Here is a 72,089-nt window from a genome sequence, read left to right on the forward strand (position 1 = left end):
ATCTGTTTGCATTGTCTCTCAGAGTCCCTCTGTTCCCCTGCCAAACAGAGACCCTGTTTGGGTGACTAGAACACACATGTTGCCAGATCTTTTAGGGGCTGAAGTCGATTGCACTAAGATTGACAGGAAGCCGAACACATACCTGTTAGAGCTCTAGAAAGAGCTATAAGCTGACCAACACTTCCTGTGGCCCTAGAAGAAGAAGATAGTGATGAGAAAAGCAAGGGGTATGCACCAAGGGCCCTGAAAAGTTCGTTTGGTCTGGCTGGAAGATCATCTGGCTGTGTCAAACTCCCAGGATGAGGGAGAAGATATCCTTTGGGCCTTTGGCTAGGGACAAGATTGAAGGACCTGTCTTCAGGGGGCAGGCAGGGACTGAGGCTGCATGTTGAACTGGCTATTCACTGCTCCCCTGCAAATGTCCAGCAAGTGTTAGCTTTTATGGATACAGGAGCTGAATGCACTTTTTTTACATGGAAACCCTAAGAAGTTTCTAGGGCCTGAGGTCTCTATTAATGGTTGTAAGGGACAAAATGTAACGGTGAAGGCTGTGCAGCTCTCTCTGGGTATCAGGCATTTGCCCCACTGTGAATATACTATCTATGTCTCCCCCATTCCTGATTATATCCTGGGTATTGACATACTGCAGTGTTTGTGGCTACACATGACTGCAGGAGAGTTTTGCCTGTGGGTGTGAGGGGTAAAAGCCATTTTGTGGGGACATGCTAATTATCCTCCTATACAATTGCCACCCCTGCAATAGGTAACAGCAGTCGGTGAAACAATATTGGCTGCCTGGAGGACATGAGGAAATCACAGCAACAATAGATGAATTGAAGAAGGTGGGCATAATCAGGGCCACACACAGTCCTTTTAACTCCATGATAGTTAGGACCACATATCCCATTGCAGTGTGGGTCCAGGACTGGGTGGCCAAGCCTTGTAGTGGGACAGCTCAGGTGCCCACATTAACTAAATAGTGGGCTTATCTGCAACAAAGGTATACTCTGTCCACTTGCCCCTATGGGAGGAGCCACAGGAAGTGTTCAGTCCAATTATTTATGTAGATGAGAAATCTACTGCTCCTGTCCCTATAAAAAAGGTGGAAGCTAGCCCCTTCCACGATGGGCCAGCATCTATTCCCTCGAATGCATGCTACACTGATGGGTCCAGCAGGGGCCAGTCTGCTGCGTGGACCTCCATAGCAATTCAATCAGAGACAGACATGATCTAGTTTGACACTGGTGTGCGGCAGAGCAGCCAGTTGGTGGAACTCCAAGTCATATGGTTAGAAGAGGCCAATGAGTCACTGTCCCTGACTATTTGAACATATAGTTGGGCAGTGTACCGGGGACTAACATTATGGATTCTACATGGCATAAAAATAAATGGATGGTCATGCATAGACCATTGTAAGGACAAGCTTTGTGTCAAGACTTTTGGAAGTTAGGCCACCCTAAACAAGTCACTGTATATCATGTTACTGTACATGAACTTCTTGCTTCCCTTGGGAATGATGAGGCTGATATTCTAGCCAAGGTGTGGTGGCTAGAAACAGTACCTGCCAGTCCCTCAGGAAGGGAAGTAGCCCAGTGGCTACATCATTACCTCTTATGTTTTGGTCAAAAGACCATGTAGTCTACCATCAAAACTTGGGTGTTACCTGTTACATTGGAAGAGGCAGAAGAATCTTGTAAGACCTGTGTTGTCTACTTGTGAGAGCATTCCCAAAGGCCTGTGGGGACTACTGGACAGGTGGTGCAGGGATGGATACAGATGACCCAGTGGCAGATAGATGTAATTGGACCCCTATCTAGTTCAGAGGGATATAAGTATGCTATTATAGGTGTGGACATGGCCACAGGACTTTTAGCTGCTTATCCTGCATAGCACCTAGATCAAAAAGCAGTGATTGCTGCATTGGAGCAGTTATGTGCTGCTTAAGGGTGATCCTTAACCATTGAAAGTGTTCAGGGGACACATTTTATGGGGGCTGTGGTATAACAATGGGCTCAAGACTTGCAAATTGACTGGATATTTCATGTAGCCTATCATCCCTAAGCTGCCCTAATGATCAAATGGTTTACCAGTACAATAGTCTATTAAAGCAGGACCTGCCGGCTGCAGCTGCCATCCCTACACTGAGGGATTGGATGAAACCCTTATGGACTATCCTCTGGACTCTAAATAAGAGGAGTCAGAGTGGGGGCCCAGCTCCAGTGGAAACATTGCTCCACTGAACTGCTACTCCTATTCAGCAGCAGGTACAGACTAAGGATGTCTTGATGAAACCAGGCATGGGAAAACAGGGGAATATTCTTCTGCCTGCTCCAGAGGACCTAGATTGAGGGCAAACAGCTACTTGGACATGGCCTTGGGAAATCAAAGCCCCTACATGCACTGGGTGGCTCTTGTTGCCCCTTGGGGGCAAGGGGTGGAAAGAGATTTACAAATAGTGCCCTAGGTGATTGGGACATGGCCTTCAGTCTTAAAGGTGACATATTCAGGGTCAGCAGACCACAAAATGCTTCTTCGTGGCACCTTTGTGATCTCCCTATGGGCCATTATAAGTTTTCCTGTTATTACAAGTAGATGCTAAGCTCCCAGTGGCACGAAAGGCTTGGTATTCATGCCCAGGAAGACTCCCTCTGCCAGCCACTGTCTTATCAGCTGACCAGAAGCTGGCTTGTATATTGCCTGAGGGTCATGACTTTCCTTTCCTGGTGCCCATAACTGCTCTGTCCTTTTGCCCTTAGAGTGCAAAGTAACACCTTAGTGGACTGGGTACATACCTATGCCTCAGTGCCTAACCAGTCAGCATGGTGGGTCTGCACTGAACTTCCTCTGAACATGTCGGACAGCCTCCCATGATGCAGCTCTCTTGCTTCTGTCTCAAATTGGACTTGACTTCAGAACCAGTAGAACAGCGAACATCCCTTGTGGAATGCTACCTGGACTGGCATCTATGCTGGGGCAAAGCAGTGATATGACCAGCCCAAGCCATTAAGTGGCTACTTAGTATGGGTTGACTCAGGGTGGCTCACAGCTAAGGCTGTGGAGCTGGCTGGACTAGCTCACCTTTGCATTGAAAACTCCAAAGGGCAAGCCCATGTGGGCTGGACTCTTACAGGTCTGTGTCAGGCTCAGACTTTAGAGCATTTCTAGGAGGCACAGGATGATGCATGGGCTGCAGTTCCTACTGTAGCCCTCTGGGTGTGTGGCTCACATGGGTGGCCTCACCTGCCTGAAAATTGGACTGGCCGCTGTACTTGGGGATGACCCTATTTGCCTCCTTGACTTCAGAAAACTCTTATAAAAGCCCTGGCTGGCATAGCTCAGTGGATTGAGCTTGGGCTGCGAACCCAAGTGTCACAGGTTTGATTCCCAGTCAGGGTACATGCCTGGATTGCAGGCCATGACCCCCAGCAACCACACATTGATGTTTCTCATTCTCTAACTCCCTCCCTTCCCTCTGTAAAAATAAATAAATAAAATCTAAAAAAAAAAAAAAGAAAACTCTTATAAGCCAACCAACAAATTGGGAAGCCTTTGAAGCATGACACTGGGTAAAGTGTACTCCCTGGTTGTACTATCCATTAGCTGTTTTTTCTCTTCAAACTGCTTCCATAGTCACTGAAATTGAGATAACTGCTTTGGCTTTGCATACCGCTCATGCATGGAATACAACATATGATTCCTCAAACCTGTTAAATGAGAAAGTGTGTCAATTAAGAAAAGTAGCTTTGCAAAATTGTATGGTTTTAAATATGCTTACTGCATCCCAAGGTGGGTTATGTGCCCTAGTAGGGGCAGAATGTTGTGTATATGATCCTGATGTGTACTACAATGTTAGTCAAGCTTTATGAGCATTAGCCTTTGTGGCCCGTGCCATTGAATGTTTGATAGGAGATCCTTTGTAGGAATGGTGGGCACCCCTAACCACAGAATAGCAGTGGGTTCTTGCTGTCCTGGGAAGCAACACATTTGTTTTGCTTGCTTGTTGCTGTAGCCTATACTGCTGTTGTGGGTTAGGGCGACAGGGCTTTGCCCTTCTTGCTAAGGGAACCTTGAAGAAGACATCCTCACATAGATTGTGTATTGAGGAACCCAGAAGGGGTGGATTGTAGGGTAAGTGGAGGCATTCTGGCTTCCTCACCCAGGTGTTTTGTAACTAAGGGATGAAGTGTTCCCATAAGCTTGAATGGTCCTGATAAGTAGTGTTCACATAGCCTTGAGACTGGGTCCAATAAACTGTTCCCATAACATGAAGTGGGCTCACATACACAGAATTATGCTATGTTATATAATTTTCAGACTTTTTGTGGGCTTTGTTCACCTCTAGTACTTAAAGAAGTAGGGACTTCTCACTAGAGGCACAAAGCTTGCAGTATGCTTGGCTTGTCCACCCATGAATAAAGGCATGTCAAGCATCCCATGGCTCTGCACATTTTCTTCTGTGTCCCCAAAGCTAGAGTGGACCTGCCAGGCCTTGACAGGCTGCGACGTATTTGGGAACCTCCGACCCCAGCACAACAGCAGCCATCTGTAGATTGTTCTATAGGTCATGCTGAGTGGCCTTAGACAGGGCTCAGGTGGTTGCTGACCTTGGAATGCACCTTCCAGGAGGCTCCAGAGTCATTGAATGTTTGATAGGACATTCATCCTGGTGGACAGCTTCAGACCATGCCCTCAGCATCACTCATCTGCCTCCATGAGAGGACTTATGGGGCACCACAGCCCCACTGAAGTGAATCCTGCTCTGTGGAGTGGTCCTCTACAGCAGCTCTTCTGTAGCCAAGGCACCTATACTGCAGATGAATACATGCACTTGTGAAGCAGAGGAGCTGTATGATAGACATACTTGTACTCTTAGGGAAGTGCCTTTGAGAGGAACTCCCCTACCCTGCACTGAAAGCCTACTGTTAGAGATGCAGAAACCTTTGGGTAAATAGAGAACAGAGGGCAAAATAATCATATGGGCTGAAAACATACAAACTACAGACACCTTAATAGTTTACACCCTCCTATGTCTACCCCAAACACTAAGCTTTGTATGATATATTTCATGATTCTTTTCTGAAGGAATTGGGTTGGCACTCTGGAAGAAATTCTGATATTGGTGGGGGAGTAGTGCTCATATTTAGAGGTTTCACCTTGTAGCAGCCACCTGCTCCTGAAGCATAAAATTAAGCCTGAAAGTGGGAAGCCTTCCCACATACAAAGAGCTCTTAGGTAGTCTTTCTATTATCATGATCTAAATATGAGCTGAATTTGTGAAAGAGTCATTAATGCTAAAATTATACCAAAACCTAGAATAAGATCCTATAAACACAGAAGTAACCAAGTAACAAAGAAAACCTTTAAACACTTATTTAGTATCTTTATAAACATTTAAGGAAATTGTACTGATAAAATGAGAAATAAGAACTGAATGCTGTGAAAGAAGAACAGAGTGTGTATTAATTAGAAGGCTGGAAAGATAAGGATAAGGGAATCTCTTTGACTCTAGAACAAAAAGACACAAAAATGAAAAAGCTTTGAAAGTCAAGAAGATCAATCCAAAAGATTTCCAACAAAGAAGAGCTCCATAAAGAATAAATAAAGAATATGTAGGGATAATATTTATCAAATATGTTAAATAAAATCTTTCCTAGAGGTGAAAAGAGATATACATTTAAGACTACAGGCACATGTAACAGGTAGTCAAAACACAGCTCTGGGATCTCCTATATTGTTCCTGACTTCTAAGTGAAATTGAAAATATCTAAGTGTATACATTATCTGCATCACTTCAAAGTGAACCAGAATGAAGAGATAAGGAGAGAGATATTAGCCAAAATTAAAATTCCAGAAAATTAGGAAGTTATCAAAAACAAAACAAAACAAAACATCTCATAAGGATGGTGGCATGCCAAAGTAACACAGGAGTTAACTGAAAGAGTTGGCAATGGCCAAAGTTGAAATAATTGAACAAGAAAATAAACAAGTATTGTATTATAACTCAAAATATAAAAGAAATATCCATGTGTCCACGTTAATGTTAATGGATGGGAGAGAAGAGACAAATATCCCATGCAGAGTATTTCAAATAATTTATACAGAAACTTCTTCAAGGAGTAAGAGCCTAACTCCACATCCTTAAGTGTGGGCTACACATAGGGACTTCCTTTCAAAGATTATAGTTTTAGTATGAAAAGGGAAAGTTTTAGTGTGAAAAAGAGAAGCTTTATAGTGGAGAAATCTGACAAACACTACTTTGGTTAATAGCACAGTTAACATCAATGGTGATCAAGCAGGTTGACAGCACATATTCTTGACATGATATGAAGAGAAGAGTAGTTTCTTTTACCATCTCCCCTCAAAACTCATAATGCCAGTTCCAAGCATTGGGAAAAAAATCACTTCTTGGCTTTTTTGGCTAACATTAAATGCAATATCTGCTTTTATTCTTATCCGTTTAATATCTGCTACATCCACTATCGGAGGATAAAAACAAACAAACAAAAATTAGATAAACTCCAACTGAGGGACATTCTACAAAATACTTGATGAGCACTCTACAAAAACTGTCAGGTCATCAAAAACAAGGAAAAGTCTGAGAAACTGTCGCAGTCAGAAGGAGCCTAAGGGAGACATGGAGTAAATATAATGTAGTTTTCTGGATGGGGTTATAGAAAAGAAAAAGGATATTAAGTAAAAACTAAGGAAATTTAAATAAAGTTTGGATTTTAGTTAATAAAGTGTTGATGTTGGACCATTAATTGTGATAAATGTACCATGATAATGTATGATGTTAGCAATAGGGAAACTGGGTGCGGGAATGTGGGAAATCTCTGGGCTATCTTCATAGCTTATGTAAATCTGAAACTATTTTAAAATAAAAAAAGTTCATCAAGAAAATTCATACCCCATATTCTACCCTGAGGAGCTGCCTTCTCTGAAGTGGGGGAGGAACCACATAGTCTGGTGAGACAGGTCTTGTGAGCTCAACTCAACTTGGGCAGACATTGTTCCATATTCTGATTCCTGCACAGGGATCAGCAGGAAATTTAAGGGCATTAGGATTAGGTGCATTTTTTTTATTTATTACTGTTGCTAGATTCTGAAGGCTTTCCTGAAATCCCTCGATACCTAATTATTTATTCCTAACCTGGTATCAGCCAGCCTTTTACTTCCTGGAACTGTAATCACTGAGTTCCTGGCCTCCACTTTGGTCTCTTTTCTGTCTCTCACAATTTGATTTATTTCTAAAGAAAAATCGAAACCTGTTAGACCATAGAGTAATTTTTTTTGAGTTAATGTATATAATGGAACAGATCCAGAAAAAAATGGAGGTTTCACTGTTAATCTTAACCTCATGGGCAAACTGATCCCTGCAGACCAGGATTCAAGGTGGCTCTTGGCCCCTTCTTGGCCAACAGGGCAATCCTGATAGCAGATCTGCTTTAGTTTTCATGTGGTATGTATACACACAAAACCATAAATGTGGGCATGTGTGGGAGTGTGTGCATGTGTGTGTACATGTGAGGTTTTAGGCCAAAACCTAATTTGATCTTATTCTTTCTTCTTTTACCATACGATATTTTCTCTGAAGGGAAAATTTGACCAGGTTAGAGGAGCAACTATTGGCTAAAAGGACACACTCCTGGTTTTTTAACATATTAAACTATTTTTGAAAAATTTTGGAGTAAATGTAAGATAAAATATTTTTCTAGGTTCTTGTAACTGGGCCAATAGCGCCTCTAAAACTCTTTTTAGAAGAAAAGAAAACCTATGTCTGATCCATTAATTAATGCAGCAGAATGTAAAATAGAATTAATTTTAACTTTTAAACCTTAGTCTATATTTACCTTTAGAAAAAAAGGTCAGATTTTTCTTTACAAAAATGAAATTGAGAATATTATGCATTTGAATGAATTGTTGACCAAGTTAAGTGACCCTCATTTGGGTGATTTGGTAAAATTTGTAGAAGCAATGTCCAAGAAAGCAGTCTAAATTTAGAACTGTGCTTTGGGTAAGACATTGTATGCTCTCAAGAAAATATATTTACTCTAGAGCTTGTGAAAATTATCCCCTGGTGATTCCAACAATACTAATAAAAATGAGGACTTTTTGAAAACATACTATTGGTACAGAAGCATAGAATTTTTGCCTCTTCTGACTGGTCATATATTTGAAAATATCCATGCTGGCAATATGTTATTTTTTTTTCCTTTTCAAAAATCATTTTAGACTTTTTAGGCAGAAAAAAAAGAACTCAATTAGCTACTTCCTGAAACAATCTACCAAATCTAAAGATGGATTTTATTTATTTATTTTTTTAGTACAAAGAGGTTTTTATTGACATTATAAGAAACATTGTTCTTGGTCTTTGTTACAAAAGGACTAAGTGGTTCTGAAAGAAAAAGTCTAGTCCATCTGTGATAACTCGACCCTGGGCTGGAGGTGGGCATGGGGCATCACTCCAGCTGCAGGAAGATGCAAGGAGGGCCTGGGGCCAGACACTATGCCTACAATACCTAAATGTATTTACATGTGTTTTTTTAAAAAAGGATTACCCATTTTATTTTTTAAAAATCTAAAAAAGTGAAAAAATGAACTTGTATTTTATCTTACATGTTTGCAGGATACATAACAGTAACTTGTCAGAAGAGAACATCCACCTATCAGTTAAAAACAACATGGGAGACGAGGTTACAAGATAGCTCAGACTCTGCTACACTCATTTGCTCTCACCTGGCTGGGAAGCACACAGCGGTGAGCTCCAGATGGGTAACACCAAATGGTCCCTTGCATTGACACAATTAACATAAAATAAGGTACATACATCATAAGCATCAAAACTGTGGCTCAAGAGGATAAGCCAATGTATGAGGAGTAGGGCCAGTCTAATTAGTTCTTTAGAAAATAAAACAAAATGGTTTGACATATAAAAACATTAAACAGAGATGTAAAACAAGAATACAATGTATGAGCCTACATTATAAAGTAGGATGTGACACCAGTGAGTCAGTGAAGAGAAGGTTGGAAGAGGCTTGGGGAGGGGGAGAGTGCATCATGCCATAGGAAATGCCAAGCCTACAGAGATCCATGTCCAAACAAGACACTTTCAGATGGCCCCAAAAGACCTTTCTACCACTGACTGTCACAACAGATCCATCCTCCTGAGATTTCCAGATTGACAGAAGCCACATATTGAGTTGAAATATGAGTGTCTCCTGCAAGTCTAAAGGCAGTAGCAGGGAAAACCAGCTTGAAAAGAAAAAGTAAAGAAACAGGGCAACCCAGAAAATCATCTGAAACCAAAGGAAAAAGCAGAGGCACAAGATGACAACAGTGCTTATTCCAATAGCTGTCCATCCTTCCATGTGGGGCAAAGATGATATAAGAAGTTAGGGGAATTGAGAAATGCAGGTCAAATCCAGGAATAATCAGGAGAAAAGAACTCAGAGAAGGACAGGGATTGGGCCAAACCACAAGAACATGAAAGGTGAGACTAGTCCCTATGGATTTTGAAGTTCTTGGAAAAAAAAGATTTAGGGAACAGAACACTGATTTTGTGACTTGATCACGACCTCTTTGAGTAATCCATAAAAAGCCTTGCTTTTCCCACTGAAAAGTGGTAGAGACTTGATTCTATTGAGCTCAGATCAGTAGTTGCTTTTTGCTTCTGGGGTCTGTTCCAAAGCAGATGCATCCATTGATTTAAAACAAGGTGCTGCATGTGGGAGGATGGCAGGATGTGAAGGAGAAATCTCAGCAGCCCTCTACTAATTTCAGGAACATCCATTCAGTTGAAGACAAACCGAATTGTCTTAGCCACAAAGTCCCAAAGGAAGTTTACCACCACGCTGAGATACTTGGTCTGAGAGAACATAGACATCAGAAAAATGGGCTGGTCCTAATGTTCTATTATCTAATAATATTTTATTATACTTGATTGTCTTTCCAATGCTAAGTTAAATGGAAGTAATAAGTGGAAAAAGCCACACAACTGAACCATGAGTCACTTTGGATAAATCCAGTTCCAAGATCAATGGGAAGAGTACAGTAAGTAGTCTCAGGTATTACTATTTTAATAGTTTGTATATTAAAGAGTAAAATGGTAGGTAATCCATGTACTCTGTGCACACATAGTATGTTTTTATGTGTACTTACAGCACATGGGAAGTAGCTGCACTATTAAAATATTTAACTGTGTTACTCTAAAACAAATAACAGATTAAACCCACATTAAGGACTAACTGCAGAGAACATTTAACTTCTTAAGTGGATGCAGAACTCAATAGATAGGGTATAAAGGGGCATCCATACAGCTAACTTCTTAAGTGGATGCAGAACTCAATAGATAGGGTATAAAGGGGCATCCATACAGCTACTAACATCTTACCTGGTCTCTGAAATATCAAAAATGGTTGAAGCAATTTATTCTAATTATCATTGTATGTGAGTTCTTTCTGTTACAACTAAATTTTATAAATTCCTGAAAATAGCATGTTTAGAATAGTAGTCCTTCACTATAGTGGGGTTAACATATGTTAATGACAGACAGCTGTGGGGTTGTTTAAATACTTATGTACTTAGAGTTACATATAACCAATTCTCAGTTATCTATGATAATGATAGACATGGAACTAATCAACAATACAGCAAACCCATAAATATACCTCAAACTAATTCTACCCAACAGCTTCTATCTATAATCTACCTAATTTACCAGATCAGATGAAAGAAGCAACCTGTTTGAGTGTTATCAAGTGGCTTCCTCTCTCTCCCTGCAATGCTGAATGGCATTTATCTCTCATGAACAGAGGGAGAGGAGGCAAAGTAGATAACTGAGAACTGACCATAGAGATGTAGACTCCCCCATCCCAATGTACACTATGGACAGGAAGAATTTTAAACCCAAACTGTGAGCAAACAATTTAATTTCAAGAGCCCCAAATTTCTACTTGTGGTAAATGTCAAAAGTACGCCCTGAACTGAGTTAAGGATGGGAGCACATCAAAAATCTAGGATCCAGGCTACAGTTCACCCACAAAAGGTTCTTATAGTCACTAACCATTCTTGTGCCCAATGTGGGAATTAGAAAAATAAAAAACAAAGCAAACATTGAGCATATGTAAAGGAAAATTTTAAAAGGTAGACATTTACTCTCTTGGTTAAAGGCATACCAACACCTATTTCCTTTGAGTAACAGAGAAACATGTCAAATCCTTTCATCTGACCTGCCTTCAAAAAGAAAGAAGAACATGCACATCACACATTTACAATGGTTTACTAATAAAGGGGACAGACTAACAGTTTTTTAAAAAAGAGGGTGGTTTGAGTGTAACAATACTGACCCAAACTGAAATGGAAGACAGCTTCTCCCTAGAATACTTTAGGGTTTTTCAGAGTCCTTTTCCATGAAAGGAATATACTTGAAACACATCCCAGTTAGTTGAAATGAGATTGCTAAAAATACATACAGAACTAAAAAAAAACACAAACCAGCCCAAATGACTAAATTTAATCTTCTCAACTCCTAAACGTTCATGTTTGTTGGCAGTCCTTTTTTCCTAGTGCCTGCTGTATAACTGTAAGGAATTTGCTTTCTTCTGCAAGGAAGGTCAACAGAGAACTCATGTCCCCATTGGCCATGTTGGTGGTGCTCACAGACAGTGCTGGCAATGGGAGGGATGTTCGTGGCATCATGAGGTGGAAGGAGCTATGGGAAAGATTCTGAAGAATACTTGGGCTCAGGGCCCCTGACATTAGGCTGGTGCCACATCATTTACGATGGTGTCAAAATCAATCTGCACCCCTTCCAGGTCATGGCTGTTGAAACTATGCTTGTCACCTGGCTAGCACTTGGGGAAAGTAATTCAGAGTTGTCGGTGATGGCCCCGTGTAGCAGGCAGTTGGCTTCTGAAATAGAGAATGAACAAGTTTTTATGTCTTGCTGACTGCAGCCAATGGTTTGGTCATAGAACTGACCAGAGTAACTCCACACATTAGAACAGAGTTGATGGGGCTGCACTTGCACCTCCATCTTGATGCCATTGACCATGCAGGTCTGACTTGTGTCACTTTGCTGCAGGGTGAGGTTGCCCATTGGCATAGCCTGGTGCCTGCTGTTTCTGTAACCAGCACAGGGCAGGTAGCTCCTGACAGCTGCCAAACTTGACAGCTGGCTCCCAAAGCTGGGGGGCCCTGGCAGGCTGCTCTCTGGACCTTGATATGTATTGATATGAGGTAGTGCTAACATGCCCTGGCATCTGCTGCCCTAGGCAGCCTGCCCCCCGGGTAGTGCATGCTGTCGATGAATAGCTGATGAGTCAAGTTCCCCTGTCCCACTGGATATTGGATTGGCATGCCATTCATTGTGCTGACAGCTGATTCATTGGGCACCACCAACAGGCCAAAGTCTGGCTGGCTCCCATTCCCTTGCATGGTGGTGCTTCTCAGCTTTGCCACTTGAATCCCAGCAGCACAGGCATTGTTGAGTGAGCCGGGGACCCTGGGCTGCCTGTTGAGGCAGTTCCCATACTGCTGGACTTTATAGGGTTGTTCATGGAAGGCATTTCTCTTGGTGCCAGTCCCACCATTGTGGCCCACCAGGTGCTCTGGCCCACCGTAAGTGCTTCACTGCTCCCCAATGGACTGATAGACCCCCGCTGGGCCAGTCCCTTTCCCCAAGGGATTCTGTCGGTGGGAACCCATGTTGTTGTACAACCCAAAGGCTCCAGCTGGCTGAGCTGTGGATCGCTGGCCACATTTCAGCCTAGAGGAGGACAGGTAGGCACTGCTGGAGCTGACCTTGTTTCACTAAATGGGCACATCAGCTTTGTTGGCTTCAGGGCAGGGCTGCTCCAGCCCACCATACTGCTGGTTAGCATGGTGGTCTGGCAATCCAGGTTGGTCAAAGTCACCATGCCCACTCTCCAAGTTGGGCTTGTGGAGCATTTTGCTGTCATCAGAGAGAGCACTCTGAAAGTGCTGTTCATACTCAGCTTGGTTCTGAGAATTTTAAGTACCGCACCATGTCATCAGGTAAGAAATCCTCATTGATCAGGTTGGTGAGGTTCATATCAGCTTCCATGGTCTGGGACTCCAGGGTGACATTATCAGTAATGCACGGAGGACAAGAAAGCAAGTGGAAGTGGTGGGACTGGCCACCCTCAGGCCATGTGTAATTCTGAAGCACTAAGTTACGCTTTTCCAGGGATGGAGGTAAAATGGGGAGGTTGAAGCTATTTAGGCCGTTGAAACGCTGTACCCCGGGCAGTGAGATGCTCTCTGAGACCATCCTCACTGGGTTGCCTGCTCTTTTCACACCATGGCCCAGTGAGTCCTGGGGCAGGAGAGGGCTCGGGCTGTAACTGTGGGCTCTGTCATTGCTACATCTCCATGGTGGGTGGACAGGGACAGGATCTCCATGAACTTTCTGCTGTCCCCAAGCAGGGCCATAAGGATGGGTTTGAGAAGTGAGAAAAATATTTGGAATTTGAATGTATTATGTTGTACAAAATATTTGGGGGTGCCTTTAAAAAGTGCTATTTTTGAATGCTTTTCAGTATTCAAAGGCAAATCATGCCTGATGTTTATTATAACTTCCATTAAAGCATTTTAACAGGAATATGATCACTCAAATTTCAAGGAAAATCATGTTTGAATCTCCTAGCTCATTTTTATTTCTTTTGATTTTCAGCATTGAGAAAAGTCAAAAGCATGGATGAATCTCACAAATATAACATTGATCTAAATGAGCCAAACACAGGATATATCACATGATTCTATTTGTATAAAGCTTAGAACAAGGCAGAACTAGTAATCTGTGGAGTCAGGGTATAGTTGCCATTGTGGGCTAGTGACTGGGAGGAACACAAAGGTGCCTTGTGGTTTTTATAATATTCTGTTTCTTGATCTAGGTGTTGGTTACATGGGTGTGCTATTTTGTGGAAAATTAATTAAGCTGATTACATATACTATGGGTGCTTCTCTCTATCTGAGTACAACACGCTTCAACAAAGAGTTTATTTAAGGCCCTGGACAGATAACTCGGTTAGAGTGTCATCCCCATAAGCCAAGGCTATGATTTCAATCCCTGGTCAGGGCACATACAAGAAGCAATTAATAAATGCATAAATGAGTGGAACAACAAATTGCTGTTTCTCTTTCTGTCTCTCCTACTCTTTTGAAAAAAATCAGTAAAATAAGTTTACTTAAGACAATCAGTCTGATGTTCTTTGCCTCAAGACAGGTTACTTTTAGCCTATGATTTCTGGTAGAGCCAATCTTCATTTAATTAAAAAAACTCCTGAAATTATAATTATAAACCCACTGAAAGTTTTTCCTGAATTTTAAAATTGGTCTTTCAGAAATGACTAGAGTTTTTGCTAGGCAGTGATCTGAGGAAGCCACTTGCTCCAAATTCCAGCAGGTCTAAGCATCTCATTGCATTTTTCCCCCTAATGCTGAGGGTCAAAGCATTATAGATGTACTGAAGTCAAGGGTATTTTGCATAAAATTCAGAGAACTGAATCTTGATTGTCTAGAAATGCTACTGTAGTATAGGTATTATTCATTCATATTTCAACAAAAATAAAAAAATGAATCAAATATATACAGCAAGTGGAGGTCAAAATCATTGAGTGTGATTTTACTATGCTAATTTCTTAGCCCCTATCCAATTCCAGGCATTAACATCACCTCAGAAAGAAGATGCTGTCATCTAGGGGGCAATATACTTTATCATTAATTGAGTCCAATCTTCCTTAAAACAAATAGGCAGAGCTGTGCAGAGAATGGAAGTTTTGATTTGGCTTGCTAGTGAATAAAACTGGTATTAGCACAAATGGCTATGTAGAACTAAAAATAGTTTGGCTTCTCTGTCATTTCAATTTTTTAAAAGAAAGTCATTGAAAATTGTTCTTGAAATACAGCATTTTGTATTATTACAGAGTGTATATATTTTAACAGATTTGAAAATATTTAGTATATATCCTGGAAGCTCTTATCACAGTAGACCACTGCACATTAAAAAATCTGTCTGTCATTTAGTGGTTGTTATAACAACAGCCTAGTTCCAACTGGAGAGAACTAGGATTACTTGTGCTGGCTCATAAGGAACTATAAGCTTGCTTTCCTCCATGTGCAGCTACAAACTGCCATTTTGTGTGTGTGTGTGTGTGTGTGTGTGTGTGTGTGCGTGTGTGTGTAGGGATGGGTGGATAACATCATACCAGAAAATAAGTTTCTGGTGGCCATGAATGAAGGACACATCTATTTTGCTGTTTCTTGTTTATTTACTTATAAGTGATGTAATGATGCCTTCCCAGGTAGACATCTTATAATTACTTCTGATGCTTTGGTTTTTCATCAGAAAGCAATTTTGTTTAAAGGGCAATTTTGCATAATTTAAACAAAACATTTAAATTTTCTCTTTGTTTGCTGCTAGAAATCTTGTTACCATCTGGTGTCATGGCCATTTATGTCTGTAGGGGGTGTGTGATGCTATTAATGGAAGTGCCTGCTAATGCTCTCCAGTTAGGAGGGTGGATGGTGGTCAGGAAGAGGTTCTCCATGATCATCTGATCCCGGCCTGCTATTGTCACATGTTTCAACATGTGGATTTAATTCTGAGTGGGAACACTAGAAATATGGCTATCCAGCATCCTATATAAGAGAGCAGGGTCATGCACTTGAATTAACTCAGAGGGTATTGCAAGTTTCTCCTTTAGATCTACATAACTTTCTGCCTTTAAGTGTATTAATTTTGAAATATTCATAAAAAGCAAAACACTAAAAGTGTGTTTTTTTGTATGATGAATCTGTGGGTTGTGATATTTTTCTTTTTTCTTTTTCAATTTTCTACAACCATAGTATTTTCATTTAATAACTTTATAATTATATCTAATTAGTTAAATTACCCTATTTTTTGGGTCTTCATCTTGAATTGATTTCAAATGCACAGAAATTTGACAAGTAGAACAAAGAATTCCTGAATTTGTTCATCAAATGTCATCAAATGTTAATACTTTATATAACTACAGAATAATTATAGAAAGCTAACTTTTTAAAATTAGAATTCAGCAGTAAGGAAGAGGTTTTCCTCTTTATCTATCTATCTATCATCTATTTATAATCTATCTATATATCATCTATTTATTATCTATCTATGACGCATCTTTATATCAAAATGAATTCATGAATGTTTTTCAGTCTATGAAATACAATCCACTTCTATAATTATTTTATTGCTCAATTTGCCCAGATGTGGCAGTTGGGAGCCCTTTCAAGATGCCTCCTAAGTTCTTTGCCACAATAGCATCCTCTTTGATCACAGCCTTATCCCCCAGCATCTGGAGCTTATTTATAGCTTGTCAGGGAAGGCAGTGTAGAAAAGGCAGCTTTTTATCTGAGCTGTGGAAAGGGCTAGGATTAGGACTAGCAAAAACAAAATGAGAATGGACAGTGGGCAATGCACTATGTCCATATGTAATGTTTATGGGGTTAAGAACAAAAACAAAACAAAACAAAACAAAACAAAAAACCCCAATCATAAGCAAAGTAAAAATTTAAGAAAAAGATGTTTAAAGTTCATCTCCACTTTCCCCTGCCTCAGCGCTATAATTCAATCACTACTTCTGAAAATCCCTGGCTTCTTTTATTGGACACTAGTAATTGAAAAACAAAATCAGAGTGCTGAGTGAATTATAGTTTATTTTTTATCTTGAAGAAAATTTTGTTAGTTCACCATTTTCTTTTGCTGTTAATATAAGTTATGCTTTAAACTAGAATTTTATCTACAAACCATATTTCTAATACAAAGTATCCTATTTTTGAAATAAAGTTTTTCCTTTCTGATTACAAAGGTAATATATATGTACTGTGGAAAAAAATTAAATAGAGAAAGGTGGATAATGTTTGGGTAAAGTGTCAGTTAGTCCTTATCAGCTTGTATATAAACTAACTAAGCTTTGGCAGGAAGGTTCAGAGATCTATTCATTTTCCTGTCATTTGGGACAGCTTTAATTATGTCTCTTTACAACTTTGAGTTGAAAGAAGATTGAGAAGATGATTTTTTATCATCTGTATACTCTGGGAGCTGGGAATGGCTATTTAATGGGATGTGTACAGTGATACAGCTGTGAAGCAAGAAAGGAGCCTTGGACTATAGACATTCAAAAGATTTGGATCCAAGATGTAGGAGGAGTAAGTGGAAGCTATACTAACCTCCTCCTCCCAGGACCAATATGGAATTACAACTAAATCATAGAGAAATCATCTAGAATAACCAACTAAACACTAGCTGGAGAGAAGCCTTACAACCAAGGGCAGACAGAACAAACCACTTCACCACCACATGACTGGTAGGGAGTGTAGAGGAGACATGAGAGAGGGCTGGCTGGGTTGGCAGAAGCTGAAATGCTGGAGTGATATTTCAGTGGCTGGGGGTTCCCCTTGAGAAGTGTGGGGTATAAACTCCCAGCTGGGTTCCCCAGCTTATAGCTTCAGAGCCAGAAAGGAACCCAAATACCATCCAGCTATGAAAAGCAGTAGAGATTCTGTCCTCTGGAGATGCAGAGAGCCTATTAAAAGGTCAAAGCACAAAATTTCATATGCAGCTACTTACCCTGGGTGCCAGCAAAGGGAGGGCAGAGTGGATTAGAGACACTTGAGGAGTGTGTTGTTGGTGTCTCTGGGAAGAAAACTGAAGGAATAGCCACCAGGATCCATGTACTGAGTCATTTCTCACACTGCAGGGACCATTACTCTCACATGAGTACTCTGCTCTGAACGATATCAGCCTGAGGGGAAGTAATACCCCCACCTACAGGAATTACTCTGTTCCACCCTGTGGTGCTTAAACCAGGCTGCAGATCACAAGTTGAACAACATTGCTTCAATAGCTGATTAGTGTTAACAGCTAAGGCAGAAAGTACAAAGCAGTCAAAATGAGAAGACAAAGAAACAGACCTCAATTGAAAGAACAAGTGAGATTTCCAGAACTAAATGAAATAGACTGGAGGCAAGCAATTTATTAAAAAGAGAGTTTAGAGCAGGGATGTCAAACTCATTTTCACCAGGGGCCACATCAGCCTTGCAGTTGCCTTCAAAGGGCCAAAATAATTTTAGGACTGTATAAATGTAACTATTCCTTCACTGTTAAGGAGCTGAAATTACATTCGGCCCTTTGAAGGCAACCATGAGCATGATGTGGTCCCTGGCAAAAATGAGTTTGAAACCCCTGGTTTAGAGTAATGATTATAAGGGGAATGTCAGGGGAAAAGGGTAAGGGTTTACAGGAATAAGTATAAAGGACACATTGATAAAAACTAGGGGTGGGTGGAAATGGGAGGGAGGAGAGGAGATCTGGGTGGGTTGGGATGGGAGTAAAGGATAGAAAATTGTACTGCAACAAAAATTAAAATAAAATTTTTAAAAAGAAGGTTTACAGAGAAAAAAAAACAAAACCCCAAAAATAGAGTAATGACTATAAGGATACTAACATCATGAAAAATCACATAGAAACAATAAAAAAGGACCAGTATTCCAGGATATTGCAAAAATAAAGAATGCAATATCTGAAATAAATAATACACTGGAAGAAATAAACAGTAGGTTAGATGAAGCAGAGGATAGAACCAGTGTTTTGAAAGACAAGGTAGAAAAAAACCATCCAGGTAGAGTGGCAAAAGGAAAAAAGAAATTTTAAAAATGAGTACTTAAGAAACATTTTGGATAACAAGAAGCATAACAACATCTACATCATAGGAATATCAGAAGAAGAAAAGAGTGAGCAAGAGAACGAGAATGGATTTGGAGAAGTAATGATAGAAACCTTCCTTAATCTGGTGAAGGAAAAAGACACACAAGTCTGGGAAGCTCAGAGAGTCACAAAGAAGTTGGACCCAAAGAAGCCTACAGAGGGACACAGGGATCATAATTAAAATGACAGGGCTTAAAGACAAGGAGAGAATCCTAAAAACTGCAAGAGAAAGGCAGGGAGTTACCTACAAGAGAGCTCCAATTAGACTGGCATCTGATTACTCAACAGGAGCATTTCAGGCCAGAAAGGAATGGCCTGAAATATTCAAGGTGATGTTAACCAAGGACCTACAACCAAGGCTACTTTACCCAGCAAGGCTACCATTTAAAATCAAATAAGAAATAAGGATCTCCCCAGATAAGAAAAAGCTAAAGAAGTTTGTTAGCATCACACCAGTACTACAACAGATGTTAAAGGGCTTGCTTGAAGCAGAAGAAGAAGGAGGGGGAGGGGGAGGAGGAGGAAGAGAACAGTCTAACAATTAAATGGCACTACATATGTATTTATCAGTAGTTACCTAAAATGTAAATGGCTTAAATGCTCCAACCAAAAGACAGAGGGCAGCTGAATGGATAAGAAAACACCCCTATAAATGCTGCCTCTAGGAGACCCATCTCAGATCAAAAGATTACACAGACTAAAAGTAAAGGGTTGAAAAAATATGTTTCATGAAAATGGAAAAGAAAAAAAAGGTGAGTTAGCAGTACTTATATAAAAAAATAGACTTTAAAACCAAGACTGCAGTATGAGACAAAGAAGGACACTACATAATACTAAAGGGAAAAATCCAACAAGAGGGTATAACCCTAGTAAACATTTATGTACCCAACACAGGAATATCTAAATATGTAAAGCAAATCTTGATGAACATAAAGGGAGAGACCAACAGAAATATAGTCGTAGTTGGGGATTTTAATACCCCATTTATGTTGGGGACCACTCTGTGTGGTTTTGGAGAGCAAGCCCTGAAAGGGGCTAGTAAGTCTCCCTGAAAAGCTAGGTAATGTAGGTGGCAGGCATGACCTGACTCTAACACTAAGGGTTTCCATGGGAATCAGGCTTGAATTGTATATTTTATCCTTGAAGCTTGCTCTGTCTAGCATAGCCCTGTTGATATAAACCAGATATTTAAGTTCAAGGCATAAACAGTAAACTCCTTATCTTATGAAACATGTCTTAAGACCATCTGGCATCAGCATGACAGACCCTGACTATGACAACTGTCTGTGTTCCTTTAATTGGTATTTATAGATAATACCTGTTTTTGTATGACTATAGACTTTTGACATGGATTGATAAGCTATGCATGTATGCTGTATACCCCTACACATACCATTCCCAGTACAAGCCATTTGGGAGAAGGGCTCAGAGTATTCCTCACTAGGGGGAATCACCACCCCCTTTCCCACCAGAAGAACAGCATTATGTCTGGGACAACTCATTTAAGGAGATGGTGGTCTTAAACAACAAACTAAATCAGATAGATTTAATAGATATCTTTAGAACATTTCACCTCAAAGTAGAAGAATATACATACTTTTCAAGTGCATATGGAATTATTTCTAGAATAGACCACATGCTAAGACACACAAAAAAACTCTCAATAAATTTAAGAAGACAAATATCAAGCAGCTTCTCTGACCACAGTACTATGAAAGTAGAAATCAATAACAAGAACACTGAAAATCATTCAAATAACATATTATTAAACAATGAATGGTTTAATAATGAGATCAAAGGTGAAATCAAAAGATACCTTGAAACAAATGAAAATGAGGACACAACAATCCAAAATTTGTGGGACACAGAAATCAATCTTAAGATGGAAATTCATAGAATTACAGTCCTATCTAAAAAAAAAAAACAAATAAAGCTCAAATAAACAATCTACTTCACACTTAAAGGAACTTTAAAAAGAACAACAAAGCCAAAAGAGTAGAAGGAATGAAATAATAAAGATTAAAGCAGAAATAAATGAACCATAGTCTAAAAAGTGATACAAAAGATCAATGAATCCAAGACTGGTTCTTTGAAAAGATAAACAAGATTGACAAACCTTTAACCAGACTCACCAAGGGAAAAAAAGAAGTGACACAAATCAATAAAATCAGAAATGAAAGAGGAGAAGTAACACAACATACCAAGGAAATACAAAAGATTATAAGAAAATATTATGAACAACATATGCCAACAAACTGGGCAACCTGGATGAAATGGATAAGTTCCTAGAAGCATACAATCTTCCAATACTACATCAGGAAGAATAAGAGAATCTGAGTAGACAGATTATACCTAATGAAATTGAAGAAGTAATAAAAAAAATCCCAACAAATAAAGCCCTGGACCAGATAACTTCACAGGTGAATTTTTCCAAATATTCCAAAAAGAACTAGCACTCCTCCTCCTCAAACGATTTCATAAAATTCAAGAGGAGGGAAGGCTCCCAAACTCATTTTACAAGGCCAGCATTATCCTAATTCCAAAACCAGATAAAGACACTACAAAGAAAGAAAATTATAGGCCAATATCCCTGATGAATATAAACACTAAAAACCTCAACAAAATATCAGCAAACCAAATACAGCAATGCATCAAAAAGATCATACACCATGATCAAGTTGGATTTAATACAGGAATGCAAGGTTGGAACAAAATTTACAAATCAATAAATGTGATTCACCACATAAACAAAACAAAGGATAAAAACCACATGATCCTATCAATAAATGCAGAAAAAGCTTTTGATAAAATCCAGCACCCGTTTATAATAAAAATTCAGCAAAAATGGGAGAGGTGGAACATAGCTGAACATAATAAAGGACATATATGACAAACCCACTGCCAGCATCATATTCAATGGGCAAAAACTACAAGTGTTCCCCTTAAGATTAGGAACAAGACAGAGATGTTTGCTTTCACTTCTGTTAATCAACATAGTACTGGAATTCTTCTTGTCTGATTGCCACAGACAAGAAGTAATAAAAGGCATCTATATTGGAAGGAAGAAGTAAAATTGTCTTCATTTGCAGATGACATGATACTGTACATTAGAACCCCAAAGATTCCACCAAGAAACTATTAGACCTAATAAATAGATTCAGCAAAGTAGCAGGATACAAAATTAATATATAGGAATCAGTTGCATTTTTCTATGCCATTAACATATTAACAAAAAGAGGGATTAAGAAAACAACCCCAAATAATTGTGAATGGGATTGTTAAGAAAACAATCCCATTCACAATTATTTAAAAAAGAATAAAATACCTAGGAATAAACCTAACCAAGGATGTAAAAGACCTGTACTCAGAAAATTATAAGACATTGAAGAAAGAAACTGAAGAAGATAAAATAAATGGAAACACATGCAGTGTTCACGAATAGAAAGAATTAAATTAACATCATTAAAATGTCCATACTACCCAAAGCAATCTATAGATTCAATGTAATTCCTATTAAGATTCCAATCACGCATTTCACAGAACTAGAACAAATATTTAAAAAATTTATATGGAACCACAAATGGCCCTGCATAGCAACAGCGATTTTGAAAAAGAAGAACAAGGTTGGTGGAATTACACTACTAATATCACACTATGCTACAAGTACATAGTAATCAAAAAAGCATGGTACTGGCATAAAATCAGGCATATAAATCAATGTAACAGAATAGAGAACCCAGAAATAAACCCACACTTTTATAGCCAATTGATATCTGTCAGAGAAAGCAAGCACCTACAATAGACTAAAGAGTTTATTCAATAAATGGTGTTGGGAAAATTGAACAGATATGTGCAGAAGAATGAAACTAGACCACCTCCTTACACCACACGCAAGCATAAATTCAAAATGAATCAAAGACTTAAATGTTAGACCCAAAACCATAAAAATCCTGGAAGAAAACAGAGGCAGCCAAATTTCAGACATTGCTCAGATATATATATATTTTTTTTATCAGACATATCTCCCCAGGCAAGGGAAACAAAAGAAAAACAAATGGAACTTCATCAAACTACAAAGTTTTTGCACAACAAAGAAAATTGCCAACAAAATAAAAAGACAATCCACAGAATTAGAGAACATATTCACCAATACATCTGTTAAGGGGTTAATATACAAAATTTATAAAGTACTTACAAGACTCAACACCAAAAATGCAAATATCCCAATTAAAAAATGTGTGAAGGACCTGAATAGACACGTCTCCAGGAAGGACATACAGATGACCAATAAACATATGAAAAGATCATCAGAGAAATGCAAATTAAAACTACAATGAGGGCCCTGGCTGGCGTAGCTCAGTGGATTGAGCTCAGGCTGCGAACCAAAGCATCGCAGGTTCGATTCCCAGTCAGAGAACATGCCTGGATTGCAGGCCAAGGCCCCCAGCAACCACACATTGATGTTTCTCTCTCTCTCTCTTTCTCCCTCCCTCCCCTCTCTAAAAATAAATAAATAAATAAAATCTTAAAAAAAAGAAAATCAGAAAACGAAATTAAGATTATAGAAGAAATACCTTAAAAAAAACTACAATGAGATACCATCTCAAACCTGTCAGAATGGCTATCATTGATAAAGCACCAAGCAACAAGTGCTGGCAAAGATGTGAAGAAAGGGGAACTCTTTTGCACTATTGGTGGAAATGCAGATTGGTTCAGCCACTGTGAAAGCAGTATGGAGATACCTCAGACAATTAAAAGTGGATCTGCCTTTTGACCCAGTGATCCCACTTCTGGGAATATAACTGAAGGAACCCAAAATATTAATTTGAAAGAGCATATGCATTCTTATGTTCCTTTAAGCATTGTTTACAATCATGAAAATATGGAAGCAGCCCAAGTATCCATCAATAGATGAGTGGATAAAAAAACTTTATGGCATTTACAAAATGGAATTCTACTGGGCCATTAAAACAAGGAAAATTTCACCCTTTGCAACAGTGTGGATGTACCTGGAGAACATTATGCTAAATGAAATAAGCCAGTCAGAGAAAGACAAATACCATATGATTTCACTCATATGTGGAATCTAATGAACAAACTGAACTAACAAGCAAAACAGAGACAGACTCTTAGATGAAGAGCAGGTGACAGCAAGTCAGGGACAGTAGTCAAGGATTGGAGGGAATGAGCAAAAAGGAAAAAGAACTCATGGACATGAACAACAGTCTGGCGATTGCTGGGGAGAAGGGAGTATAACGGGACTAAATGGTAATGAAAAAATACAATAACGATTAAATAAAAAAATAAATAGATAAAGGTAAAATGAGGAAGTACAACAACTTAGTTCTAATTTCCAACTGTTATTCATAGTTAACACTTTAAATATTTATCTTGTTTCTTTAGATTATTATATATTTTCATAAATAAAAAGCATTACTGTACATAATGCTGTTATATACTTATAAAAATTTAACAGCATTTTTTGAACATTTACCATGTTATTACAAATTCTCCTAAAATGTTCTTTTTAAAATGTATAATATTGCATTGTATAGACTCTATTTCTTGGAAATTTATGATGTTTTACAGGTTTTAGTACACCAACAAATACTGTTATGCATGAATCTTTGACTCATCTGTTTATTGCAGACAACACTTTAAAATAAAAGCACATTTATTTCCTTATTTTCCATAAACTGGATTTTATAAGTATTATGGTTAAATAACATAATACTGACAGTGTGAGATTGGTGACTGACAGTGTGAGAAGTAGAAGCTGATCTGGAGATTCCAAAAACTACTGTGTCCAATTTGGACAGAGGATCTTGGCATCAAATGTATCATGGCAAAATTTGTTCCATTTGTTAACAGAGCAGAAGGAATATCATGCTACAGTTGCTAATCAATTGATTCAAACCACTACCTACCAATAAACCAGATTTCCTCAAGGTCATAACTAGAAATGAATGGTGGGTCTATGGCTATTATTTGGAAGTGAAGGCCTAGTTGTCCTAGTGGAAGTCTCCTGGTTCTCCCATCCCAAAGAAGGTACAGCAAAGTCACAGCAAGACAAGACCATTTTGACTGTGTTTTTTGATTGGAAGGTGTTGCCCATCACAAGTATACCCCTCCAGGCCAAGCAATTAATAAGGAGCACTACCTCAATGTTCTTCGTGGGTTGAGAGATGCAATACCAGGAAAATGGCTGCAGCTATGGGCAACTGGTGAAGGGCAGCTTCATCATGACAATACATCTGCTCATGCATCATGTCTCATGCAGTGTTTTGGTGAAATATCAAATCACTCATGTGACTCAACGCCCCCCTCCCCCCCCTCCCCGCCAGCCCATTTGGTGCCCTGTGACTTCTGGCTTTTCCCAAAACTAAAATCACCTTTGAAAGGTAAGAGATTTGAGACTATCAGTGAAATTCAGGAAAATATGATGGGGTAGCTAATAGCTATTTCAACAAATTATTTTGCAGGGTGTTTTGAACAGTGGAAGAGACCCTGAAAGAATTGTGTGAAGTCCCAAGGTGCTTACTTTGAAGGGGGCTGAGGCATCATTGTCCTGTGTATAATGTTTCTTGTTTCTTCTTCAATGAATGTCTCTATTTTTTATATTACATGGTTGGATACATTCTGGACAGACCTCATACAAATGGGTCTGGCTGATAGTACCCATGCTTGAAACTACATTATACAATTTAACATTTAAACTTTATGAACTTTACATGCTATGGAAATTTTAAAGAAAAAGAGAGTGGCATATAAATTGCATATTCCTGGATGGTTCCCAGGAGGCAGTTGAATGTATGTCATTTCTGTGGGACAGCTCATCTTTAGTAGGGCAATACTTATATCATCACAGTATGTATTAAGCAGAAAAGGAGTCAGGAAGAAGATTTTATGACAGGGAAAGAGCAAGAGTTTCTCACATGATTTTGCTGGTAAAATCTTTTTTCTACAATCTCTAAATACTCTTATTTCTATCTGAAGAGCTTTTTCTGAACATGGCTAAGCCAGAACCAAATGTCAAATTCTGAGCCTAAGATAAACTTTTCTTTATTTTTCTAACAGTGAAAAATCAATAAGAAAAACTTGGATTATTAAGAGACTACATATCATGTATTGTCATAAAATTTTGCAATGTGATTGCTTATGTAGACACTATCAAGAGTGTATCTCAGTCAATTTGTATGGTAAGTTAATAGTCACTTTGTTCCCATATTATTGGGAGGAAAACATCGAAAAGATTTTAAGTGACATTATTAATGTGTAAAAATTGACACATGAAATTGATAATAGCTTGTGAAACTCAGTGATCATGCACCTAAATATATTCACTGGACAAATATTGCTGAGGCAAAAATGAGTGCAGGCCAAGAGATAGAAGTCCTGTGTCACACTAAAGTGCTCTCATTCTCCCCCATTACCCCTAAAATGGGTCTCAGCCTTGTCTTCATATAGTCATGTGGTGAATTGGTGAAGACACTATCTTTTCCTACATTCATGATAAAGTCAAAACTCACTTGGCATGAAGAACCTCAAAGAACTGAAAATGCCACTTAATTCTCAGAGCTTGGAATTGTTTCTTTGTGTCCAAGGTGGGGCAACTTCTGAAGTTGATGAAGCCCCTTGAAAACATATACATTTTTTTTTCATTTTTTATTTTGTTGTTGTTCAAGTACACTTGCCTGCCTTTTCCTCCGCACCTCTCCATCACAACCCAACCAACCCCACCTCCCTCCATTGATTCAACCCCCCCCTTGGTTTTGTCCATGTGTCCTTTATAGTCGTTCCTGAAACACCTTCACACTTCCCCATTTTATCCTTTCCCATCTCCCTTCTGATTACTATCTATTTGTTCTTAATTTCAATGTCTCTGGTTATATTTTGCTTGTTTATTTGTTTTGTTGATTAGGTTCCAATTAAAGGTGAGATCATATGGCATTTGTCTTTTACTGCCTAGCTTATTTCACTTAACATAATGCTTTCCAGTTTCATCCATGCTGTTTCAAAGGGTAGGAGCTCCTTCTTTATTTCTGGGGTGTAGTATTCCATTGTGTAAATGGACCATAGTTTTCTGATACATTCATTTACTGATGGGCACTTAGGTTGCTTCCAGCACTTGGCTATTGTAAATTTTGCTGCTATAAACATTGGGGTGCATAGGTTCTTTTGGATTGGTGTTTCAGGGTTCTTAGGATATAATCTTAGCAGTGTAATTGCCAGGTCAAAAGGCAGTTCCCTTTTTAGTTTTCTGAGGAAATTTTATACTGTTTTCCATAGTGGCTGCATCAGTCTGCAATCCCACAAACAGTGCTCTAGGGTTCCCTTTTCTCCACATCCTTTCCAAAGCTTGTTGTTTGTTGCTTTGTTTATGATGGCCATTCTGACCAGTGTGAAGTGGTATCTCATTGTAGTTTTAATTTGCATCTCTCTGGTGGCTAGCAATGCTGAGCATCCTTTCATATATCTTTGGGTCCTCTGTATGTCCTCCTTGGAGAAGTGTCTGTTCAAGTCCTTTGCCCATTTTTTAATTGGGTTGTTTGTCTTCCTAGAGTGGAGTCATGTGAGTTCTTTATACATATTTTGGAGATTAAACCCTTACCTGAGGTATCAATGGCAAATATGTTTTTCTATACAGTTGGTTCTCTTCATTTTAATGCTGTTTTCTTTAGCCATGCAGAAGCTTTTTATTTTGGTGAAGTCCCATGAGTTTATTCTTTCCTTTATGTTCCTTGATTTATAGGACATATCAATGAAGATGTTGCTGTGCAAAATATCTGAGATTTTCCTTCCTGTGTTCTCTGGGACTTTTATGGTGTCACAACTTATATTTAAGCCTTTTATTTGCCTTGAATTTATTTTTGTGTATGGTGTAAGTTGAAGATGGAATTTCATTTTTTTTTTTTTGCATGCAGTTGTCCAGCTCTCCAAACACCATTTGGTGAAGAGGCTATTTTTACTCCATTTTATGCTTCTTCCCACTTTGTCAAATATTAATTGACCATAGAGACTTGGGTTTATTTCTGGGCTCTCTATTATATTCCATTGGTCTATTTGTCTGTTCTTATGCCAGTACCAGGCTGTTTTAAAACAGTTTTATATCAGGTGTTGTGATCCCTTCTACTTTCTCAAAATTGCTGCGGCTATTCAGGGTTGTTTATGGTTCCATATAAATTTTTGAAATGTTTGTTCTATGTCTGTGAAATATGCCATTGGTACTTTAATAGGGATTGAGTTGAATCTATAAATTGCTTTGGGTAAGAACATTTTGACGATGTTAATTCTTTCAATCCATGAAGATGGTATATGCTTCCATTTGTTTGTGTCTTCCTTAATTTCTTTCTTCAGTGTTGTGTAGTTTTGTGAGTACAGGTCTTTTACCTCCTTTGTAAGGTATATCCCTAGGTATTTTATTTTTCTTGTTGCTATATCATACGGGATATTTTTCCTGATTTCTATTTCTGGTATTTCATTGTTGGTATACAAAAATGCCTTTGATTTCTGAATATTGACTTTGGATCCCCCTATCTTGCCAAATTAATTTATTAGGTCGAGCAGTTTTTTGGTGGTGTCTATAGGATTTTCTATGTACACTATACTGTCATCTGCAAACAGTCACAATTTTGCTTCCTCCTTTCCAATTTGGATGCCTTTTCTTTCTTTTTCTTGTCTGATTGCTGTGTCTAGGACTTCTAATACTATGTTGAATTGAAGTGGTGAAAGTGGACAATCTTTTCCTGTTCCTGATCTTAGTGGGAAAAAGCTTAGTTTTTGCCCATTGAGCATGATGTTTGCAGTAGGTTTCTTGTGTATGGCCCTCATTATGTTGAGGAATGTTCCTTTTTTTCCATTTTGCTGAATGTTTTAATCATAAATGATTAATAAACCATTATAAAACCTTATAAATGCTTTTTCTGCATCTATTGATATGATCATGTGATTTATGTGTTTACTTTTGTTTATATGATATATTATGTTTATCTGCAAATGTTGTACCACCCTTGAATCCCTGGGATGTATCCTACTTGATTAAGGCATATGAACCTCTTCATGTGTTGCTGGATGCAGTTTGAAAATATTTTGTTGAGGATTTTAGTGTCTATGTTCATTAGTGATATTGGCCTGAAATTTTCTTTCTTTGTTATGTCTTTATCTGGTTTTGGGATTAGGATGATGCTGGCTTTATAAAAAGAGTTTAGGAGTCTTCCATTTTCTTGGATTTTTTGTAATAGTCTGTGAAGGATATTGCTTAGCTCTTCCTTAATTTCTTTGTAGAATTTTTGTACAAAACTATACAGTCTAGGACTTTTGTGTCAGGAGTTTTTTTATTTCTGCTTCAATTTTGTTAGCTGTTATTGGTTTGTTTAGGATTTCTGCTTCTTCTTCATTCAGTTTCAGAAGATGGTTTTTCTGGAAATTTATCCATTTTACTTAGGTTTTCAAATTTCTTGGCATATAGTTCTTTACAGTAATTACTTACAATCTTTTGTATTCCTGTGGTATCAGTTGTAATTTCTCGTCTTTCATTTCTGATTGTGTTTATTTGGGTCCTCTCTCCTTTTTTCTTGATCAATATGCTTAAAGTCTTGTTGATTTTGTTTATCTTTTCAAAGAACCAGCTCATGGATTCATTGATCATCAGAGTTGTTCTTTTGGTCTCTGTGCCATTTAATTCTGCTATGATCTTCGTTATTTCCTTACTTGTACTTGCTCTGGGCTGTCTTTGTTATTGTTCCTACAGATCTTGCAGGTGTAGGGTTAGGTGGTTTATTTGAAATGTATCTATCTTTTTTAGGTAGGCCTGTATCTCTATGAACTTCCCTCTCAGGACTGTCTTCGTGTGTCCCGTAAGTTTTGTATTATTTTGAGTTCATTTTCATTTGTTTCCAGAAACCTTTTGATTTCTTCCTTGATCTTATTCTTGACCATTTATTGTTTAATAGCATGTTATTCAATCTCCATGTATTTGGGTGTTTTTTTTTTCCTTGAGGTTGGTTTCTAGTTTCAGTCCCCTGTGGTCAGAGAAAATGCACAATATGATTTCAACTTTCTTGAATTTGTTGAGGCTTCTTTTGTGTCCTGTCATGTGGCCTGTCTTTGAAAATATTCCATGTGCATTTGAAAAGAATGTATATTTTGCTTCTTTGGGATGATAGGTCTATGTCAGTTATGAGAGTCTATATCAGTTATGTCCATTTGATCTGGGACATTGTTTAATGCAGCAATATCTTTGTTGATATTTTGTTTGGAAGATCTATCCATTTTTGATCGAGGGGTGTTAAAATCCTCTACTATATTTGTGTTGTTGTCATTGTTTTTCTTGAAGTCCTCCAAGATTTCTTTATGTATTTGGGTGCTCTTATGTTGGGTGCATATATATTTATAATGTTTATGTCCTGTAGATGGATTCTTCCCTTGAGTATTATGAAGTGACCTTCTGGGTCTCTTTTTATGGCCATTGTTTTGAAGTCTATTTTGTCTGATATGAGTATTGCTATCTCGGCTTTTCTTCCCTGTTCATTTGCCTGAAATATTTTTTTCCAACCCTTCACTTTCAGTATTTGTAGGTCTTTTGTTCTGAGGTTGGTCTCTTGTAGGCAGCATATGTGTGGGTCATGTTTTCTTATCCATTCAGCTACTCTATGTCTTTTGATTGGAGTATTTAATCCATTTACATTTAAGGTTATTATTGATAGGTATTTGTTCATTTCTAACCCTTTGTACCTGTGTTCCTCTATTTGTCACTCCTTTCCTTTCTTGTCTTACAGTAGTCCCTTTAGTAAATCTTGTAGGGCTTATTTGGTGGAGATGTGTTTTTCCAGCCTTCTTTGTCTGGGAAACTCCTTACTTCACCTTCCATTTTAATTGAGGCACTCACTTGGTAGAGTAGTCTGATTTTAGTCCTTTGCTTTTCATTACTTGGAGTATTTTTTGCCATTCTCTCTTGGCCTGAAGTGTGTCTGTTGAGAAATCAGCTCGTAGCCTTATTGGAGCCCCTGTTTATGTTACTTCTTTTTTCTCCCTTGCTGCTTTTAAGATTTGCTCTTTGTCTTTAATACTTGGCCTTTTAATTATGATATATGCCTTGGAATTGACCTCATTGGGTTTATCTTGATTGGGACTCTGTGCCTCCTGAACTTGCATGTTTTTTTTCCTCTTCCAGGTTCAGAAAGTTTTGCTATTATTTTTTCACGACGGGTTTCTACTCCTTCTTTTTTTCTTCTCCTTCATTCATTCCTATGATTTGAATGTTATTGAGTTTCATGTTATCTTGCTTTCCCTGAAGCTAGCTTCATATATATTTTTTTTTATGCAGCTTTTGTACCTGGGCATTTCTTTCAACCTTATCTTCCAGCTCACTAATTCAACCTCTGCTTCATCTAGTCTGCTTGTAATTACTTGTAGTGTTTTTTATTTCCAAAATTTTATTGTTCATTTCTCCCTGGTTTTTGTTTATAATTTTTATTTCCTTTTTGATACTGTTGTAGTTCTCTCTCAGTTCCTTGTAGTTGTCTATGAGCTCCTTGAATATCCTTTTAACCATTGCATTGAATTCTATGTCTGTAGTTTGCTTGCCTCCACTTCATTTAGCTCTTTTAGTGGGGAGTCTTCCATTCATTTTTATTGCATGTTCTCTTTTTGTCTCCCCATTTTAGGTGATTGTTTTTGTTTGTTTATGCCCTTCCTGATGTTTTGCTTTGCTAGCTGCCTTTGTAAGGGGAACTTGTATGGTAGGAATTCTATGGTAGGAATTCTATGGGGGTCAGTGGTGTAGTCTCTTTGATGTCCTTGTCTGGATGCTCTAGGTTTGTCCTTTCTTCCATTTGTGTGGGTTCTCTTGTTGTACTGGTTTTTTACCTTCTGGTAGTTCCTTTGTTGGTGGTTTCTTTCTTCTAGCAGGTATACTGATGCTCGCAGCTTCCACCTATTTTTGTATGTGATCAGTGACAGAGTGTAGGCAAAATGAATTAAGACAGTGGAGAGTATTTTATGGGATTTAAAGTACCAGCAAGTAGAGAAGAGACAGGAAATTCTTTGGACATGTACATCATTAACTGTGATATTTCACCCAACTAGCCACTTTTTATAAAAGGTGAAAGAGAGATAGGACTCTTGTTAGAGGGGAGGATGATTGTGAGCTGAATCCAGAAAACAGAGTGCTTGTGCAAGGTTAGATGATGATACAGAGTAAGAGTAAAGGATGGAAAGTAGGTGTAGTGTGTGAGAGAATTGTTAACCACAACAGTAATAAAGCTTAGGAATGAAATGAAATGGGCTAAGATCAGGGAGGGGTGCTGTGTTGTATTTACAATTATATGGAACAAAAATTATTTACAGTAGTACTGGAACATCAATAATATGACAAGAAATACATGATTTGAATAACAAGAATAGAAAGTACATGATCAAGAGTAGTGTGTTATTGGAACATGAGGGAAGTGAAAGAAGGAAAATGAAAATATAACATGAAAGAGAGAATAAGGAAAACCAGTCAAACAATGCAATTAAATCAAGAAATAAAGTGAAGAAAACTAAATGGAAAGAGAAATAAAAAATATTTAACAAATTTTTTAAAGATTTTATTTATTTATTTTTAGAGAGGGAAGGGAGGGAGATAGAGAGATAGAGAGAAACATCAATGTGTGGTTGCTGGGGGTCATGGCCTGCAACCCAGGCATGTACCCTGACTTGGAATCGAACCTGCGACACTTTGGTTCACAGCCCATGCTCAATCCACTGAGGAGAAATAAAAAGTATTAATAAAATAAAAGAAGTAAAAATAATGAAAAAGATAATACAAATACACAATAAAATGCCAGTTCTATGGGATAGCAAAGTGAAAATGTCTCAGTTTTTCAGTTTTTCGAGTTAGCCTTTTGTTCCCCCTTTGTATCTGTCTTTGGACCTTTCACAACTCCAGGACTTATTGTCTCACTTGAGGGAAGAAAAAAGAAAAAAAAGAGAGAGAGGAAAGAAAACAAAAAAAAAAACCCCTTCTGTTCATTTTAAACCCATTGAGTGAGTTTTCTGGTCTTTCTGGATGTCACAGGAAGAGGGGATCTGGGCTTTGCTGTTCTCCCTTTTTATGGTTTTGCGAGGATGGGGGCCAGGTCTGGGCCACAATCTTCACAATTGCCCAGCTTCCAACTCAGGTCCTCCATGAGCTATGTGGCCTGTACTGTCCATCTGCACCAAACCTGTGCCTTTAATCCACCAGTTATGCTGAGGCTTATGTGATGTGCCTCCTCCTTGCTCTTTGCTAGCCCAACGTGGCCAGAGCCCACCACAGGCATGAGGTGCCACTCAGCCTCTGGATGAGCAGCGTGAGTCAAGCAAGGGCAAATGGTTCATATTCACCACAGCCTCTGGGCAAGCTGTGTGAGTCAAGCTCTTGTGGGAGGCTCAAATCAGCCTTGCGGGGAGTGGTGCCACAAGCAGCCAGAAGCCAGGCAAGTGGTGCAACTCAGCTGCTGTGCTAGCAGCCTGAGTCCAGCACAGACAAGTGGCTGGAGTCAGCCTCAGCATGAGCAGGTTGAATCAGCTGCCTGGCAACCTGCCTGAGTCAATCACAGGCACTAGGCACTAATCTGCTGTGGGTGAGCAGCCGGAGTCAAGCGTTGGCATGCAGCTCAAATTAACCTTGAGGCAAGCCAACCAGATATCACTAGAGAGTCTAAAGATATTAAAAGATAATAAAAAATCATACAGAAATGTAAAAAAAAAGAGTTCCTTACAAAGTGGCTGTGAACCTTTTCTTTGTTTGAGTAAAAGCCTCTTGTTTAAATCCTCCATTCTTAACAAGCACCTGGCTTTTCACACAGGCCAACTTTTTAACCAGACTGGAGACTGGTCAGGGTCAAGGTCTGACATGGCGCAACTCTTCTCCCTTCTCCCTTCTCCAGGTGTTGCCCAGCTCTCCAGTTTCTCTGGTAATGACCTAGCCAGCATCCACAGTTCCAGTGGGTGCATACTGCCTCTGTGTGTCCCCAACTTCATCTCTATTTTCTCCAGCAACTTCCTGCATCTAGGTTTTTCTTGGTGCCAGGCTGCCCTCACTGCTCTGGTAGGGGAGGGAGCTGGTGATCTAACTGTCCTCCAAGTATCCTGTGGCAGGCTCTAGGAGAGAGACCACAGCAGCCTAGGTCTCTGCACAGATCCCAGGGACCTTAGCATCCTAATGCAATCTCCTCACCTTCTGTTTTTCAATGTCCTCTACAATTTTTGGCCTCCAAACTTCATATAAGCTGGGATTCTGTTGGCTGTTCACTCTCTTCATCAGAAGATTGGCTAGGTATTCCATCTGGGCACTGGGAGAACTGGACTCACCTCCCATTTACCTCGTCACCATCTTTCATCTCCTTGTATAAAAGTTTTGAAAAGTTCAGCGAGTATGGTGGTAGGGAAGGAAGTCAAACTTGCAATGTTGTATGTGATTCCAAATAGGTGAAGAGCCACAGTTTCTACCAATATTATCATGAGGAGAAGATTTGAAGTACAAGGCTATCATTTTTTTTACCTAAAGTAAAAATATGTTCCTATTTTCTGAACCATAAATGGAAGAAATAGCAGACACATAGTCTAACAAAAGTACAGTGTTTTTATTTGTTTTAATTGAGGCTCTCTGACAGCACCTTGACCATGGTGAGTGTGAGGTTCTAACAGAACCCCTTCTTTTCCTCAGGTCTCAGTCTATGGTCCCCTGAAACCCCAGTCCCCAACTCCTGAGCTTACACTGACAGAACAGAGACCATATTATGGCTTCTGTCCTCTAGGCACTAAAAGTCTAGTGTCAGGAACAGACATAGGAGCTTATCATCTCAATAAAAGGTTTGGGTGGAGGACAAATTTCTGAAAACAAAAACATCTTAAAAAACATTTTGTCCTTTATGAGTTATGCCAACTTTATATTTTATCAGATAAGATGATTACTGAGAATCATATTTCATATTTAAAAGCATTTAAAGATTTTCTATGTAGTATTTCTACTAATATAACCCCTTTTAGCATTATAAGTCCTGGAATAAGTGATTTTAGAGAGTACAATTTTTACACAGCAGACATTCAGCTCACACAAGTTTTTGTCAGTGTAGTAGACAGTCTGTCAAGTGGTAGGCTGGGCCCACGTCACATGACAGGGCTTGGATTTAAGGAGAGAGTCTGAGCAGCCTTTTAGGTAAATTAGTATAGGAACTCAATGAATGCCAAATAAATAAAAGCTGATGGCTTGATGGATAGGTACGCAGATAGGTTTCAAAGGATGGGACTTCTAGAACAGAAGAGTCAGTTTTGATTGGCTCAGAGACAGACAGTGCTGTTTGCAGGCTGAAAGCCCTAGAGGACATGTACTAATTACCATTCTGTTGTTTGCCACTCTGAATAGAAATAAAAGGAAGACTAGAATTCACACTCTGAAACTTCTCTTCCTGAGTAATTAGGTCTTCAGGAAAAGAGTCATATCAGAGCCAGAACATCAATGGCTGAGCCTTTCACACTGGCCTCTTTGTGGAGACCCAGGGAGGACAGCTTCACAGATGATGCATTTGTGACAACAAATAGCACTCTGGTGGAATAGAGAAAGGAATAACAGGGAGCACTGGGTCTGTGAACAAGAAGCTTTGGAAAAGTTAACATGTCATTTAATTCAATAAATGTGTCACTTTTCAGGTGCTTAGGTAACTCTGGTTTGACATTAATCTTCTGTCATGACACTTGGTTGCATGTACTGGAATTAGAGATTTTCTGTTGATATTGAGGTCCCAGTCCTGTGACAAATAGATGCTGTTGTAGATTCTGTGGTATGTCATCAAGGTTGACTTGTGGTAGCCCTGGCTCAATCTTTCTCTGTGAATTGTCTCAGTGAAGGAAACTGCCTCATTGCACATGGCCTCTCAATTGGAGATGGTAATAGCCTGTTCCCTTTGCCTCAACTGTTACTGCTCTGCAGGATCATTGAGCTCCATAGCTTCCTGTTGGTCCTCTATCTCTACTGTATCACAGCTGAACTCCCTCCTGCTATTCCTACCTCCCTTACCACTCACAGGAATTGTTCCCATGCATACTCCCCAATAAACCTCCTGCATGGTAATCTCAAAGTCTGTACCCGGGGATCCCAACAGCAACAGATGCTCTGGAATCACACTGTTGAAGATGGGAGGCTGCCACTGGTTTTAGATGTTGGCAAGCTTGGCTTTTTTATTGTAAGGCTGTTCTTCTCTTCCAAGGGTGTCCAAGGGAGTGATTCTCAACCAGGGTGAATTTGTTCTCAAAGGGAAATATGACAATGTCTGGAGATATTTTTGGTAGCTCATAAAAATTTGGGGTGGTTTTTACAGGTGGGAGAGGACAGGACACTACTGGTATCTGGTGGATGCAAGGTAAGGTTGCTGCTAACATTTCACAGTGTCTGAGAAACCCAAAATATCAATAGTGCCATAACTGAGAAACCGTGGTGTAAGGAATTCCAACGGCACATTCATAGCAGGGATTTCCTAGAAAAAAAATCTCCAGCAAAAGCTATTTGCTAGGTCAGTGGTTCTCTGTGAGCTCATTGAGGTTCCTGATAACCATTGCTTTGAACTCAATACCTGATAGTTGACTTGCCTCTATTTCATTCAGCATTCTTTCTGTGGCTTCCACCTTTTCTTTCATTTGAGGCTTGTTTCTTTGTCTTCCCATTGTTTGTGAGACTCTTCTTGTTAGAGACTCTGCTTCTTAAATTGATCTGTTCTGACTCTCTGGGTTTATGGTGTGAACTTCTATGGTATAAGACCCTGTGAGATTCAGTGGTGCAGTCTCCTAGGTCTCCTCACCTCTCTGGTGTTGGGCTGTCCTTTATGTTGGCTCTCTGTATGTCTTTAGGTTTTGATTGTTGTTGGGTCTTTCTCTGGTGGGTCCTTCCCTCCAGCTGGTTAACCGAGGGTCACTCCATCCACCATGTCTTGTATTCTATTATGCAGGTGTAGACAGGTTGTGTTAAAGCTGGTTCTTCTGTCTGCACAAGGTTTTGAGGATTCTCTTTTGCTCTTGTTCAGTTGTTTGTTCTGAGTGATTTCTCCACTATTTAGTCGTATTTCCAGATCAATCCTGTGTAGGTTAATTTGGCTTCCACTCCCTCCTTCACTTTCTTCCATTTTTATCTGTTGGTGGTTTCTTTGTTGGTTGTTTTCCTCTTCCGGCAAGTATACTGGTGTTCACAGCTCCTACCTACACTTTTGTGTGATCACTTGAATGGGGAAGATAAATTGGTTTAAGAGAGTGGGAGTATATTCTATGGTATTCAAAGTAACAACCTGTAGAGAAGAGATAGGAGATCTTTGGCATATGTACAGTGTTAACCATGATTTTTCACTCAGCTAGCCACTTTTTAGAAAGGGTGGAAAAAAGATAAGACTTGTCAGTTGAAGAAAGTTTTGTGAGTTGGATCTAGAAAGCAGTGAGCTTGTGGGAGCTTAGATTATGAGTTATACTGAGAGCAAAGGATAGAAAATAGGTGTAGTATGTGAGAGAATAGAGCTAGTCACAACAGTAATAAAGTTCAGGAAAAAGTGAAGTGAGCTAAGATTTGGGAGGGGTGCTATGTAGTATTTACAAGTGTATGGAACAACAATTATTTACAATAGTAACTGAGCAACAATCATATGACAGAATCTATGTGGTCAAAGTAACAAGAATAGGAAGAACAGAACCTAGAGTAGTGTGCTATTGGAACATAAGTGAAGTGCAAAATGGAAAATTAAAAATAAACTAATAATTAGAGAATAAGGGAAACCAGTCAAACAATGCAATTTAACAAACTAAGAAAAGAAGACTAAACAGAAAGAACAGAAATAAAAAATATTAATAACACAAAAGATGTAAAAATAGTGATAATACTTTCAGTAACTTGCAAGTTCTCTAGAGTAACAAAGTGAAATTTGTCTCACTGTCTCAGTTGTTGGGATGACCCCTTTTTGGGTCTAACTCTGGTCTTTTCACATCTCCAGGTTTTATTGTCTTACTTTTGGGAATTAAAAAAAATAAGGAAGGAAGAAAGAAGGAATAAAAAAAGGAAGAAGGAATAAAAAAAAGGAAGGAAGGAAGAAGGAAGTGAAAAAAAAAGAGGCCTCCTGCTGGCTTTAAATAATCCAAGCCAGTTCTGCTGGTGTTCTTGGCTGCAGCAGGCTGAGGGGGTATTGGTTTCACTTTCCTCTCTTCCTGTGGTTGTGCGGGGATGAGGGTCAGGTCTGGGCCACACTCTTGGCAATTGCCCAGCCTCTAGCCCATTTCCTCAGTTCACTGCCAGGCCCCCAGTGCCCTTCTGCCCACCAGTGCCTGACCTACATCTTCAGTCCACCAGTTGTGTTGTCCTTGAGATGCACTAATTAGGGGCAACTAACACATCACCTTCTTGCTCTTTGCTGTCCCAGATGCTAGGGATTCTAAGAATCTCTTCAGGGTAGTTCAGCCCCTGGCTGAGTTAAGTCTCTCTGGAGATTGCTGACTCCCTAAGCCTTGCTACTCTCCTCTGCAAGGGAGTCTCCACCTTCTTCTTAGATAGCCAGTTTGCCCTGCAGGGTGGGGGCACTACCACAACTGTGACTGCCTCTGGATGTGGGTGTGAGTCTCCTCTACTGCCTCCCCTTGGGGGTGTGGGGTTAGGCTTGAGGTGCCATTGGACTGCGGGGTCATGTGCACTCTGTCTCAGGGGCTGTGGGTGTGAGTGTCCAGCCTCTGCTGCTGGGGTGGGATGGGCTCCCGCTGGGCCACAGGGTTGGGTGTGTGCCATCCTTAGGTCTTTGGTTGAGGGCATTTGTAGCCGGGGCAGCGGGGTGAGGTTGTTTCCTTCCCTGTGCTGTGTGGATGAGTGCTTGGCCTCTACTGGTGCAGCAGGAGTGCAGTTGCTGGGCAGCAGTGTCAGTTGTGCTCTGGCCTCCACTGCTGCAGTGGCAGCCACATCAGGTGGAGGGCAGTTGGGTTGGTGGTACGCTACTGGGGTCGTATGCATTGTTGGGGAATTCACTGCTGCAGCTAGGGGTAGAGGCACAATCGCAGTCCTGGTAGCAGAGGTTGGCCATGGCTGAAGCTGCAGAGGCCACATGTACTGGGGGAGGCAGGGCTGGCTGCTGGAGTAGAGTTTCCTAAGCAGCCGCTGAGTGTCTCTTTTTCTCTTTGAAAAATTCCTCCTATTTAAGCCTGCTGCTCCAAACAAGCACTTGGCCTCTCACAAAGCACAACTCTCCTAACAGACCAGGGACTGACCTGTTCAGGGTTTGTCACGGCCCAACTCTTCCCAGCCTGTATCCACAGTCACAGTGGGTGCACATTGCCCCTGTGTGTTTGCCCCTTCACCCTTATTCCCCCCAGAAACTTCAAGATCTAGGTCCATCCTGGTGCTGCTAATATCTTGTTTGGCAGGGGAGGGAGCTGTTGACCTTGTTCTTTCCCAAGAATCCTGTGGCAGACCCAGCAGGCACTGGACCTGGTGCTGGAGCCATCCTGGTCCCTGTGCTGGTCCCAGGGACCTTATTGTCCCAAAGCACTTCTTACTGTCTGATTTTTCAATATTCTCTACAGTTTTGGCCTCCAGTCTTCATGTATGCTGCGATACCAGTGGAACGTAATCAACAAAACAAACAAGCAAGCCAACCATAACCAGAGACATTGAAATAAAGAACAAACTGACAGTAAACAGAGGGGAGGGGGGAAGGAGATAATGGGGAAAAGAAGGGGAGTCAAGGAACCTGTATAAAGGACCCATGGACAAAGCCAAAGGGGAGAAGCATTGAGGGTGGGAAGTGGGGGAGAGTGGGGTGGGGAAAAGTGGTGGTGGGAAAATGGTGGCAACTGAACCTTAACGACAATAAAAAACAGAAATGAGAAAGAATAAAATAAACATTGCAATGACAGATGTTCAAGAGTTTATTGCCTATGTTTTATTCTAGAATTTTTCATGGTTTTGAGTGTAATATTTAAGCCTTTATTCTACATTGAGTTTATTCTTGGGTATGGCATAAGAAGGTTGTCTAGTTTTCTTTTTTTTTACATGTCTATTCAATTTTTCCAACACCATTTATTAAATAGACTATCTTTACCTCATCATCAGTTTTTGTCTTTGTCAAATATTAATTGACAATTAAAGCATGGGTTTATTTCTGGGCTCTCTTGTTCTTTCCATTGATCTGTATGTGTGTGTGTGTGTGCGTGTGTGTGTGTGTGTGTTTCCTTCCAGTGCCATGCTGTTTTTATTACTATGGCTTTGGAGCATAGTTTGATATCAGTTCTTCTATCTTTTTTCTTCTTCCTCAGAATTGCTGCAGCTTTTCTGGGTCTTTGTTTTTCCATATAAATTTTTGGAATATAGGTTCTAGTGCTGTGAAATGTATCATTGGAATCTTAATAGGAATTGCATTGAATCCCTAGACTGTTTAGGGTAGTTTGGACATTTTAATGATGTTAATTAATCCTATCCATGAATGCAGTATATGCTTCCACTTACTTGTATCATCTTTAAATTCTTTTTTCAGTGTCTTATAAATTTCTGCATATAGTTCTTTTGTATCATGATTAAATTTATTCCTACATATTTTATTTTATTTTATTTTTGGAAGGAATCATGAATGTGATTGTTTTCTTAGTTTCCCTTTCTGATAGTTAATTATTGATGTATAACAATGCAACTGATTTCTGAATATTCTGAATACTTATTTTGTGTCATGCTACTTTACTGCATTTATTTACTGCATTTACTGCATTTACTGCTTTTTCTACATCTACTGATATGATCAGGTTTAGTATTTTTGGTGAGACCAATAGGGTTCTCTATGTATGGTATCATGTCATCTGCAAATACAGTTTTACTTCTTCCTTTCCAATTTAGATGACTTGTTTTTCTTCTTGTCTGATTTCTGTGGCTGGTACTTACAGTAATATTGGCATGGCCAAAATGTCCATATAATTTTTTCCATAAAAGCCACATTTTTCTTTTTCAATGAAAACTTCATTTATTTGGATATTTTGAACATGTCAAATACCTCCTGCTATTGGTTTCTAGTGGGTGGAGGCCAGTGTTGCTGCTAAACATCTTCCAATACATAAGACAGCCCCACAACAAAGGATTATTTTGGCCAAAATGTGAATAGTACCGAGAAACTTCACAAACCACTTTGGACATTCTTGATCAGTCACAGCACTTTCTCTATATGCTGCACAAATGTATTTATTTATTTATTTATTTATTTATTGTGCTTCAGTTGAGTTTTTATCTTTCTTGAAATAACATAGCATAACATGCCAAAATGTTGTGTATTTTCTTCCATTTAATATTAAAATGGCTGCACAAAAATTCACCAATTTTGATGAACTTTTAAAAACACATGCTGATATAACAACTGTCACAATACAATCTAACAGAATTTTTTTCAAATGAACTTAAGAACAACTAAGCATTACTATAGCCATCTTATGGAACAAATCAAAAAAGCTTTTTTTGCCAACTCATATGTTGAATAAGAGTGGTGAAAATAAATATTTCTGTCTTGTTCCTGCTCTCAAGGGAATCACTTGTAGTTTTGGCTCACTGATGTTGGCTTTGGGTTTGTTATGTAATGGCTTTATTATGTTGAGGTATGTTTCCTTGATTCCCACATAGCTGAGAGTTTTTATCATGAAATAAATGATGGATCTTATCAAATAATTTTTCTACATCTACTGATATGAGCATGTGTTTATTAACCTTCACTTTGTTTATGTGGTGTATTATTTTATTGATTTGCAGCTATTGTAACAACCTTTCACCCCCCCAAATAATCCCACTTGATCATGGTGTATGATCTTTTAAATATATTGCTGCATCCAGTTTGCTAATATTTTGTTGAGGATTTTAACATCTATGTTCATCAGGGATATTGGTCTATAATTTTTCTTTAATTGTAGTGTCTATCTGGTTTTAGAATTAGGATAATGCTAGTCTTGTGAAATGAGCTTGGGAGTGTTCCCTTTCTTGAAATTTCTGGAATACTTTGAGAAACAGAGGTATTAGTTCTTTCCAAAATGTTTGGTGAAATTAATCTATGAAGGCATTTGTTCCAGGACTTTTATTTTTTGGGAGTTTTTTGATTACTGCATCAATTTCACTAGTTTAAATTGGTCTACTCAGATTCTCTTATTCTTCTTGATTCAGTTTTGGAAGGTTGTATGTTTCTAGGAACTTATCATTTCACCTAGGTTATTCAATTTATTGACAAAAAGATGTGATACACACACACACACACACACACACACACACACAATCTTTCTATTTCTTTGATGTCAGTTTTTCCTTCTCTTCCATTTCTGATTTTATTTATTTGTGTCTTCTCTCTTTTTTTCCTGATGAGTTTAGTTAAAAGTCTGTTAATCTTGTTTATCTTTTTCAAAGAATCAATTCTTGATTTCATTGATCTTTTGTATTTTATTTAGACTACCTTGGCTCTGATTTTTATTATTTACTTTTTTCTATGCACTTTTGGGCTTTGTTTGTTGTTCTTTATTTTTTAAAATAATGTATTAATTTATTTTTAGACAGATGGGAAGAGAAGGAGAAAGAGAGGGAAAGAAACATCACTGTGGGGTTGCCTCTCACGTGTACCTCACTAGGGGCCCGGCCTGCAACTCAGTCATTTGCCCTGAGTGGGATTTGAACCAGTAACCCTTCAGTTCTCAAGGTGGTGCTCAGTCCACCGAACAAATTTTCCCAGCCAGGGAAAATTTGTTCTTTTTCAATTTTCTTTAAGTATAAAGTTAGACTGTTTATTTGATATTTGTCCTATTTTTTGAGATAGACATATAATGCTATGAATTTTTCCTTTTAGGATTGCCTTTGCTGTGTTCTACTGATTTTTGGTTGTGTTTTCATTTTCCTTAGTTTCAAGGTGTCTTTTTGCCGCGGCCAGCGAGGCAGTGGGTTCGAGACGCGCAGTGACGGACTGAAAAGAGAGAGCGACCAGTTGCTCTGGTGGCAAAAGGCAAGTTTATTGAAAACTCTTGTCATTATATAGTGAAATGTTCTAAAAAATAGAATGCTTGCTACACGAAGAGAGTCTTTGTTCAAGAAAGTTTACACACCCCCTCCAGGTCACGTACAGAACATCCCGAGACATGACGAACATTCTGGTTTAGATTAACTCCAAGGACACGACGCATCGCCTCAAGGCTCCGGCACCTCCCTGTCCTTCTCTTGGGCACAATCCGATAGCAAACAAGGCCGGGGGTGATGTCAGGTCACCTCCCCCGAGGCCAAGGAACAGGCCCAAGCATCATTCTCACAATGCAGGACCCTAACTCTTGACCCCTTCCTGGGGGCTTGGTTCCCCACATCTCCCCCTTTCTTGTTTAAGACAAGGCAATAGGTGCCTCATGACTTTTATAATCCAATCTTTGTGTTTTTAAATCGAGGTATAGATTTTGGATGTGCCCAAGTAGATATCGCAAAATGCACGGAAGGCAAAGCAGTAAGATAAGGACAACGACTCCGGTTCCTAGCCAATTGTACAAGAGTTGGTGAATGGAGGGAAAATAACCAGCTAAAGTGTTAAAGAATTTTTCGGCATCTCGAGCAATGTCGACGTCCCAATGGGGGGCATTGACTAGATCCTGTATCTCTTTGTGCAAGGCGGCGAGGTCCAAAGAAGTGTTACAATTATGCCAGATTCCCGTCAGGTGATTCCGCACCTTATCCCAAGGGAATCGAGAAGAATTGTAAGGAAACGGGGTAACACAAATATGTGAGTATTGGAAGTGACATTTTAGAGAGGAGCGGACCTCGAGAGAGTTCAGTTCCTCTCCGACAACCCTTACGGTATCGTACAGAGCATTCAACTTCTGCTCTATTTTTTCGATCCCATTCCTCTTGGGTCTGAAATGCAACAGACACATTACGAGCTAGCTCGTTAACGAAGTCCGCGGTCTGAACCTCTTCTGTTAGTGCTATGGCGGCGGTGGCGGCCGTAGCTATAAGGGCAATTAAGGCAGATATTCCTGTAATGAGCATTCCTACGAACCGTTTTGTGCGGGCCAACATTAAGTCATTAACCTTTTTGGATGATAGCAAAACCAGGGTCCTCATACCAAGGGGTGGAAAGGTTAACAGGTACAAAGGCAAAAGAAGGTTGTTTCAATACAGCAAATGAACTAACATTCATAGATAAATTAAGGCAGTTAGTTAGATAGCACTGATCACAGGTTAGGTTATATACAGTATTATGAGAGACCTGCAAGTCTCCAGCAATGAACGCGAAAGGGTCGGGCACACAAGCTATCACAGAAACATTCTTCTGATTTCCAGACCAAGAGATGGCGTCCTGAGCTCCTATGTGCATCCACTGGACCGCTCTCTTTGCTACGGTAATATACTGAAGAGAGGCCACAGCTTTCCACAACATAGTCTGATAGGTTTTATTGTTTTTGGTCCAAATTCCGTAGAGAAGATTTTGAGGCCGCAACGAGCCGTTGCGAAAGTCACTCCAGTCACAAACCCCTTGGTCGCAAACTGTTTGATTGAGATGGCAAATCCTCCAGGCCGGTCCCCATTGGCTGGGCGATGGGGTCCGACTTCTGCAAGTTGGAATGTCAGCAGGGGGGAGTTCCTACGCCAATCGTGGCGGAGGTATTGTTGCGTTTCAAATACAGCATATCAACACCCCAGTGAGTCCCATTACTAAAGTCACTGTCCCAGTCCTCATACCTCTGAATAAGAGTACAGTTTGCCAGAGAGGTGGAGAAGCAAAGCGGCTGCGTCATAGATATGCCTGAATAATTGACCATCGCACTCACTGGTATCACGTGTCCGACGGAAGGGGTGCCCAGTACCTGGGTGTTGTTGACATAAACTGGAATGAACTCGTTGTCTTCCCAAGTGACTGGGTGCATGACAGGGGGGTTCGGGACGAAAGCCCAATACACCTCAGCGCTCACCGACAGCCTCAAGAGCCAGATAAGGCTAAGTAACAGCGCCAGCCGGCGCAGCTTCTTCTCCGGCCTCCTGATCCGAGGCTGTGTCGTCAGCGACATCTTCTCCATCCTTCTCGTCAGCTTGCGAATTTTGCTCCTGGGCATGACGAACACAGCGTTCAGGCAGCCAACGAGGAGTCTCAGCGTCTGTGGGAAAAACACACACATACCCTCTTCCCCATACTAATACTGGGTCTGGGCCATGGCGTGACCCGTCAATGGGATCTCTCCAATAAACTTGTGGGTATTGACTCATACGTGGGCTCCAATGGCGGTCAGCTGCAGAGCGCCCCTCAGTATCTAGAGTGAGGAAATTTAAAACGAAAAGAGAATGGGCTAACAGTAACTTCGGGGACCGAGGATCATACCATCTCCCCCCTTTTAATTTAGTAAGCTGGTGTTTCAAAGTAAGATGGGCACGTTCAACAAGCCCTTGGCCCTGTGGATTATAAGGGATACCGGTTTTGTGAATAATTCGAAAAGAGAGACAAAAATTGTGAAAAGTACGGCTGGTATAGGCGGGAGCATTATCAGTTTTCAGTACACGAGGGGTTCCTAAAATGGCAAAACAGGAAAGGAGGTGAAGAATAACGTTACGGGTGTTTTCGCCGGGAAGGGGTGTAGCGCATAAAAAATGAGAACAGGTGTCAATCGTAACATGCAAATATTGAAGTTTTCCGAAGGAGGGAAGGTGGGTTACATCCATCTGCCAGAGATCGTTAGGGGCGAAGGCCCCTAGGGTTGACGCCAAAATGAGGAACAGGGGATAAAGGAGCACAGGAAGAGCATGACTTGACAATCTGTCGTGCGGCATCCCTGGTCAAGCGGAATTGATATCGTAACGAGCGGGCTGATTGATGGTGAAGGGCATGAGAATCCGTAGCTTGCTGTACCTGTGACAGATAGACTTGTGTATGAAGATCAGCAAAATGATTACCTTGCGCAAGAGGACCAGGGAGCCGGGAGTGACCTCGAATATGTCCGACAAAACAAGGGGAAGAACGAGATTGAAGGAGGGATTGAATTGTAAGGAATAATTGGAAAATAGTAGGGTTGTGAGTATGGATCAGAGGGACTGTTTCAAGGACAGATAAGGCACGAACGATATATTGACTGTCAGTGTAAAGATTGATTGCCTGCTGAAAAAAGCTCTAACGGCGGGACACTGCATAGAGCTCAACTTCCTGTGCAGATGAAAAGGAGGTGGACCATACATAAGTTTTATCAGGAGTAACTAAAGATGCTCTGCCATTAGAGGAGCCGTCAGTGAAGAGAGAAATGGCTCCTGCGATGGGGTCACTGACGACAACCTTAGGAAAAATGAAAGAGGCAACGTGCGCGAACTGTAGAATCTTGTCATGCGGGAGGTGATGAGCTATTTCACCTGCAAACCCTTCAAAAGCAAGAGCAAAGGAGTCATTAAAATTCATCAACCAAGAATATTGCTCTGCAGTATAGGGGATAATAATTGTGGGAGGATCTCTGCCTAGGACTTGTACAGATAATTTACGGCCTTGCTGAACGCGCTCCGCCACCAGGGTAGGGTAGGAAAGAAGGGCTTTCCGCGGGGTGGCAGAGCCATGGAGCCATTGCAAAACACCCTGTTGGTAGAGAACGCCTGTTGGTGTCAGCGAGGTGGGAATGATAATTAACTGCCAGGGCCGAGTGACGTCACAGTAGGTCAACTGCGCTTCCTGTAGGGCTCGAGAGACCAGCTGGAGAGCTTGTTTAGCTTCCGGGGTCAAGGATCTAGAGGAAGAAGGGTTAGAGTCTCCATTAAGGATATTAAATAAAGGTTTGAGATCTCCGGTAGTCAATTTCAGAGCTGGTCGCAACCAATTTAACTCACCTAGGAACGTCTGAAAATCATGTAACGTTTGGAGAGAGGACGTATTGATGGTTATTTTTTGAGGGGGTAAAAAGGGAGGGTTTTAACTGGAATCCCAAGTAGGAGTAGGGATAGGCAGTCTGGACTTTATCGCTTGCAATCTGGAGCCCTGAAGAATGAAGAGCCTGTTGCATGTGAGAAAAGGTATCAAGTAAACGCCGTTCTTCAGCATGTGCAAGGAGGATATCGTCCATATAGTGAATAATCAGAGTATCAGGAAATCGTTCTCGAGTGGTTTGAATCGCCTGTTGGACAAATTTCTGGCATAAGGTCGGGCTATTAGCCATGCCCTGTGGGAGAACTTTCCACTGATAACGTTTCATGGGCTCTTGAAGGTTAATGGTTGGAACACTAAAAGCAAAGCGAGGGCAATCAACAGGGGACAACGGGATCGTGTAAAAGCAATCTTTGAGATCAATGACAATTTTATAAGTGCCCGGGGGAATCCCGGCGGGCGAAGGCAGACCAGGTTGCAAGGCCCCCATAGGGTGCATGGAGGCATTCACTTTTCTTAAATCTTGCAAAAGTCTCCACTTCCCTGATTTTTTCTTAATGACAAAGATAGGTGAATTCCAGGGGGAAGTAGAAGGTTCAATATGGTCAGCCGCTAGCTGCTCCTGCACCAGCCGTTGCGCGGCAGAAAGTTTCTCTTTGGAAAGCGGCCACTGATCTACCCATATGGGTGTATTATCCTTCCATGCTATAGGATCCGCATATGAAGCAGGAGAGACCGTGGCCGCTAAGAAAAAAGACTGTAACGGAGTTCCTGGTTGCCACAAAACTAAGCCCATACCTTCCATAACATCTCTTCCCCATAAATTCACTGGAAGATGGGGGAAGAATGAAAGGCTGGAAGGTCCCAGAGGAGCCTTCCTCATGAGACCAATTAAGCAAGGAGGCACTCTGGTAGGGGGGAGGAGGATTGTCCAACCCCCTTGGAGGGTTGTAGTAGTTGGGTGCATAGGCCAAGATTCAGGCCAGTGCTTTAGAGAGATTACCGATACATCGGCTCCAGTGTCTAAAATGCCTCTAAAGTCCTTTCCATTGATTCGGAGCTGACACTCCGGTCGGTCTAATTTAATGGCCCTCATCAAAAATGCATCAGTGGATCCAAATCCAGAGGATCCACGGCCCTTCTCCTGTAGGGAGGGCTGTCCAAAAGTTTGATAAGGAAGCAGAACAAGTTGTCCAATCCTGGTGCCAGAGGGTAGGTTAATAATCACTTTTTCTGTTTTTGCCATAACCTTTATTTCTCCCGTATAATCAGAATCGATTATTCCCGGAGCTACAAAAAAGTCCCCTCATGGTAAAACCGCTTCTTCCTAAAAAGTAACCCGACCGTGCCCTCTGGCAAAGGCCCATATGTGCCAGTAGGTAGAGCCTGCATGCCCATCTCAGGGGTCAAGGTTACATGCTGGGAGAGGCAGAGGTCCAAGCCGGCGCTCCCTGGGGGTGGCTCGCTTAAGCTGGGAAACGTCTGGCCGCTGGATACTGGAGGTGAATCCAGCACGGGATTGCTCATTGCCCCGTATATTTGCTGCGGGGGCCCGAGGCTGGCCCCCTCCTCCCGTTTCCCTGCGCCGGGAGGATGTTCCCCTCTCTATCTCTCTTAGAATGACACTCATTGGCCCAATGATTGCCTCTTTTGCATCGGGGACATAAACTAGGAGCCCGGGCCGAAGCTGGCTGTGCGAAACCTGAATTCTGAGAGGTACCTCCTCTGCATTGCCGAGCAATGTGGCCGAGCTTCCCACAATTATAGCAGCTCCCAGGCGGTCCGGGCTTCCTTCTCTTGTTGTCTCTTCTAGAAGCCAAGAACTCATTAACTGTCTGTCCCTTTAAGGCTGCAGCTATAGTAAGGCCCTGAACATACCCAGGCCCAATGTCGGCGCACAACTTGATATAATCATTTAAGGTAGCGCGACCCTTCCACGGTCTCATGGCAGCCTGGAAGGCGGTATTGGCATTTTCAAAAGCCATCTCCTTGGCTACTATGGACGCAGCGTCAGCGTACATAAAGATTCTCTTTATGACTTTTCTTTATTACCTGATGAGGCCTCAAGTTGTGGGAGGACATAGCAATCATGCTGATAGGAATTCTAGCTCAGAGTTTTAGTGATGTTTCATAGATTTCCACTCATTTCCTGAAGTTTGCATGGGGCAGGCAGGGCTGTCTTCTGGCAGCTTTAACATGACCCAATTGTACATGGGCAAATTAGTTTACCTAATGTTTCCTTCTTGCTATAATATTCACATTTAGCAATGGTGGTAGTGGGGATGGTTAACAATTGTAGGGCAGAGAGAGCAGAGAGAAATATCCCACTGAAATCTTCCCCAGCTTGTGTTTTATAGGGTAAAAAAAGACTCAAAATGATAAGACTAGCAGGATTTAGATAACTAAATCAACTCCTATTAAAATGCTGAACTTCACATTATGTTGTAAGTAGATATTAATTTGGTCTTTTTCAAAGATTGGAGTTTGAGGTAAAGACAAGAAGTAGTCTTGGATTTAACTTAATTTTTTAGAAAGAATATGTAATTCCTTTTCTGTATCTTTGCCTACCTTCTCGAAGAGGGTTCACTCACTTAACAGAAAAGTTAGCTCAGAGAAGAAAATGCTTCTTACCCACATACCCTTCCAGCCATTCTCTCACCTTGTGAGTCATCCTATTGCAAGCTGAGTCATCCTGATTTGAAATATGGCTCTGGGTCTTCAAACTTCAAATGATATGATCATAGAGCTTCTTTTGTGCATCAGTTTTCTTAGCTCTGCAGTCATGGCCAGTGAGGGGGCTGGGCCCTGGGAATTAGAAGAATTAATGTTAAAAACCTACTTTGGATTTACTTGGACAAAAAGAAAAAACTGGTTAAGGAAGAGTAAATGATAGAAAATAGGAAAGTGGCTATTTTACCTTAGAAACTAGAGAAGCAGAGAAAAGAGAGGCAGAATTGACTACGAACTCATGATTTAGAGGAGACAAGATTTCAAAATGTCCAGAGAAAAGCTACTGGGCACAAAGCTAACTATACTCTGAAGGAAACAGGGCTCAAGAGAAAAGGGTAGCTCTCAGGAGCAGGGTTCTTACCCCACAATTGTAAGCATTCCAATGAGAATCATAAAGAACTGGCAGAAAAGTGACATTTAAAAAAATGAGTGTGGCTTGCGTGATCTCAAAATATAAAAGTATAGCTCCAAGATGGACAGAAGTGCCATAATAAAGGATAAAAATAAAGAGAGTTATTTTAAAAATTCAGGCTTGATGATATTTACCCCTATTTAAAGTCTCATTCTCTATAGAAAACAGTAAACACAAACTAATGAAGCTGGGATATAAGATTCTGTTGAACACCATTCCTTAGTCTCCAAGTCCTAGTCTATGTGTTAGATGTGTTAAGGAATAAGGAGACTCCTAAACAGGACATTTACAAAAACTAGTCCCAGTCTATACCATCCTCTGCTTTTTGGAAAGTGTGATGGCTGCTCTTTTTATCAGATTACCTTTTCAGTCTGTATTAAGCTTATACCAAGAAATCAAACATTAAAAGAATAAATAGAATATAAAGGTGCCCATTATCCCTCCTCATCCAGGAAATTGAAACAATTTATTATGCATTTTGTAGGTTTCTACGTGTACAAATACTATCATTGTATTTAACTATATACACATATGTGTATATATAGATATATGTATATATTTTTGAAATGTTCTGTTTTTATTTATCTTACTTAATATGATGTTTTAGGCATCTTTTTATATTCATACACAAAAGTTTTTCTCATTTTAATTGCCATGTTATAAGTATATGCTGTGCCTTATAAATGTTACTTAGAAGTTTGAATTTATTAAGGTAAGAAACAAAACAATATATATATATATATATATATATGTATACTATATATATAGTACAGATATGGGTTTACTTTATTCATATATTAAAATATTCATTTTTAAAATGTGTTTAAATTTTATCTGTGCTGTGAAAACTAAAATTCCCCCAGTGCCTGGACTAAGGCAGAAAAACTCCTACCTACATTTTATCTTCCTTCTGGAACATTTTTGTCTTTCCATTCCTGGACCATGAGCATCATAAAGGCTGTTACCATTGTTCCAATTTTCAGAATACATAGTAAAGGTAAATCTTAAGAAATAGATTAGAAAACTGAGTACCATTTCCTAACAAATTCAGTATTTTAATAATTTTAGAGAAAGAGAGGAATATATTAGTCAGCATAGATTATGTAAGACCAGGGTATGCCACATTAATCACATTTTCTTCAAAATTTTCCTCAGTGACAACAACAGATTAGAAAATGTTGTAGATGGAGACTATCTTGATTTCAATAAGACATTTGAAAGTACAAACAAGCAAACAAACCTAACATGCTTATAGTTATAGAGAAAATGTATTCAGTAATTGTGCTGATTGGTAAATTTATAACTGTTTGCACAGTTGGGTCTAAGATGGAGAAATTAAGTACTGGACATCCACTGAAGAATGTTAGAAATATGCTGCAGGACTCTGGCTCTGTCCTACCTAGAGTGGAGTAGAAAATGTCTTCCATAAGGCTCATAAAGCAGGTCAACAATAGCATTATACAAATGCTTTTACAGCAGAGCTTCTATTTATTGGGCCTGTGGTTTCTGGGATTGTTGGGGGCCACCCTGCCTGGTCTCAGGAAGCTGTAACCCCCCGTGACTTAGACTGAGTGAAAGACCTCTGGACCAGGAGCCACTAAGGAGACAAAAACTTATTTCCCTGGCATGAACGCTGCCTGTTCTGTGGTGAAACCTCCTAGCTTGATCAGTTAGCCAATGATGGGTAAGGTTTCCCACGGAGGGAAACATCTAAGACAGGCATGATCACATGGAAGCTTCTGGAAAGAGACTCAGGGCTGTGGAAATGAGGGGGTGATGGACATCAACCTTTGACCCCTTGGCTTTGTCGAAGCCTGAGTCTTTGTTTTTAGATGTGAGAAATCCAAGTCTCCTGGCTGCCTTTGTTTTCTCTGTTAACTCAGACGTGCAGGGGCAGCCCAGGCCAGAAATGGCGGACCCCTCAGGGTGATCAGGCCTGGGACATAGAATATGCAAGATCCTGTGAGATCTGTTTGCTGGAGGATGTTATTAACTTGGAATTTAAAAGCACAGGCAGGAAACTTTTGGAACCTGTAGCCCTTTCATATGTTAAAGACCACAACCCTTGCCCAGAATCTCAGCAGGAGTTCTGTCCCAATCTTTGTTGCCTACATCTTTTGATCTTTTCTGCCAGACTATGAATCCACAAACTAAGTCTGTTTTCTCAATAAAAATCTGCTTGGGTATGGACACAGGGCACTCTCCCCACTTGAGAGAGGGTGGCCATTCTGTCCCTATTCCCCCACAGGACCTGGTTGTCTCTGTGTGTGTTTTTCTTGTGTTTCAATGAACCATCCACAGTGTTCCATGCTCACTGCAGGCAGGTGGGCACGCATCATGGGATATATTGATATGACATGATAGAATTGGCTATATAGCTATTCAATTTCAGTATATATATTTATATAGCCTACATTGATGAGACAAAGCTAGATGATAATGATTCAGATATTTTTCAATAGTGAAAAAAGTCCTATTATGGCCTGGTGTTTTCTCTTACATTGTTTAAGTTACTTAAAACCAAATTACGTTGAGACCCTTGTAGAGTCACATGCAGTTGTAAGAGATAATGCAGAGAGAAAACTGTTTACACTATTTTCCATCTTGCATAACTATAGTATAACACCATGATCTGTAGACTGACATTGATAGGATCCATTGACTTTATTCAGGTTTTATCAGTTTTATATGAACTCATTTGTGTGAGCATTTGTGCCTTTAGCTCTATGCAATTCTATCACATCTGTAGGTTCATGTGATCATGACCACAGACAACACAGAATTGTTGCATTACAAGGATCTCATGTGCTACCCATTTGTAGCCAGATCCGCTGTCTTCCCCCAACCCCAAAGCTTCTGGAAACCACTAATCTGTTTTCATCTCTGTTATTTTGGTATTTCAAGAATGCTATATAAGTGTGCTATGTAAATAAAGTCATATAGTACATAACCTGATGAGACTGGCATTTTTCACTCAGCATCCCAATTTCCTTGAGATCCATCCAAGTTATTTCTTGTGTCAATGGTTCATTCTCATTTATTGCTGGATACTATCCAGAAGCATGCAAGGATATGGGCACATAACAGTTTGTTAAACTGTTCACCTACTGAAAGATATTTGGGTTGTTTCCAGTTTTGGCAATTACTAATAAAGGTGCTATGAAAATTTGTGTATGGATTTTTTGGTGAACCTAAATTTTTACTTCTTTGGGTTAAATTACTAAGAAAGCAATCAGTGGGTCATATGGTAGGTGCATATTTATTTTATAAGAAATTATCCCTCCCTTTACCAGAGTGGTTTTACTGCCTTACATTTCTACTCACAGTGTACAAAGGATTCAGCTTCTATGTATTCTCAATATCATTTTTTACTATAGCTGCTCTAATAGGTATAAAAGTAATAGCTCATTGTGGTTTTAATTTGCATTTCTCTAATGGCTGTTGATGTAAATATCTTCTCACCATCTCATATTCTTTTTGGTGAGATGCCTCTTCATGTCTTATCCACTTTATAAGTGGACTGTTTGATTTTTTGACAGTCCTTTAATATTGTAAATATGGATCCTTTGTTATACATGTGGTTTGCATACTTTCTCCCAGTCTGTGGCTTGTCTTTTTGTCTTTCTTACAAGGTCTTTCAGGGAGCAAAATTTTACTTTTTGGTAAGATCCAGTTTATCAGTTTTCCCTATTATGTATATAAATACATATATAAAAATATGTATTTTTTATAAAAACTTGCTATGCCTTCAACATGTATGTTTTTTTAAAATAAACTTTTAATTTTAGAATGGTTTTAGATTTACAGAAAATTTTCAAAGAAAGTACAGATTTCCCAGATATACTTTTTATCCTGTTTCTCCTATAGTTATTTTTTAAAAAGATTTTATTTACTTTTAGGGTGATGGGGTGAGAGGGAGAAAGAAATGGAGAGAAACTTCAATGTGAGAAAGAAGCATTGATCGGTTGCCTCTCATATGCACCCAAACTGGGGACTGGAACCACAACCTGGGCCTGTGCCCTGACCGGGAATTAAACTGGAGAACTTTTGTTTTGCAGGCTGACACCCAACCTACTGAGCCATGCTGGTCAGGGCTGTTTTCTCCTATTGTTAATATCTTACATTACTATAGTAAATTAGTCACAACTGGAAAAGCAACATGGGTATATTATTATGAACTAAACACTCTTTATTTGATTTCATATTTTTCCCTAATTCCCCTTTTCTGGTCCACGATCTAAATCAGGATATCACACTGAATTTAGGTGCTAGATATCCTTAGCCTTGTCTGGTGTGTGATAGTTTCTCAGACATTTTTTGTTTCTGATGACACCGACAGTTGTGAGTAGAGTCACTTGGGTGTTTTGTAGACTCTTTTCCATTTGTGTTTGTTTGACCTTTTTCTCCTGATTACACTGGTGTTATGGGTTTTTGAGAAAATGGCCACAGAGGTGAAGTGCCATTCTCATTACATCATATTAAAGGTACATGCTGTCAACATCACTTTATCATTGATGATGTTAACCTTGATCACCTGGCCAAGGTAGTGTTCATGTTTTCTTTAGGGGGAAGTCCCTGCCCTCTCTTTCCATAATCTGCTTTGGAAACAATTCACTAAGCACAGCTTCTTGGGGGAAGAGTAGTATCTACATCAATTATTTGGAATTCTTTTGCACAAAAGATTTGTCTCATTCCTCCCTATTTATTTATTCACTTATCCAAAATTTATTCATTTTAGTATGCATTCATAGATATTTTTAACTTTTCATTTTGTTGCTCAGATTGTTTCAACTTTGGCCATTGGGAACTTTTTCAGGTTGGCTCCTGTATCTCTTTGACACATCTTTTTCATTCCTTTTTGAGCTATTCTTGACTTTCTGACACTTTAAGTTGCTTTAGGCTCATCTCTCACACTCCATGCCAAAGAAGAATCAATCATTTCACCATAGAAATCTTGTTCCTTCAATTGGAAAATGGTATTGAAAATCAATCTTGGTGTTGGGTTGGCTTACTTTCTGAGTAATACTCACAGGGTCTTCAGATGTCATAGACAACATGACACTATGTGAAATAAAAGCAAAATGAGAGGGACCACTTTGTAATTAATAGTTACCTTATTCTTAGAGTCTGTGCATGATAACTTGTCATTTATCTTGAATTTGCTGTAGGGTGACCAACTTGCCCTATTTTAAGATTCAGAGGGTTTCTACTGAGAGGGACTGTCATTATAAAAATGAGAGCGATGTTACATCTGATTGTGACAATTGGAACTGGTAGCTATCTTGAGACAGTAAAGGATGCCAGTCAAACAGGAAAAGGTGATATGCTGCAAATATTAGAACAGGAAAATGGAAAAAGTCTGGGTCTTTGATGACTTGAGCAAACCAATTCTTGAGTTGCTCTACTTTGGAACATTTTGTCATTTGAAATAACAATCCCTTGTTAATGAAGTAATTTTGAGTTTCTGTTACTTACAGTGTAAGGCATTCTGTCATGACTGATGTAGTCAGCCTTCTGTGTCTGAAGACTCTGTATCTGTAAATTCATCCAACTATTCAGAAAATGTTAAAAAGATGTTACTAAGAAAAAATAATGACATGTACGATGTAGTTAGGCCTGATGGTTGTATCTGTACTGAACATGTAGAGATATTTCTTTCATGTAATTATTTCCTAAACAAGGCAGTACAACAATGGTTTACATAGCATTTACATTAAATATTACAATTAATCTAGAAATAATTTTAAAGTATATGGGAGAATGTGTGTAGGTTATATGCTAATACTATGCATTTTATATAAGGGACTTGAGCATCCATGGATTTTGGTATCTACAGGGGATCCTGGAACCAATTCATATCAGATACTGAGGGAAGGCTATATATGGTGAATTGGGGCTCAATGTTAAGTATCACTTTATGTTGCGCGTGGGTCACCGGCCAGCAGTGACCACGGAACACTGTGGATGGCTCAACGATAAACACGCGAGAGAAAACACACATGCACAGAGACAGACTAGTTTCTGTGGGGAAGTAGGGACGGAATGGCCACCCCCCCTAGTGGGGAGCGCGCCGATTTACCGTCCATACCTGCTTTTATTGGGCTCATTTTGCATAATAATTCAGGTAAAGTACAGTACTCATTAGGGGGAAGTAAGGAACTATAGAAAACAAAGAACTCTGCCCGTCTATTGAGTTGGGGGGTCAAAGAGCTGTAAGACTGAGGAACAAAATAACTTCCTCCTAAGACCCTTCTCATTCAACTGAGAGCATTCTAAACAAAGAAGGTTTCACAGTAATTTACATGTTCTTTCTTAGGCCTGATCACCCTGGGGAATCCGCACTTCTCAGTACCGAGCTGCACCACCCTGTCATTGTTTCAGGCTTAGGTGGAGCAAGGGAACTAAGGCAACTGGGAGACAAGGAGGGTTTTTTTCCCAGACACTGAGAACTCAGGCTATGTCAAAGCCGAGGAGCGAGGGTCCATCACCCCCCTTTTGCTGCAGCCCCCCCCCCAAGTCCTTCTTTTGGGGGGGCCTCCCAAAGTGATCGTGCCTGTCTTAGGTCGTTCCCCCCGTGGGGAACCTTACCCGTCTTTGGCTAACCGACCAAGCTTTTTGGGGTTCAGTTATGAATAAAGCAGCAGAAGCAGCATTCCTGCCAGGAAGATAAGCTTTTGTCTCCTTGCTGGCTCACGGTTCCAAGGGCGTTCCCTTAGCTTTAGCCTAGGCGGGGGTTTCAGCTTCTGATACCAGTCAGGGCGGTTCCCAACAACTTTAGGATTCAGATCACACGTATTATTGATACTATTTTTAATATAGATATTTGTGATTTCAGTGTCTTATGTGACACTACCTTTTTTAAAAGGTAGCCTTTGATATGTGATTATAAAAATTTATTTATTCAGTCTTCTACCTCTTCATTGATTTTTCAGTAATTATAGAGCATTGACAATGGGCTAACACTTGTGTTAGACTCTGCGAATGCAAAGATAATTACCTCCTGCTTCTGGGAGCTCACAGGTCAGGGAAGAAGACAGTGATGTAAATAACTCAAGTGACATCTATAATAAACCAAACAAAGTGATATAGGATTTCAGAGAAAAGAGCAAATTTCTAAGGATTTTTCCTTTTTTTAATATATTTTTATTGATTATGCTATTACAGCCATCTCATTTTCCCCTCTTTATTCCCCTGTGCCCTGCACACACCCTCCCATCCACATACCCTGCTTTAGTTCATGTCCATGGGTTGTACATATAAATTCTTTGGCTTCTACATTTCCTATACTATTCTTAACCTCCCCCTGTCTACTTTCTACCTACCATTTATTCTACTTATTCTCTGTAACTTTTCCCCCTCTTGCTCCATTGCACTCCCCCACTAATTACCCTCCTTGTGATCTCCATTTCTGTGATTCTGTTCCTGTTCTAGTTGTTTGCTTAGTTTATTTTTGTTTTAGGTTCAGTTGTTGATAGCTGTGAGTTTGTTGTCATTTTACTGTTCCTATTTTTGATCTTCTTTTTCATAGATAAGTCCCTTTGACATTTCATGGAATAAGGACTTGGTGATGAAAAACTCCTTTAACTTGACCTTATCTGGGAAGTACCTTATCTGCCCTTTCATTCTAAATGATAGCTTTGCTGGATAGAGTAATCTTGGATGTAGGCCCTTGGCTTTCATGACTTCAAATACTTCTTTCTAGCACCTTCCTGCCTGCAAGGTTTCTTTTGAGAAATCAGCTGATAGTCTAATGGGAACTCCTTAGTACCTCCTTTCCTTTTGCTGCCTTTAAGATTATCTCTTTATCTTTAATCTTGGCTAATATAATTATGAAGTGCCTTGGTGTGTTCCTCCTTGAGTCCAATTTCTTTGGGACTCTGAGCTTCCTGGACTTCCTGAAAGTCAATTTCCTTTGCCAGATTGGGGAAGTTCTTCATTATTTGTTGAAATAAGTTTTCAATTTCTTGCTCTTCCTACTCTCCTTCTGGCACCCCTATGATTCAGATGTTGGAACATTTAGAGATGTCCTGGAAGTTTCTGAGCCTCTCCTCATTTTTTTGAATTCTTGTTTCTTCATTCTGTTCTGGTTAAATGTTTCTTTCTTCCTCCTGCTCCGAAACATTGATTTGAGTCCTGGTTTCCTTTTTGTCACTGCTAGTTCCCTGTAGATTTTTCTTTATTTCACATAATGCAACCTTCATTGCTGCCTGGGTCTTCTTTTGTGCTGTGAAAGTACCAGTGAGTTTCTGAAGCATCCTGATAACCAGTGTTTTGAACTGTGCATCTGATAGATTGGCTATTGCTTTGTTGTATTTTTTCTGGAGTTTTGATTTGTTCTTTCATTTGGGCCATTTTTTTTTTTGTCTTGGCCCTCTTGTTACACAGTAAGGGGTGGAACCTTAGATGTTCACCAGGGCGGGGCAACCCACAAGGCTGTGTTGTGACCCTGTATGTGGGGGAGGGTCTGAGAGGGGACAGTGCAACTTGCTCTGCTCTTTGATGGTTTTCAGTCACTTCTCTGGCTACCCACAATTGGGCCCAAATTGGGCCCTTCTGGTGCTGATTCCTAGGTGGGTGGTTTTGTGTATGTTCTAGTACCCTGTGGGTCTCTCCAATGAACTCTTCTGTGAGGCTGGGAGTTTCTCCCACTGCTGCTTCAACCCCCACAGATGTTTTCAGTCAGAGGCTTTGAGGCTTTATCTCTCTGCACTGTAATCCTGGGTTGTGCAGTCTATCTCTCTCTAGTTGTTCCTCCAGGTTTATCTGCATACGAATGTGGGACCACCCAGTCTTCCAGCCACTACTGCACCTGGTCCACCAGCCACCACCTTGCCATGAGTCCTCCCCACCTGGCTGCCAATCTCCACCCCTCCTACTGATTTGGATGAATGTTTCTTCTTTAACTCCTTGGTTGTTGGACTTCCACACAGTTTGATTTTCTGTTAGTTCTGGTTGTTTTTTTTTGTTTGTTTTTAAATTTGTTGTTGTCCTTCTTCTGGTTGTGGGAGGAGGCACAGTGTGTCTATCTACATCTCCGTCTTTGCTGGAAGTCCAACATTTCTAAGTATTAAAAAGGGAAATTTTTTTGAAAACATTGGAATTTGTTGAGTATGAGTTCTATTGGCAAAAGAAGAAGAAGAAGAAGAAGAAGAAGAAGAAGAAGAAGAAGAAGAAGAAGAAGAAGAAGAAGAAGAAGAAGAAGAAGAAGGGAGAGAAGGGAATTCTAGACTAAAAGAAAAGCAGGAACAAACCATGGAGATAAAAGTATATTTTTTTTTAAAAAGGCAACCATTGAGAAAATGGGGAGTGATGGGCTTCAGTAGGAAAGAAGGTTGAGCACATTGAGGAGACCTGACAATGGAGGAATTTGAATGCCAAGATAAGATTTTGGATTTCAATTATAGTATAAACCTTTTAACAGATAAAAATCATATAACTATTAAATGGGTATATATGGCTTTTCAAAAAAGATTATTTATCTGGCTATGTAAACAAAGGGCATGGATATCAATTATATTTCATTGATTCATAAGAAATAATATTTTGAAAATATCCTGCTATAAATTTTTTTGGAAGTGAAGCAACTTTTTTCTCCTTCAACTTCACCTCCTACTTCTCTTTCATCTTTTATGCAAGTCTGGGTTTTAATATGTTAGCTTTATTTATATATTTTTTGTTTTCATTAAAAATGGTGTGGTGCAGGATTGCCTGAAGAAGTGGAGGGTGCTGGGTGGAAGGGGCAAATGGGAAAAATCAGAACCATTATAATAGCATAATAAGTGAAATATAATTTTTAAAAAGGTGGATACCTTTTTAAGTTCATTGGAACATTACTCACAATAGTTAAGATATGAAAATACCTTAGGTGTTCATGAATGGATAAAGAAAATGTGATACACAATAGAGTAATAGAGTATCATTCAGCCATAAAGAAGTAGGAAATCTTTTCATTTGCAATGACATGGATGGACTTTGAGGTGATATAAACCAGAGAGAAAGACAGATACCATATAAACTCACTTATATGTGATCTAAGAAATAAAGCAAACAATTAAAAAAACACATTGATAGATACAGGCAACAGATTGGTGGTTGCCAGAGGCAGGGTGTGTGTGGTAGGCAAAACAGGTGAAGGTGGTCAAAAGGTACACACTTCAAGTTATAATAAAAATAAGTGATGACAATGTAATGTCTATCTTGGTGACTATAGTTAATAATACTGTATTGTATGTTTGAAAGTTGCTAAGAATATATCTTAAAGTTTCATCACACACACACAAAAATTTGTAACTATGTTGTGTTGTGACCTTTCAAGGCCAGGCAGGTCCATGGTGTTCACACAGCTGGAACCATATTCACACAGCAACATTGTGATGTCTGGCATGCCTTCATTCATGGTTGGGTGAGCCATGCACGCTGCATGTCTCTCTGAATATCTCTGTGTGGCACATGTCATGGCCCTTGCTCCCTAGCATGGCACCCATCATGGCACTTGTCTCCTTGCATGTATTTTTTATTATCTCCACCAGCAGGTAGTCCCTATCTGTTTAAGTACTAGAGGGGAACAAAGCTGGAAAACTGCCATAATATAACGTAACGTAATGTAACGTAACGTAACGTAACATAACATAACATAACATAACATAACATAACATAACATAACAATTCTGCACATGCGAGCCCACTTCATGTTATGGGAACAGTTTATTGGACCCAGTCTCAAGGCTATGAGAGCACTGATTATCAGTCCCCTCCAAGGCTATGGGAACACTGTTTCCTTTAGCTATCCAGACACCTGGGTGAGAAAGCCAGACTGCTTCCACATACCCTTAATATGCATTTTTTTTAAAAGCAACCAAACAAACAGGAAACAGCAAATAGTCAACCTATTTTCACATGAGTTCAAACACAAACAATTGGAAAATATTTTTTCTCTAAAGGACAACTATTTAATATACAAAGCCACAGCTCATTTTATATAGTCATCTATTGTTTAGATTTAAGGTACATTTTCCTATCTCAAATGTACTTATAGCCTTTTTAAAAACTATACATGAGATTATGTTAATGATAGTGTTCTTTCAAATAGAATGTGTAAGGATACTGGTAATCCAGGTGGAGGATGGACTCCAGATAGATATAATACCTAGGGCAAAACTTGGAGAGATTCTTTGGATTTGTTTTGTTCTATGAATCTAATGTTATTTTATTATTGTTGTTTCTTTAATTTCTTTTTTATTGGATTAGAAAAACAAAAAGAAATGTTTCAATGGGACTTCAAAAATCTATTCTTTGGCTAACATGGTTGGCAATTTGTAACATCTTTTTTTATAGTTTGTGGGGTAGGAATGTACAAATTAAAGGTATGGAAATGCTGAGGAAGCAGGTGTGAGTCCAATATTATAGTACAGCACAGTGTCTAGCATTATTCCAGTTTCTTTTTCTCCTTTCTAACTTCTACGGAAGTATGTACTCTTTACCAATGAATCTCAATCATTTGCTATACATTTCCCTAGTGTATTAAGTCTCTGGCACACATGTCAATGCTAATTGTTCAGTTGATGTCAATTCCTAGTGGAACATGATGCTACTGAATTCTTTCACATAAGTAGACAATAACATGGATTTAAAAATTTTTGATATAGTCTATTTTACATATGACTTCTCCAGATCAGTTTCTCACTCTGGCAGATTGATTTGATTTCTCAAATTCAGATTAGGCAAGTCAATTTTAGAAATGAAAACCCCAAGAGCATCTTGGCCCTCATAACAGAGCCTGGTAACTACTCTTGTGGGTGATCTATGGACCATGCCTTGAAGACATTCAGAGAATAGAGGTCCTTTGGAGATCAGAGTTAATGCTTGTAATTGGGCTCAGATGCCTATTGGAAACCACATTTAATTGCAGGATATAAAGAGAATTACAAGCTCTGGGGCAGTTCAAGTAAAATCCATGGCCAGGGAGTAAAGGCAACAACACAGAGTTAGGAAAAATAGTGACAAACACTGAATTCAGTAGAAAACACAAATATAGAGAGATAATGACAAAGAAGGGGCTTGAACATTCTTCTACTTTACGTAGAAATCCAGACCCAGGAAAAATGAAAGACAATCATTGATTTTTTGTTTCTAGTTATGTAGTAAGCAGTAAGACAGGCATGAACTGAGTAGGAACAATAGACCAAGTATGATAGCCCAGGTACTGAAGGTCACCAGGACAGAAAGCCCCGAGTGTATAGCAATGGACAATTGTAGGGTGGGACCTCATCCCCAGGGTAACCTTTCCTCCCCTAGCCATATTCTTGTCCATGTGGTTTATATCCCCTGACTTTGCATATTGCTGGTCATGTGATTCAGACCCTCCTCTGACCTTTCTTTCCAAGTAATGTCTGTAGGCGTACAGTACATCCCTTTAGAGGAGGAATAAGGGGGTTGGAGAATAACCTCATAAGACTCCTATACAAGCCCCTAAACAACCACTCCCTTAAGTATCAAGCCCTCAGGACAATGAAGTCATGACCCCCATCATGTAATCTTAGGAACAAAATCTCAGGTCTGTTGACAGAGCTTTGGTCAAACTAGAGATAACATCTAGGCCTCAACTATGTTTCAGCTCCAGGCCCAGAAAAGCAGCAAAACCAGATGAAGGAGGCCATGGTCTAGAGCAACCAATCAGCTGATACCATGATCTTGAAAGGAAAAACCTGGAAAAGCCGATTATATTGTGATTTTCTCCTGGGACCTCCCCTAATATCCCTGCCTTTAGAGGGAATGAAAACCCTCAGGATGGAGAAACCAATGTGCATGCTCTCTCTCTCAAGCACACTTTTCCCCATCTCCTTCTTAGGGGTGAGCGCACCTGCATTTTTCCTCCTTCTTCTTCTCCTAGGCATGGTTTTCTTTGTCTTTCATTCTCTAGGTCTCCAAGAGCCCTTCCTTTGGCTCCTTAACTTGTTTCTTGAACCCATGCAGCCCAGCTGGCTCACTTCTTCCACAGCTCACTTCTATTTCTGTGACTTTCTAAATAAACTTTTGCCTGTTTTTCGTGTATTTGAGTCTTGCATATGAATTCTTTTTAGCCAGAACTCAAGTACTGAGGTTGCTGAACTGAGGTCCAATAGCTGGTAACATACTGTTGCTATTTCACTGCTAACAATTAAAATTTTAAATACAAACCCAACCACCTCATTTGGCAGATAAAATAACTCAAGAAGGCTGAGACCTACCCTTTGTTACAGGGTTGCTGCCCATGACGGCTAGGCAGGTCCATGGTATTCGTGCAGATGGAAGAATATTCACATGGCCGTTGGGATGTCTGGCATGCCTTTATTCATGGGTGGATGAGCCACTCACACTGCATACTGCATGTCTATCTGCATGTCTCATGTTGTTGCCCGTGCTTCCCAGCATGGCATCCATTGTGGCACCTGCCCCCTTGTGTGTCTCTAATCATCATTGCCCCCAGCAGGGAGTCCCTACCTGTTTAAGTACTAGAGAGGAAAAAGGCTGGAAAACTGCCAGAACATTACATAACATAACATAATTCTGCATATGAGAGCACACCTCATGGTATGGGAACAGTTTATTGGACCCAGTTTCAAGGCTATGAAAACACTGGTTATCAGGCCCCTCCAAAGCTACGGGAACACTGTTTCCCTCAGCTACCCAGCCACCAGGGTGAGGAAGCCAGACTGCCTCCACTTACCCTACAATTACAGAACCAGAAACAAAGGGGTTTTTTTTGTTTGTTTGTTTTGGTATTTTCCTTGTATCAGCACTTCTGTAGGGCACCGGGTGGATGGAGGGGCATGGAGGAGAGTGATGGGATCTGAAGACAAATATGGTTTCAATATTGTTTCTGCCATCTCAGCTGTAATCAATGTTTTTTAAAAATGATAATAAATTTTTTTGGTAAAGTTTTACAGCTAAATGAAGTAATAAATGTAGAATGCCTGACATAGGATCTAAGATATAGTAGGGCACAATAATTGACAACTAATGCTACTAATAAGTGCCAAGACTTTGAAACCTTATGATTTAAGGTGGAAGTGGAGAGAGCAACAGACATTAAGTTACAAGACATCAGGCCAGTGACTCACAATTCAGTCTGGAGAGACCTGTCCGGGTATGTGGGGCACCTTATATAATACACAAGGAATTATTTTTTTCCAAACATCTCTAACTTGGAATTACAAATTATAAACAATTTTTTTTACATAAAGTATTGAACCTCAAGGAAAGAAATCTTCTTATACATATTCAATAAGGAAGGATAATCAAATAAAGAATAGAACTGGGCCTGGAGAAGACAGAAATGAAGAAACAATTGGAAGCACTACAGACTCTGGGACACTGGAGCTCCAGTGGGCAGACCTAGGAACCTGTTAACTTCATTTACTTATTTTTTTTTAAAGATGCTATTTATTTATTTTTAGAGAGGGAAGGGAGGGAGTTAGAGAATGAGAAACATTAATGTGCGGTTGCTGGAGGTCATGGCCTGCAACCCAGGCATGTGCCCTGACTGGGAATCGAACCTGAAACACTTTGGTTCATAGCCCGCACTCAATCCACTGAGCTACGCCAGCCAGGGTCATTTACTTATTTTTCTTATTGAGATATTATATGAATTACAGGTATACAACATGATGATTATATATATATGTATGTGTGTATATATATATGTGTGTATATGTGTGTGTGTGTGTGTGTGTGTGTGTATATATATATACATATATATAGTGACATATATATACATATATATATATAGTGTAGTATGTATAGTGACATACATATATATAGTGACATGATCACCACAATAAGTTTAGTTAACATTTATCACTCTCTTAACTTTATTTTTTTAAATTTAAATTATTTTACTGTTGTTCAGTTACAGTTGTCTGTATTTTCTCCCCACCCTTCCCCACTACCCTCCCTGTCCAAATCCACCCTTGCTTCCACCCTCCCCCTTGGGGTTTTGTCCATGTGTCCTTTATAGTAGTTCCTGAAAACCCTTCTCCCCACTGTCCCCCTCCCCTGCCCTCTGACTGTTGTTAGATTGTTAATTTCAATGACTTTCGTTATATTTTGTTTGATTTTTTCTTTTGTTGATTGTGTTCCAGTTAAAGGTGTCACTCTCTTAACTTTAAATGTTCCTCTAAGAAAAGACAAGCTTTTAAAAGTAATTGTTTATTGTCATCAGAAGAAACCAGAAAAGGAAGTAAGTTCATCTATGGGCATGTTGTTTACCCATCTCAGATCACTGGGGTCAGGTATTTACATCTAAAAGGATTCAGCTGAAGTGTTATTGGTCTATGTGCTGATGTTCCATACATATTGAAATGAACCTGGGAGATAAAGGCTTGGCCTTTTTCTCTGCAGGGAAACCAGAGTGTCTGCTAATTCAAAAAGAAAGTTTTAACTACCCTTAACAGACCTGGAGAGTCCCTAGCACCTAGGACAGCAAATAGCTAGAAGGTGGTGTGTGAGTTGTCCCTAATTGGTGCACTTCAAGGACAGCACAGCTGGTGAATTGAATGCATAGGCCCAGCACAGAAGGGCCCTGGAGGTCCAGCAGCAAAGTGAGGAGCTGGGCAGGAGGCTGGGCAATTGTAAGAGTATGGCCCAAACCTGGCCCCCATCCACACAAAACCACAGGAAGGGAGAAAAGAGAACCCAACCCCCTTAGCCTGCTGCAGCCAGGAAGATCTGCAGGACTCACTTGGCCTGTTTAAAGTCAGCAAGAGATTTTTTTTCTTTCTTTCTTTTTTTTCTCTCCCCCCCCCCCACCCCAAAGTGAGACAATAACACCTGGAAAGACCAGAGTCAGACCCAAAGAGGGATCATCACAATGACTGAGGAACTGAGAAAAATTCCAATTTGCTATTCCAAAGAACTTGCAAGTTATTGTTTATTTGTATTATTATCATTTTTTCATTATTTTCACTTCTTTTATTTTATTAGTATATTTTAAATTTCTGTTTTTTTTTGTTTAGTTTTCTTCATCTTGTTTGTTTAATTGCATTGTTTGACTGGTTTCCCTTGTTCTCTCCTTCATAGTGTATTTTTAATTTTCCTTCTTCACTTCATTTGTGTTCCAATAGTACACTACTCTAGGTCGTGTACTTCCTATTCTAGTTATTCAGATCACATAGATTCTGTCATATGATTGCTGTTCCAGTATTATTGTAAATAATTCTTGCTCCACACAGTTGTAAATATGACACAGCACCCAGATCTTAGCCCATTTAACTGTCTTATGGAAATTTCTTACTATTATGGTTAACTCTATTTTCTCATACACTACACCTATTTTCTATCATTTACTCTCACTATATCTCATAATCTGACCTCCCACAATATCACTATTTTCTGGATCCAACTCACAATCCTTCCCCCTTCTAACAAGAGTCTTATCTTTTTTCCACTCTTTCTAAAAAGTGGTTAGTTGGGTGAAATATCATGGTTAATATTATACTTATCCAAAGGACCACCTATCTCTTCTCTATGGGTTGGATGTTAAATCCCATAGAATATACTCCTGCTCTCTTAATGCGTTTTGCCTTCCCCCTCCAACTGAACTCGTCATAGAGTAGGTGGGAGCTGTGAACACCAGTATACCTGCTGGAAGAGAGAACCCACCAATAAAGGAACCACCAACAGATAATAACAAAAGAAGGTGAGGTACTGAGTGGAAGCCATACTAAGCTCCACTCAGGACCAATCTGGATTACAACTAAACAGTGAAGAAATTACCCAGAACAAACTGAACAATAGGGAGAGAGAAACCTCAAAACCTAGGACAGATAAAAGAACCAGCTTCAACATAACCTGTCTGCACCTGCACAATAGCATACAAGACGTGGTGGGCAGAGTGACCCTCAGTTAACCAGCTGTAGGGAAGGACCCACCAAAGAAAGACCCCAAAACAATCAAAACCCAAAGATATCCAGAAAGCCACATAAACGAGAGCACAAGACCAGCAAGTTCAAGAGATCATGGAGACTGCACCACTGAATCTCACAGGTCTCCCAACATAGAAGTTCACACCATAAACCCAGGGAATCAGAACAGATCAATTTAAGTAGCTGAGGCTAACAGGAAGAGTCTCACAAACAATGGGAAGACAAATAAACAAGCCCCAAATGAAATGAAAGGATGAAGCCTCAGAAAGAATGCTAATGAAACAGAGGCAAATGAAATATCAGATAGTGAGTTCAAGCAATGATTATCAGGAAGCTGCATGAGCTCACAGAGAATTACCAAAAATTACAGGGAAACTACAATGAACTTATTGCAAACAATGTCAACATGAAAAAAGAAATAGGAACTATAGATGGGGCCAAAGGAAATGAAGAATACAATTTCTGAATTGAAGAACACAATAGAATCAAAAGCAGAGTATTGAATCAGTGAGTTGGAGGACGAGCCAGAACAAACCCCCCAGAAATAGCAAGAAAAGGAAAAGAGACTCTGAAAGAATGATGAGGTGGTAAGGGAACTGCAGGATAACATGAAATATAACAATAACCATATAATAGGGATGTCAGAAGGAGAAGAAGAAGAGTAAGGGATAGAAACCCTGTTTGAAAAAGTAATTTTGGAAAACTTCCCTAATTTGATGAGAGAAAAACTCACATATACCCAGGAAACACACATAGTTCCAATGAAGAGGAACCCAAAGAGACCCACTTCAACACATTATAATTAAAATGGCAAAATTCCAAGACAGAGAATCTTGAAGGCAGCAAGGAAGAAACACAAAGTAACATACAAGAGAGCCCTGAAAGGGCTAGCAACTGACATCTCAATGGAAACACTCAAAGCCATAAATGAAAGTAATGAAAACCAAAGACCTACACGTAAGACTATTCTATCTAGCAAGACTCTAAATTAAAATGGAAGGACAAATAAGGAGTTTACCATATTAAAGAAGCCTAAAAGAATGCAGGTCCTACAAACCAGCTCTGCAAGAAATACTTAAGGGTCTGCTTTAAGAAAAGGAAAAAAAAAGAGTGTGAGAGAGAGGAGCACAGGTATAAAAAATGGCAATAAATAAGTACCTATCAGTAATAACCTTAAATGTAACTGGATTAAATGCTCCAATCAAAAGTCATAGAATAGCTGAATGAAAAAGAAAGCATGACCCCCACATATTCTGCCCACAAGAGAACCACCTCAGAACAAAAGACCTAGATAGACTGAAAGTGAAGGGCTGGAAAATAATATTCCAAGCAAATGGACTGGAAAAAAAAGCCAGGGTTGCAATGCTCATATCAGACAAAATACATTTCAAAAAAGGGGCCATAAAAAGAGACCCAGAAGGTCACTTCATAATGCTCAAGTGAAGAATCCATCAAGAAGACATAAACATTGTAAATATAAAGGCACCCAACACAGGAGCACCCAAATACATAAAGAAAATCTTGAAAGACTTCAAGAAAGATGTTGACAGCAACACAATTATAGTAGGGGATTTCAACACCTCGCTGTCAAAAAATGGATAGATCTTCCAAACAAAATATCAACAAAGATATTGCTGCATTGAACAATGTCCTAGATCAAATGGAGTTAATTGATGTATAGAAAGCCTTTAATCCCAAAGAAGCAAAATACACATTCTTTTCAAATGCACATGGAAAATTTTCAAAGATAGACCACATGATAGGGTGCAAAAACAAGCCTCAACAAATTCAAGAAAACTGAAATCATATCAAGCATTTTCTCTGACCACAGGGGACTGCAGATGGAAACCAACAACAAGGAAAAAAGCTAAAAAATACCCAAACTCATGGAGATTGAATAGTGTATTATTAAATGATGAATGGGTCAAGAATGACATTAAGGAAGAAATCAAAAATTTTCTGGAAACAAATGAAAATAAACTCACAACAATCCAACAGTTATGGAACACAGTGAAGGAAGCCTGTTCATAGTGATACAGGCCTACCTAAAAAAGATAGAAACATTTCACACAAACAACCTAACCCTACACCTACAAGAACTGAAAGAACAACAACAAAGACAACACAGAGAAAGTAGAAGGAAGGAAATAACCAAGATCAGAGCAAAATTAAACAACATACAAACTAAAAGAACAATTCTAAGGATCAATAAATCCAGGAGCTGCATCTTTGAAAAGATAAACAAAATCAACAAGCCTTTAAGTAAACTTATCAAGAAAAAAAGAGAGGACCTAAATAAATAAAAGTAGAAATGAACAAAGGTAAATTACAACTGATTCCACAGAAATACAAAGGATTGTAAGCAATGACTATAAAGAACTATATACTAAGAAATTTGAATACTTAGGTGAAATGGACAAATTTCTGAAAAAAATATAATCTCCCAAAACTGAATGGAGAATAAGCAGAAATCCTGAACAGAACAATAAACCCTCTCCCCAATGTCCTCTCCCCTCTCCCCTCTGACTATTGTTAGATTGGTCTTAATTTCAATGTCTCTGATATATTTTGTTTGTTTTTTTCTTTTGTTGATTATGTTCTAGTTAAAGGTGAGATCATATGGTATTTGTCCCTCACCACCTGGCCTATTTCACTTAGTATAATGCACTCCACTTTCATCCATGCTGTCCCAAAGGGTAGGAGCTCTTTCTTTCTTTCTGCTGTGTACCATTCCATTTTGTAAATGTACCATTGTTTTTTGATCCATTCATTTACTGATGGGCACTTAGGTTGCTTCCAGAACTTGGCTACTGTAAATTGGGTTGCTATGAACATTAGGGTGCATACATTCTTTTGAGTTGTTGGTTCAAGATGTTTAGGGTGTAGTCCTAGTAGTGGAACTTCTGGGTCCAAAGGCAGTTCCATTCCTGAGGAAATTCTATACTATTTCCACAGTTGTACCAGACTGTATTCCCACCAACAGTGCACCAGGGTTCCCTTTTCTCCACAACCTCTCCGACATTTGCTTTTTGTTGATTTGTTATGATGGACATTCTGACCAGTGGGAAGTGATATCTCACAGTGGTATTAATTTGCATCTCTCTGATGGATAGTGATGCTGAGCATCCTTACATATATCTCAGGGCCCTCTGTATGCCCTCCTTGGGGAAATATCTGTTCAGGTCCTTTACCCATTTTTTAATTGGGTTGTTTGTCTTCCTGGAGTAGAGTCATGGGAGTTCTTTATGTATTTTGTAGATCAAACCCTTGTACCATTTGCAAATACATTTTTCTGTATGTTTGGTTCTTTTTCCGTTTTGCTGATGTTTTATTTACCTGTGCTTTCTATTTTGATGAGTTCCCATTTGTTTATTCTTTCCTTTATGTCCTTTGCTCTAGAGGATATATTGGTGAAAATATGGCTGCGTGGAATACCTGATATTTATATCCCTATGTTCTCCTCTAGTACTTTTATGGTGTCGTGACTTATATTTAACTCTTTTTCTATCTTGAGTTTATTTTTGTGTGTGTTGTAAGTTGGTGATCGAGTTTCATTTTTTTGCATGTAGGTGTTGAGATTTCCCAACACCATTTGTTGAAGAGGCTATTTTTGGTCCATTTTATGCTGCTTCCCCTTTGTCAAATATTAACTGACCATAGAGACTTGGGTTCCATTTTTTCTTCTTTATTCTAGTCCATTGATCTATGTGTTTGTTTTTATGCCAGTACCAGGCTGTTTTGATTATGATGGCCTTGTAATACAGTTTAATATGAGGTATTGTGATCCCTCCTACTTTATTTTTTCTCAAAATTTCTGTGGCCATTTGAGGTCATTTATTTTTCCATATAAATTTTTGAAATGTTTGTTCTACATCTGTGAAATATGTCATTGATATTTTAATAAGGATTGCATTGAATCTATAAATTGCTTTGGGCACTATGGATATTTTGATGATGTTAATTCTTCCAATCTATGAACATGGTACATGCTTCCATATGTTTGAGTCTTCTTTAATTTCTTTCTTCAGTGTTGCGTAGTTTTCTGAGTATAGGTCTTTTGCCTCCTTGGTTAGGTTTATTCTCAGGTACTTTATTTTTCTTGTTGCTATATCAAATGGTTTTTTTCTTCCTGATTTCCATTTCTGATATTTCATTGTTGGTGTGCAAAAATAGTTTTGATTTCTGAATATTGACTTTGTATCCCGCTATTTTCTCAAATTCACTTAGTAGATCAGGTAGTTTTTTGGTGGGACCTATAGGGTTTTCTATGTGCACTATCATGTTATCTACAAAGAATTACAGTTTTGCTTCCTCCTCTCCAATTTGGGTGTCTTTTATTTCTTCTTCTTGTATGATTGCTGTGGCTAACACTTCCAATACTGTATTGATAGAAGTGGTGAAAGCTGATATCCTTGTCTTTTTCCTGATATTAGCGGGAAATCTTTTAGTTTTTGCCCTTTGAGCGTGATATTGGGTGGAGGTCTGTTGTATACAGTGTTTATTATGTTGAAGTATGTTCCTTCTATTCCCATTTTGTTGAGGGTTTTTTTTTATCATAAAAGGGTGCCATACCTTATGAAATGCTTTTTCTACATCTATTGATATGATCATGTGATTTTGTTTTTCCTTTTGTTTATATGGTGTATTGTGCTTATTGATTTGTGTATGTTGTATTATTCTTGGATCTCTGGGATGAATTTCACTTGATCATGGTGTATGATCTTTTTAATGTATTGCTATATTTGGTTTGCCAGTATTTTGTTGAGGATATTGACATCTATGTTAATGAGCAATATTGGTCTGTAGTTTTCTTTGCTGTGTCTTCATCTTGTTTTGGGATGAGGATGATGCTGCCTTCATAACAGTTTGATAGTCTTCCACCTTCTTGGATTTTTTGTAATAGCCTCTGAAGTATAGGGGTTAGCTCTTCCTTAAATGTTTTGTGAAATTCTCCTGTGAAACTGTCTGATCCAGGGCTTTTGTGTGCCTGGAGTTTTTTGATTACTGCTTCAATTTTGTCACTTGTTATCAGTCTGTTCAGACCTTTGAGATTCAGTGGTGCAGTCTCCATGATCTCCTGAACTTGCTGTTCTTGGGTTGTCATTTATGTTGACTCTCTGGTGTAATTGGGTTTTGATTGTTGTTTGATTGTTGTCTTTCTTTGTTGGGTCCTTCCCTCCAGCTGGTTGACTGACAGTCACTCTGCCCACCATGTTTTGTATGCTGTTGTGCAGGTGCTACCAGAACAAAACCACGAAGCCCAGGGAACAAACCCACATCCACAAGAATACCTTTCCCCCACAATCTCAGTATCAATAGCAAATGAACCTGTGTTAATTAGAGTGTAAAGAGTTTAAGACTATCATAAACAAGGAGGGAAATAAACTATAGTATAATTTAATATGTTCAAATTTGCTGGACAAGAAATGAAT

General features: G+C 39.4%; 1 protein-coding gene across 1 annotated transcript; it reads right to left on the reverse strand.

The window, feature by feature from the left end:
- Positions 1-11,535: 11,535 nt before the first annotated feature.
- LOC123816316 (transcriptional activator GLI3-like) lies at positions 11,536-47,860 on the reverse strand. The gene is given in 10 exon segments (XM_045835213.1): positions 11,536-11,771; positions 11,774-11,833; positions 11,836-12,236; positions 12,238-12,287; positions 12,289-13,011; positions 13,013-13,432; positions 38,625-38,773; positions 43,580-43,732; positions 46,407-46,480; positions 46,668-47,860. Coding segments are annotated over 10 exon segments (3,459 nt in total).
- Between the last annotated feature and the right edge of the window lie 24,229 nt (positions 47,861-72,089).

Source organism: Phyllostomus hastatus, unplaced genomic scaffold (genome assembly GCF_019186645.2).
Source record: "Phyllostomus hastatus isolate PE091 unplaced genomic scaffold, TTU_PhHast_1.1 phas_contig_2, whole genome shotgun sequence".
Lineage (NCBI taxonomy): Eukaryota > Metazoa > Chordata > Mammalia > Chiroptera > Phyllostomidae > Phyllostomus > Phyllostomus hastatus.